Source organism: Canis aureus, chromosome X, assembly GCF_053574225.1.
Source record: "Canis aureus isolate CA01 chromosome X, VMU_Caureus_v.1.0, whole genome shotgun sequence".
Lineage (NCBI taxonomy): Eukaryota > Metazoa > Chordata > Mammalia > Carnivora > Canidae > Canis > Canis aureus.
In genome coordinates this window covers 63013085-63085173 of record NC_135649.1, presented here as the reverse complement: position 1 = coordinate 63085173, position 72089 = coordinate 63013085, and the positions used below count along the sequence as shown (strand labels likewise).

The 72089-nt window shown below is 38.2% G+C and overlaps 1 protein-coding gene across 1 annotated transcript; it reads left to right on the top strand.

Annotated features, from left to right (window-relative positions):
* Positions 1 to 29350: 29350 nt before the first annotated feature.
* Positions 29351 to 49957, top strand: P2RY10 (P2Y receptor family member 10). Its single transcript, XM_077887943.1, has 2 exons — positions 29351 to 29507; positions 47204 to 49957. The coding sequence occupies exons 1-2, from the start codon at positions 29377 to 29379 to the stop codon at positions 48237 to 48239; spliced, it is 1167 nt and encodes a 388-aa protein (XP_077744069.1). The 5' UTR covers positions 29351 to 29376; the 3' UTR covers positions 48240 to 49957.
* The last annotated feature ends 22132 nt before the right edge of the window (positions 49958 to 72089 follow it).

The window sequence follows — 72089 nt, the reverse complement described above, 5'->3', positions numbered from 1 at the left end:
ATTATCTATTGTATTCTATGATTTTTAAAAGCCAAGCTAGTATCCTTATAATAATCAATTTAAATTCTAGTTAAGATTCTTACTTGTATCTGTATCAATTAAATTCCTGGCCATGAGTTCTATTTCCCTTTCTTTCTTTCAGGGTGAAATTCTCCATCTTGTCTTTTTGTCCAGAAAAGAAAAGAAAAAAAAAAAAAGAAAACAAAACAACACACACAACCCAATAAAAACAAAACAAAACAAAAAAAAACCAGCAAACAGACTAGATGCTGCTTGTTAAAAGAAACTAGATACCTAACAAAATAAAATAAAATAAAATAATAAAATAAAATAAAATAAAATAAAATGTTGAAAGTAAAAAAAAAATAGGGGGAGGGGGCAAGACGGCGGAAGAGTAGGGTCCCCAAGTCACCTGTCCCCACTAAATTACCTAGATAGCTTTCAAATCATCCTGAAAACCTACAAATTCGGTCTTAGATTTGTAGAGATAACAGCCTGGAATGCTACAGTGAGAAGAGTTCCGCTTCTATCAAGGTAGGAAGACGAGGGAAAAAAAAAACATAAAGAAATAAAAAAGCATCCAAGAGGGAGGGGCTCCGCGAGGAGCTGGGCTAAGGCCCTGCAGCAAGTGCCCCCAGGACAGGAAAGCCCAGTCCCAGAAAAGCAGGAGCATCACCAATCTTCCCGGACCGAAAGGCACTCCCTGGGAGTTGAGGCAGGAGCCCAGGAGGGGCGGGGATGCCCTCAGGCTCCTAGGGGCACTAACACAGGACCTGCGCCCTGGGGGAGAGCACCACACACCTCGGCCAAGCTCCCTAAAGGGCTGCAGTACCGACACGGTGAGACCCGGGAGCAGCTCCAGGAGCAGCTCTGCGCAGAGGGAACTGGTGGCCCCCGGAACACGATACCAGCAGTGCAGACCCCAGAGCCCAGGGCGCTGGGAGACACAGCCCAAGATCCCACGCTCCCCCTAGGACAGGCAGAGGCGGGGAGGACACAGGACATCAAGGACGCTCCTGCCACTGGGCGGTCTGAGCTGTGCAGATCGGCGGCCCCGCCCCTGGAGCATCCAGGCCTCTGCTGACTGGGAGCTGTGGTAGATACTATGGGAGCTGACTCCAGGGCTGGAGAGCTGGCCGCAACCACTGTTGTTGTTCCTCATGGGGCCTCACAGGATAAACATCCCCAGTGAGCCTCACAGTGGCCTCACAGGATAAACAGGATAAACAATTACCACTGAGCCCTGCACTAGGCAGGGGGCTGAGAAGCTCCCCCAGGTTCACACACCTGAGAATTAACACAGCAGGCCCCTCCGCCAGAAGACCGGCTAGAAGGACAGGGGAAAAGCAAGTTATTGACCAAGCAGCACTGTAAAGTTCCAGGGGAAGTAGAGGAATTTACAGTATATAGAATCAGAGGATACTCCCCCTTGTTTTTGTTTTGTTTGCTCCCCCGCTTTTTTCTTTTCCTTTTTCTTTTTTTTTTCTTTTTTCTCTTCTTTTTCTCCTTTTTCCAGTACAACTTGTTTTGGCCACTCTGCACTGAGCAAAATGACTAGAAGGCAAAACTCACCTCAAAAGAAAAAATCAGAAACAGTCCTCTCTCCCATAGAGTTACAAAATTTGGATTACAATTCAATTTCAGAAATTGAAATTGTGAATTCAGAAGCACAATTATAAAGCTACTGGTGGCTCTAGAAAAAAAGCATAAAGGATGCAAGAGACTTCATGACTGCAGAAATTAGATCTAATTAGGCAGAAATTAAAAATCAATTAAATGAGATGCAATCCAAACTAGAGGTCTTAACAACAAGGGTTAACGACGTAGAAGAAGAAGTGTGTGACATAGAAGACAAGTTGATGGCAAGGAGGGAAACTGAGGAAAAAAGAGAAAAACAATTAAAAGATCATGAGGATATGTTAAGGGAAATAAATGACAGCCTCAGAAGGAAAAATCTATGTTTAATTGCAGTTCCCATGGGTGCAGAAAGGGACAGAGGTCCAGAATATGTATTTGAACAAATCATAGCGGGATCCCTGGGTGGCGCAGCGGTTTAGCGCCTGCCTTTGGCCCAGGGCGCGATCCTGGAGACCCGGGATCGAATCCCACGTCGGGCTCCCGGTGCATGGAGCCTGCTTCTCCCTCTGCCTGTGTCTCTGCCTCTCTCTCTCTCTCTCTCTCTCTCTCTCTCTCTGTGACTATCATAAATAAATAAAAATTAAAAAAAAAAAAATTGAACAAATCATAGCTGAAAACTTTCCTAACCTTGGAAGGGAAACAGGCATTCAGATCCAGGAAATAGAGAGATCCCCCCTAAGATCAATAAAAACCACTCAACACCTCGACATTTAATGGTGAAACTTGCAAATTCCAAAGAAAGAGAAGGTCCTTAAAGCAGCAAGAGACAAGAATTCTCTAACTTTGATGGGGAGAAATATTAGATTAACAGCACACCTCTCCACAGAGACCTGGCAGACCAGAAAGGGCTGGCAGGATATATTCAGGATCCTAAATTAGAAGAACCTGCAGCCAAGAATACTTTATCCAGCAAAGCTCTCATTCACAATAGAAGGAGAGACAAAAAGCTTCCAGGATAGGAAGAAACTGAAAGAATATGTGACCACGAAGCCAGCTCTGCAAGAAATACTAAGGGAGACTCTGTAGTACAAAGAGGAAGTCCAAGGGATCAATCCACAAAAACAGGGAGTGAATAAGTGTCATGATGACACTAAATTCCTATCTTTCAATAGTAACTCTGAATGTGAATGGGTGTAATGATCCCATCAAAAAGCACAGGGTTTCAGACTGGATAAAAAAGCAGGACCCATTTATTTGCTGTCTACAAGAGACTCATTTTAGACATAAGGACACCTGCAACCTGAAAATAAAGGGTTGGAGGACCATTTACCATGCAAATGGTCCTCAAAAGAAAGCAGGGGTAGCCATCCTTATATCAGATGAATTAAAGTTTATCCCAAAGATTGTAGTAAGAGATGAAGAGGGACACTATACCATACTTAAAGGATCTGTCCAACAAGAGGACCTAACAATCATGAATATTTATACCCCGAATGTGGGAGCTATAATAATAATAATTAATAACCAAAGATAAGACATACTTAGATAATAATACACTTATACTTGGTGATTTGAATGTGAATGTAGCACATTCTACATTCGAGATATTTTCTAAGCACAACATCTCCAAAGAAACAAAGTTTTAAATGATACACTGGACCAGATGGATTTCACTGGTATTTATAGAACTTTACATCCAAATGCAACTGAATACACATTCTTCTCAAGTACACATGGAACTTTCTACAGAATAGACCACATTCTGGGTCACAAATCAGGTCTTAACTGATACCAAAAGATTGGGATCATCCCCTGCATATTTTCAGACAATAATGCTTGGAAATTAGAAGTAAATCAAAAGCAGAAGTTTTGAGGGATTTCAAGCACTTGGAGGTGAAGGACCATCCTGCTAAAAGATGAAAGGGTCAACCAGGAAATTAGGGAAGAATTAAAAAGATTCATGGAAACTAATGAGAATGAGATACAACCGTTCAACATGTTTGGGATACAACAAAAGCAATCCTGAGGGTGAAATAAATTGCAATACAAGCATACATCCAAAAAATGGAAAGAATCAAATACCAAAGCTAAACTTGCACCTAAAGGAGCAGGAGAAAAAACAGAAAATAGATCTTACACCCAACAGAAGAAGAGAGTTAATGAAGATTCGAGCAGAACTCAATGAGAGACCAGAAGAATTGTGGAACAGATTAACAAAACCAGGAGTTGGTTCTTTGAAAGAATTAATAAGATATATAACTATTATTCAGCCTTATTAAAAAGAAGAGAGAAAAGACTCAAATTAATAAAATCATGAATGAGAAAGGAGAGATATACAGCAATACCAAGGAAATACAAACGATCTTAAAAACTTATATTAAGCAGCTATATGCCAATAAATTAGGCATTCTAGAAGAAAAGGATGCATTTCAAGAAAATCACAAATTACCAACACTGGAACAGGCAAAAATAGAAAACCTGAACAGGCCAATAACCAGGGAGGAAATTGAAGCAGTCATCAAAAACCTCCCAAGACACAAGAGCCCAGGGCCAGATGGCTTCCCAGGGGAATTCTATCAAACGTTTAAAGAAGAAATCATACCTATTCTACTAAAGCTGTTTGGAAAGATAGAAAGAGAGGGAGTACTTCCAAATTCGTTCTATGAGGCCAGCATCACCTTAATTCCAAAACCAGACAAACCCCACCAAAAAGGAGAATTACAGACCAATATCCCTGATGAATATGGATGCAAAAATTCTCAACAAGATACTAGCCAATAGGATCCAACAGCACTTTAAGAAAATTATTCACCATGACCAAGTAGGATTTATCCCCGGGACAAAAGGCTGGTTCAACACCCGTAAAACAATCAATGTGATTCATCATATCAGCAAGAGAAAAACCAAGAACCACATGATCCTCTCATTAGATGCAGAGAAAGCATTTGACAAAATACAGCATCCATTCCTGATCAAAACTCTTCAGAGTGTAGGGATAGAGGGAACTTTCCTCGACATCTTAAAAGCCATCTACAAAAAGCCCACAGCAAATATCATTCTCAATGGGGAAGCACTGGAAGCCTTTCCCCTAAGATCAGGAACAAGACAGGGATGTCCACTCTCACCACTGCTATTCAACATAGTATTGGAAGTCCTCGCCTCAGCAATCAGACAACAAAAAGACATTAAAGTATTCAAATTGGCAAAGAAGAAGTCAAACTCTCCCTCTTCGCCGATGACATACATAGAAAACCCAAAAGCCTCCACCCCAAGACTGCTAGAACTCATACAGCAATTTGGTAGCGTGGCAGGATAGAAAATCAATGCCCAGAAATTATTGGCATTTCTATACACTAACAATGAGACTGAAGAAAGAGAAATTAAGGAGTCAATCCCATTGACAATTGCACCCAAAAGCATAAGATACCTAGGAGTAAACCTCACCAAAGAGGAAAAGGATCTATACCCTAAAAACTGTAGAACAATTCTGAAAGAAATTGAGGAAGACACAAAGAGATGGAAAAATATTCCATGCTCATGGATTGGCAGAATTAATATTGTGAAAATGTCAATGTTACCCAGGGCAATATACACGTTTAATGCAATCCCTATCAAAATACCATGGACTTTCTTCAGAGAATTAGAACAAATTATTTTAAGATTTGTGTGGAATCAGAAAAGGCCCTGAATATCCAGGGGAATTTTAAAAAAGAAAACCATATCTGTGGGCATCACAATGCCAGGTTTCAGGTTGTACTACAAAGCTGTGGTCATCAAGACAGTGTGGTATTGGCACAAAAACAGACGCATAGATCAATGGAACAGAATAGAGAACCCAGAAGTGGACCCTGAACTTTATGGCCAACTAATATTCGATAAAGGAGGAAAGACTATCCATTGGAAGAAAGACAGTCTCTTCAATAAATGGTGCTGGGAAAATTGGACATCCACATGCAGAAGAATGAAACTAGACCACTCTCTTTCACCATACACAAAGATAAACTCAAAATGCATGAAAGATCTAAATGTGAGACACGATTCCATCAAAATCCTAGAGGAGAACACAGGCAACACCCTTTTTGAACTCAGCCACAGTAACTTCTTGCAAGATACATCCACGAAGGCAAAAGAAACAAAAGCAAAAATGAACTATTGGGACTTCATCAAGATAAGAAGCTCTTGCACAGCAAAGGATACAGTCAACAAAACTAAAAGACAACCTACAGAATGGGAGAAGATATTTGCAAATGACATATCAGATAAAGGGCTAGTTTCCAAGATCCATAAAGAACTCCTTAAACTCAACACCAAAGAAACAAAGAATCCAATCATGAAGTCGGCAAAAGACATGAAGAGAAATCTCACAGAGGAAGACATAGACATGGCCAACATGCACATGAGAAAATGCTCTGCATCACTTGCCATCAGGGAAATACAAATCAAAACCACAATGAGATACCACCTCATACCAGTGAAAATGGGGAAAATTAACAAGGCAGGGAACAACAAATGTTGGAGAGGATGCGGAGAAAAGGGAACCCTCTTACACTGTTGGTGGAAATGTGAACTGGTTCAGCCACTCTGGAAAACTGTGTGGAGGATCCTCAAAGAGTTAAAAATATATCTGGCATACGACCCAACAATTGCACTGTTGGGGATTTACCGCAAAGATTCAGATGCAATGAAACGCCGGGACACCTGCACCCCGATGTTTATAGCAGCAATATCCACAATAGCCAAACTGTGGAAGGAGCCTTGGTGTCCATCGAAAGATTAATGGATAAAGAAGATGTGGTTTATGTATACAATGGAATATTACTCAGCCATTAGAAACGACAAATACCCACCATTTGCTTCAACGTGGTTGGAACTGGAGGGTATTATGCTGTGTGAAGTAAGTCAATCAGAGAAGGACAGTGTATGTTGTCATTCATTTGGGGAGTATAAATAATAGTGAAAGGGAATATAAGGGAAGGGAGAAGAAATGTGTGGGAAATATCACAAAGGGAGACAGAACATAAAGACTCCTAACTCTGGGAAACGAACTAGGGGTGGTGGAAGGGGAGGAGGGCAGGGGGTGTGGGTGAGTGTGTTATGGGCACTGAGGGGGGCACTTGACAGGTTGAGCACTGGGTTTTATTCTGTATGTTGGTAAATTGAACACCAATAAAAATTATTTTATTAAAAAAATATCCTAGAGGAGAACACAGGCAACACCCTCTTTGAACTTGGCCACAGTAACTTATTGCAAGATATATCCCTGAAGGAAGAGAAACAAAAGCAATAGTGAACTATTGGGACTTCATCAAGATAGAAGCTTTTGCACAGCAAAAGAAATAGTCAACAAAACTAAAAGACAACCTACATAACTGGAGAGGATATTCGCAAATGACGTATCTGATAAAGGACTAGTATCCAAGATCTCTAAAGAACTTCTTAAACTCAACAGCAAAGAAACAAACAATCCAATCATGAAATGGGCAAAAGACATGAAGAGAAATCTCACAAAGGAAGACATAGACATGGCCAACAAGCACATGAGAAAACCCTCCGCATCACTGCCCATCATGGAAATACAAATCAAAACCACACTGAGATACCACCTCACACCAATGAGATAGGGGATAATTAACAAGAGAGGAAACAACAAATGTTGGAGAAGCTGTGGATAAAGGGGAACCCTCTTTCACTGTTGGTGGGATTGTGGACTGCTATAGCCACTCTGAAAAACTGTGTGGAGGTTCCTCAAAGAGTTAAAAATACATCTGCCCTACCACCCAGCAGTTGCACTGCTGTGGATTTACCCCAAAGATGCAGATGTATGAAACTCCTGGACACCTGCACCCCGATGTTTCTAGCAGCAATGTCCACAATAGACAAACTGTGGAAGGAGTCTTGGTGTCCATCGAAAGATGAATGGATAAAGAAGATGTGGTCTATGTATACAATGGAATATTACTCAGCCATTAGAAACAATAAATACCCACTATTTTCTTCGACATGGAGGGACCTGGAGGGTATTATGCTGAGTGAAACAAGTCAATCAGAGAAGGAGAAATATTATATGGTCTCATTCTTTTGGGGAATATAAAAATAGTGAAAGGGAATAAAGGGGAAAGGAGAGAAAATGAGTGGGAAATATCAGAGAGGGAGAGAGAACATGAGAGACTCCTAACTCTGGGAAATGAACAAGGGGTGATGGAAAGGGAGGTGGGCAGGGTTTTGGGGTGACTGGGTTATGGACACTTGATGGGATGAGCACTGGTTGTTATGCTATATTTTGGCAAATTGAACTCCAATAAAAAATAAAACATATAAGTATATATAAACAAAAATTTTTAAATTGTAATAAAAATTAAAAGGAGGAATTGAAAAAATAAGAAAGTAAATGAAAAAATAATAATAAAGAAAAATTAAGAGAAGAGGAAGTAGATCTTCTTTTCCCCTAGAGCTGAAGCTTTGCAGCACTCTAAGATCAGTAAACTTGGTGCAAGTAAGGTTTTTTTTTTTCTTTTTTAAAATATTTTATTTATTTATTCATGAGAGACACAGAGAGAGAGGCAGAGACACAGGCAGAGGGAGAAGTAGGCTCTGTTCAGAGATCCCTATATGGGGCCAGATCCCGGGTCTCCAGGATCACACCCTGGGCTGAAGGCAGCACTAAACTGCTGAGCTACCTGGGCTGCCCACAAGTAAGGTTTTATTTTGCAGGTCTTCTAAGGGAGGAGCCTGTTGGGCTGTTTTTTCGGGTGGTCTTGTCCTAGTGGAAATGTGCCTCCAGGGCACAGGGGGTTGAGACTTGGTGTAAGCGGCTCCAGCCTCCACTAGGTGGCATTGTTTTGTTCTTTGAAGACTTGAGTCACTGAAAGGTGGGATATATATGGCAGTGCTCAAAAGCCTCAGAGCTGAAAATTCATCCCCCGTAGTGCAGTGAGCCATTATAGAAGATAAATCAATCACTCTTGTGTTTCTGGTTGCTGTCAGAACCCTGCATTTACTCTGCTTGTGACGAAGGTTTTTTGTTGTTGTTGTTTTTGTTTTTGCTTTTGTTTTGTTTTAATCTCAGGTGCATGACAGAGTTTCAAAATTCCAAATATTAGGGACTTCAGATGTACAGACCTGCAACTGTTCCTCCAGGGGATGTTCTTGCCAAGAATTTTCCATTTGCCATTCCAGGTAAGTGGTCACACAATTTCACAGCAGTTCACAGTTTATGGCAAAACAGAACAGAAAGCTTGCACCAGGAATCATTGTTCTCACCCAGCTTCTGAGCTCTTGTGTCTGAGAACAGTGTAACATTTAGTTGCCACCCATTCTTCTTGCAACCCAGGGGATCCTCAGACCTAGGATTCCATCCCACTTTGCCACCTGAGAACCTATAAGCCAGGCATGTCCCTGACTGTAGCAGACTTTTACAAATCCAGATTTTGCACTCTGTTTTTTATAATACTTTGGGGTAGTGGTAGTCTCTGTAAGCAGGTTCCCTCCCTGCTGCCATTTCCACAGCAAAATATCCCCCAATTCAAATCTCTACACCTCCTACCTTCCAAAAGTTGGTAGCTTTTTCTACTTGTTGGCTTGCAGTTTTTGCTCTCTCAAGCATCCAATTGATTTCTTGGGTGTTCCAAAAGATTTGGTAACTATCAAATTGTGTTTGAGGGACAAGAAAAGATTAGGATCCCCCTAATCTTCTGTCATCTTAACTATTCTACAAAGTATTTTTTTCTAATTGAAGAAAGATACTTCAGTGTATGACTCAAAAAAGTTTTAGTGAAAAATATGCAAAACATTAGACCCCTTTAGGGAGCTAAGATGGTGGTGTAATAGGACTCTAAGCTTGCCTCATCCCTTGATCACAGGTAGATAATTATTACTTCACTCCGAATACTCAAAGAAATCGACCTGAGGACTGATAAAACCAACTGCACAACTAGAGGGAGAGAAGAGGTCACTTTGAGGAAGGTAGGAAGTGTGGAAGCATGGTTTGATGGAGAAATGGATTGCAGGTGCTACCAAGAGGAGGGAGCCCTGGTCATGGAGAACAGTGAAAAGTGGAATCCAAAAAGATATGTACCAGAAGAACAATTTCCCAAAGCCATTGGCTGGGAAAGTGAGAGGGGCTGAATTTTATGTGCTTTTGCAACCAGCATGGCTCAAAGACTAGAATTTCAGAGGCCCTTGTGCTTGGCTGAGATAGAGACATGCGGACACTGCCCTATTCCTGGAGTAGAGGCAGACAAACAACCCCAGGGCAGACTGTGTGATCTGAAGATTGACTAGTGGCACAAGGATACACTGTTCATTCTTTTCAGAGTGCATCTGTGAGAGGTGGCATTGACACTCTGGGAAAAAAAAGAACCTGCATATTCCATTTTCCTCCTCTAACATTCACCATGGAAGAGACACATCTGATGAGAGCAGCTAACCAGGACACTGAGTGTTTAGCCTACTTGCCCCAAATCACACGCCCCTGTGTTCTGGCATATTTTTTCCTTCTAGGTCAAATCTGCACCAGTCTCAGTGTGGCAATACCCTTTGCCAGAGGACCAGTGTATGTCTCCAACAGACAAGACCCCTGATGTTTGTTATCCTAAAAGTAAGCATGCCTGCCTAGAGTAAAGAGCAAAGTACACTTTGCTGCTCCAGGAAGACTAGTGACCCAGAGAAAGAAAGTGAAATCAGCAATCTGAAAAACACCTGTGACACAAAAGGAGAAATTATTCACCTTTCTGGAAGTGTTTCCCTGAGAACAGAAAAAACAAACACCCTTTTTCAGAGACACAGGAGAGGGCTAGCACCATTTCCTTTCCCCAGTCCTCAGCATAAACCAACATCAGTAAACAGTATGAGGTCAACACTGGCTGTCTAACCTGCTTTTACCAAATCCTGCTTCCCTGTGCTTTGCTGATACTGCTTTTGTAGATCAACTGTGCCTTAGGAGCAGCACAGAGAGTCTCTCCTGCAGAAGAACAGCAAAAATCCCTGCACACACCATGTCTACTGATCATGGAGCTCTGCAAAGTCTCAGTTTTAGTGAAATAGTATCATGTCTCGTTTAACAAGAAGACCAGAGCACGACTAGTTAAAACTCACCAAAATCTGGCCAAGGTCAAAACACTCTCCACTGCAGGCAAGGGAAAACTCTGTAGATGACTAACGAGGGACAGAGCACCCAAAACAGCAGCAAAGTGCATGCAGTACACACCAGAGACACTTCTTGAAGCTCCAGGCTCTAGACATTAAATGATCTCTTCTTAATAAGTCATTACTCTTGGGAGCAGGAAATGTAACAGGCTTTATTAACGTAGAGAAGAATTCAGATACCTAGAAAAAATGTGAAGATGGAGGAATTCATCCCAAACAAAAGAATAAGAAAAGGTTACAGCCAGGGATTAATTGAAACAGATATAAGTAATGTACCTGATTCAGAATTTAAAGCAGCAACCATGATGATAGTAGATGGGATTGAAAAAAGCATAGAAGACATCAGAAAGACCCTTACAACAGTGATACAAGAGCTAAAAACCAATCAGGCTGAAATGAAAAATACAATAACTGAGAAACAAAAACCAATTGAAAATAATAACCACAAGGAAACAAGAAGCAGAGGAATGGATAAGTGATTTAAAAGATAGAATTATGGAAAATAATGAAGCTGAACAAGAGATGGAAAGGAAAATCTTGGATTATGAGAGTAGAATTAGGGACTCTGTGACTCCATAAAATGTAATAGTATTTATGTCATATGAGCCCCAGAAGAAGAGAGAGAAACGGGGACAGGAGTTATATTTGGGGATATTATTCCTGAAAACTTCCCTAATATGGGGAAAGAAACAGACATCCAAATCTAGGAGCACAGAGAACTCCCATCAAAATCAACAAAAGCAGGCCAACACCAAGACATATTGTAGTTACATTTGAAATATACAGAGATAAAGAATAAATCTTAAAGCACCAAGTCAAAAGTCCCTAACTTAAAAGGGAAGATCAATAGGTTAGCAGCACAACTTTCCACAGAGATTTAACAATCCAGAAAACAGTGGCATGACATATTTAATCTGCTGAATGTGAAAAGTCTAGAGCCATTAATACTCTATGGCAAGGGTATCACTCAGAGGATAAGGAGAGATAAAGAGTTCCCCAGACAAATAAAAACTAAAGGAGTTCATGATCACCTAACTAATCCTGTGAGAAATATTAAATGGGAACTCTTTGAGTGGGAAAGAAAGACCAAAAGCAATAAAGATTAGAAAGGAGCATAGAAAATCCTCAGAAACAATGACAAAAGAAATAATAAAATGGCACTAAATACATTTCTGTCAATAATTACTCTGAATGTACATGGAACAAGTATGCCAATCAAAAGATATATAGTGTCAGAATGGATAAAAGAACAAGACTCATCTATATGTTACCTCCAAGGGATTCAATTTAGCCCTGAGACACCTACAGATTAAAAGTTAGGGGATAGAGAAATATTTATCATGCAAATAGAAGTCAGAAGAAAACCAGAGTAGCCATACTTATATCAGAACAACTAGATTTTAAAGCAGAGACTATTAACAAGAATTGAAAAAGGACACTGCATCATAATAAAGGGGTATATCCAAGAAGAAGTTCTAACAATTGCAAATATTTATGCCACCAACTTGGGAGCACCCAAATATATAAAGAAATAATAATAACATAAAACAATTCATTTATAATACAATAATAGTAGGGGATTTTAATACCCCACTTACAACAAAGGACAGATCATCTAGGCAGAAAATCAACCAGGGCACAATGGCTTTAAATTACAACTGGACTGGATGGACTTAACAGATATATTTTGAGCATTTCCTCCTAAAGCAGTGGAATAGACGTTCTTTTCATGTGCATATGGGACATTCTTCAGTATAGATCATATACTCGGGACAAATCAGGACTGAACAAGTACAGAAATCCTGTGATCATTCTACTCATGTTTTCCTACCACAACACTAAGAAAGTTAGAGTCAACTATAAGAAAGATATTGGAAACACCAAAAATACATGGAGTTTAAGGAACATCCTATTAAAGAACGAATGAGTAAACCAGGAAATTAAACAAAAAATAGAAAAAATACATGAAAAGAAATGAAAATGAAAACACAATAATCCAACACTTTGGGATGCAGCAGAAGTGTTTCTGAAAGGGAAGTACATACTAATAGAGCCCTTCCTCAAGAAACAGGAAAATTTCAAATATGCAACCTAACTTCACACTAAAAGAATTAGATAAAGAACAACAAATTATTCCTAAAGCCAGCAAAAGAAGGGAATATCTAGTAAATATTAGAGCAGAAATAAATGATACGAAAGAAAGAAGACACCAGTTGAACAGATCAATGAAACCAGGAGTTAGTTATTTGAAAGATTAATAAAACTGATAAACATCTAGTCAGACTTATCAAAAAGAAAAGAGAAAGGACACAAATAAATAAATTCTGAATGAAGAGGGATCACAATAATTATAGAGATACAAAAAATATAAGAGAATTTTATGAAAAATTATATGCCAACAACTTGCATGATCCAAAATTAATGGATAAATTCCTATAAACATATACACTACCAAAACTTAAACAGGAAGAAATGGAAAACTTGACCAGACTGATAATCAGCAAAGTAATTGAATCAATAATCAAAAAACTCCCAACAAACAAAAGTCTATGGACAGATAGCTTCATAGGTGAATTCTACCACATATTTAAAGAAGAGTTAATACCTATAATTCTCAAATCATTCAAAAAATTGAAATGGAAGAAAACTTCCAAATTCATCCTATGAAATCTGTAATATCATGATTTCAAAACCAGACGATGCCATTGAAAAAGAGAATATAGGCTAATTTCCCTTATGAACATAGATGCAAAGATTCTCAACAAAATGCTAACAAATTGAATCCAAGAGTAGTGGGATATATTGCTGGGCTGCAAGGGTGGATCAAGTCATAAATCAATCAATTTGATACACCACATTAATAAAAGAAATGATAAGAACCATATGATCGTTTCAACAGATACAGAAAAAGCATTAGACAAATTACAACATCCCCTCATGATAAAAGCTGCGAACAAGGTAGTTTCAGAGGAAACATACTTCATCATCAAAAAGGCCATATACAAAAATCTCACAGGTAATATCATCCTCAATAGGGAAAAATTGAAATGTTCTCCTCTATGGTCAGGAACAAGACAGGGGTGTCCACTCTCAGTACTGTTACTTAATATAGTACTGGAAGCTCTAACCTCAGCAATCAGACAACAAAAAGAAATAAAAGGCATCTGGATCAGTCAGAAAGAAGTCAAACGTTCACTATTTGTAGACAACATGATACTCTATGTAGAAAACTCAATAGACTCCACCAAAAAACTGCTAGAACTGATACCCAAATTCAGTAAAGTCATAGGATACAAAAATCAATGTACAGAAATCTGCTCATTTCTATACACCAATAATGGAGCAGTAGAAAGAGAATTCAAAGAATTAATCCCATTTACATTTGCATCAAAAACCGTAAGATACTTAGGAATTAACCTAACCAAAGACCTATACTCTAAAAACTATAAAACACTGATGAAAGAAATTGAAGATGACACAAAGAAATGGAAAAAAATTCCATGATCATTTCTATACTGTCCAAAGCAATTTGTGCTTTTAATGCAATCCCTATCAAAATAGCAGAAGCATTTTTCACAGAGCTAGAACAAACAATACTAAAATTAGGATAGAACCACAAAAGACCCCAAATAGCCAAAGCAATCTTGAAAAATAAAGGCGGAGCTGGAGGCATCATAATTCCAGATTTTAAGTTATATTACAAAGCTGTCATCAATAAGACAGTATGGTACTGGCACAAAACAGACACATAGATCAATGGACCAAAATAGAAAAGCTATAAATGTACCAAAAATATAGTCAACTGATCTTTTTAACTTCTTAAGGAACCTCCATACCGTTTCCCAGAGTGGCTGCACCAGCTTGCATTCTCACCAATAGTGTAAGAGGGTTCCTTTTTCTCCACATCCTCGGCAACATTCGTTGTTCCCTGACTTGTTAATTTTAGCCATTCTGACTGATGTGAGGTGGTACCTCATTGTGGCTTTGATTTGTATTTCCCTGGTGACAAATGATGTTGAACATATTTTCATGTGTCTGTTGATCATTTGTATGTCTTCTTTGGAGAAATGTCTGTTTATGTCTTCTGTCCATTTCTTGACTGGATTATTTGTTTTATGTGTTTTGAGTTTGATAAGTTCTTCATAGATCTTGGATTCTAGCCTTTTGTCTGATATGTCATTTGCAAATATCTTCTCTCCTTCTGTAAGTTGCCTTTTAGCTTTGTTGAATGTTTCCTTTGCTGTGCAAAAGCTTTTTATCTTGATGAAGTCCCAATAGTTAATTTTTGCATTTGTTTCCCTTGCTTGTGGAAATGTCTGATTGCTGTGGTTAGGATGTCCCATACTATGTCAGACAGAAGTGGTGAGCATGGACATCTTTGTCTTGTTCTGGACCTAATGGGAAAGGCTCCCAATTTTTTCCTGTTAAGAATGATGTTAGCTATGGTTTCTTCATAATAGGCTTTAATATGTTGAGGTATGTTACCTCCAAGCCTAGTTTGTTTTGACAGATTTTACCGTGAATGAAGATTGTACTTTCTCAAATGCCTTTATATCTGCATCTATTGAAATGATAATATGACTCTTACCCTTTTTCTTATCGATGTAATATATCATGTTAATTCATTTGTGAATATTGAACAATCATTTCAAACTTAAATAAATAACACTTGATCCAGATGAATGATTTTTAATGTATTGTTGGATTTGGCTTGACAGTGTTTGTTTGTTTTGTTCAGGGATTTTTGCATCTATGTTCATCAGGGATATTGGCCTGTAGTTCTCTCTTTTTTTTTTATGATAGTCACAGAGAGAGAGAGAGAGAGAGAGAGGCAGAGACATAGGCAGAGGGAGAAGCAGGCTCCATGCACCGGGAGCCTGATGTGGGATTCGATCCCGGGTCTCCAGGATCGCGCCCTGGGCCAAAGGCAGGCGCCAAACCGCTGCACCACCCAGGGATCCCCTGGCCTGTAGTTCTCTTTTCTAGTGGTGTGTTTACTTAGTTTTGGTATCAGGGTAATGCTGGCCAATGGAATGAATTCGGACGTTTTCCTTTTTTTTCTATTTTTTGGAATAGTTTCCAAGTAATGGGTATTAATTCTTTCTTAAATGTTTGTTAGAATTCACTTGTGAAGCTATATTGTCCTGAACTTTTGTTTTGAGGGGTTCTTGGTTTACCGATTCAATTTCTTCTGGTTATTGGTCTGTTCATATTTTCTATCTCTTTCTGTTTTGGTTTTGATACTTTATATGGCTCTAGGAATTTATCCATGTATTCTGGAATGTCCAGTTTGTTGGCATATACTTTTTCATAATATGGTCTTATATTTGTCTTATATTTTTTGTATTTCTGTGGTGTTGATTGCTATTTTTTCTCTCTCATTTGTGATTTTGTTTATTAGAGTTCTTTCTCTTTCTTTTTTTGATAAGCCCGGCTGGAGTTTTACCAATTTTATTTAGTTTTCCAAAGTACTAGCTCCTGGTTTCATTGATCCTTTCTTTTTAAAATATTCTATGTTGATTGTTTCTGCTCTAACCTTTATTGTTTTTTCCTTCTGCAAGTTTTAGGTTTTGTTTGCTCTTTTTCTAGTTCTTTAGGTGTAAAGTTAACTTGTTTATTTGAGATTTGTTTTCTTTTGGGGGTAGGCTTGTATTGGTATAACTTCCTTCTTAGAACAACTTTTACTGCATCCTAGAAATTTTGGACCAATATACTTTTTTATTTCTCTTATTTCCTGGTTGACACATTTGTTGTTTAGTAGCATGTTATTTAACCATCATATTATTTGTGGGCTTTCCAGATTTTTTCTTGTGGTTGACTTCTAGTTTCATAGTGTTGTATTCAGGAAAGTTTCATGGCATTATTTAAATCTTCCTGAGTTTGTTGAGGCTTGCTTTATGGGCTAAATGTTATCTATTCTGGAGAATGTTCCATGTGCTCTTGAAAAGAATGTATATTCTACTGTTTTAGAATAGAATATTCTGAATATATGTGTTAAATCCATCTGGTCCAAAATGTCATTCAAAGTCATTGTTTCCTATTATTACTGATTAGTTCTTTTATGCTTTTTATTAACTTTTTTATGTATTTGGGAGTTCCTATGTTGGGTCTATAAATATTTATAATTGCTATATCTTCTTTTTGATTGTCCCCTTTATTATAATATAGACTCTTTCTTTGTCTCCTGTTATAGTCTTTGTTTTAACATCTATTTTGTCTGTGTAGGTTTTGCTACCCTGGCTTTCTTTTGGCAATGATTTGCATGATAGATGATTCCTTATCCCCTCTCTTTCAATTTGAAGGTGACTTTAGGTGGAAAATATGCCTCTTATAGGCAGCATATAGATGGGTTTCTTGTTTTTTTTTTATCCATTCTGACATGTCTTTTCATTGGAGTATTTAGTCCATTTGCATTCAAAGTAATTATTGATAGATGTGTATTTATTGTCATTTTATTATTTGTTTTGGGGTTGTTTCTGAAGATTTTCCCTCATACATTCTTATCTTTCCCTTGCATGCTTTATCTTCTTTTCTTTAGTAATATATTTGGATTTCTTTGCCTTTACACTTTTCATATATTTATTAGTGGTTTTGATATATGATTTACCACTAGCTTTGTATAAAACATCATCTGCGTATAGCATTCTCTAGGCAGCTAATGATCATTTAAGTTTGAACCCAATCTTTACTACTCTCCTTCCCACATTTTAGGTAAATATTGTCATATTTTACATCCTTTAATTTTGTGGGTTTCTTGACTGATTTTATTTACAGAAAAATCATCTTTATTGCTTTTGTGTTTCTTTACTTTATACTACCACTTTTGGTCTTTCTGTTCCATTGAATGAATCTCCTTTAATATTTCCTGCAGGGCTTATTTGGGGTCACAGAGTCCTTTAGTTTTTGTCTATCTGGAAAACTTGCTATCTCTTTTATTCAAAGTGATAGCCTTCCTGAATATTTTTGCCTGTAGATTTTTTTCCCATTCAGCTCTTTGGATATATCATGCTACTTTATTCTAGCTTGGAAAATTTCTTCTGTAAAATCCCCTGCCAGCCTTTTGGGCTTTCTCTTTTGAGTTCTGTCTTGCTGCTTTAAAAATTTTTTTCTTTGTCACTGTATTTTGCTAATTTAATTACAATGTGTTTGGTATTGATGAAGATTTATTGATTTTGATGGGGGTAATCTGTAGTAAATGTTGGGTATTTGTCGCTTCTAATGGATGAGTAATATTCCATTGTATACATAAACCACATCTTCTTTATCCATTCATCTTTCGATGGACCCCGAGGCTCCTTCCACAGTTTGGCTATTGTGGACATTGCTGCTATAAACATTGGGGTGCAGGTATCCCGGCGTTTCATTGCATCTGCATCTTTGGGGTAAATCCCCAGCAGTGCAATTGCTCCTGGAATTTTTCAAACTTTACTTCGAGGGTCTATCTTCCTTGGTTGTTTGTCATACTCTCTCTTTAAGAGTTTGGACTCAGCCTCCTGATGTCCTCCAGGCTCATCCAAAGCTAACCCTGATGACTTTTAAAATTCTAGGCTTTAAGTCCTGCTTCAGAATTCATGATGTGGCTCCTCTAGCTTTCTTGCTTTCCAGGCCAAATATTTTGGGGATTTGTCTTCTCCGTGCATGCTCTCCAGTATGATAGTGTTTTTCTCACCCTTCTCTGTGTCACCATCTTCCTCTTGAGCATGGACTGGCATGGCTGATTTCACTCCCAAACCACATCTTTACATTTTCTACTGTTTTTAGATGTGGCCTCTTCTCTATCCTTTGTGGAATTTTTTTTTTTGCTAAGCTATGCATTATTTTCTGGGTTATTAATACTGTCGTGAATATTATTGAGCTGTATCCATGGAATAAGGTGAACTTATGGTCTACCTACTCTGCTATTTTCCCCATTATTTCCTCTCCAGATATGGGAAACTGTTGAAAACTGGTTATCTAAAACAATTAATATCTAATAGTTGTAACACAAAAGGAATTAAAGTCACAGTTCACTCTTTTTTTTTTAATTTTTTTTTTATTTATGATAGAGAGAGAGAGAGAGAGAGAGAGGCAGAGACACAGGCAGAGGGAGAAGCAGGCTCCATGCACCGGGAGCCTGATGTGGGATTCGATCCCGGGTCTCCAGGATCGCGCCCTGGGCCAAAGGCAGGCGCCAAACCGCTGCGCCACCCAGGGATCCCAACAGTTCACTCTTTTTATTTTGTTCCACTACTGCTCAAGAATGAATTGAAAATCATTTAAAATGCTCCATACTGATACGTCATTTGTAAATATCTTCTCCCATTCTGGAGGTTGTCTATTAGTTTTGTTGGCTGTATCGTTTGCTGTGCAAAAGCTTCTTATCTTGATGAAGTCCCAATAGTTCATTTTTGCTTTTGTTTCTTTTGCCTTCGTGGATGTATCTTGCAAGAAGTTACTGTGGCTGAGTTCAAAAAGGGTGTTGCCTGTGTTCTCCTCTAGGATTTTGATGGAATCGTGTCTCACATTTAGATCTTTCATCCATTTTGAGTTTATCTTTGTGTATGGTGAAAGAGAGTAGTCTAGTTTCATTCTTCTGCATGTGGATGTCCAATTTTCCCAGCACCATTTATTGAAGAGACTGTCTTTCTTTCCAGTGGATAGTCTGTCCTGCTATCTAGAATATTAGTTGACCATAAAGTGGAGGGTCCCCTTCTGGATTCTCTATTCTGTTCCATTGATCTATGTGTCTGTTTTTGTGCCAGTGCCACACTGTCTTGATGACCACAGCTTTGTAGTACAACCTGAAATCTGGCATAGTGATGCCCCCAGATATGGTTTTCTTTTTTAAAATTCCCCTGGATATTCAGGTTTTTTTCTGATTCCACACAAATCTTAAGATGATTTGTTCCAACTCTCTGAAGAAAGTCCATGCTATTTTGATAGGGATTGCATTAAATGTGTAAATTACCCTGGGTAGCATTGACATTTTCACAATATTAATTCTTCCAATCCATGAGCATAGAATAATTTTCCATCTCTTTGTGTCTTCCTCAATTTCTTTCAGAAGTGTTCTATAGTTTTGAGGGTATCGATCCTTTCCCTCTTTGGTTAGGTTTATTGCTAGGTATCTTATGCTTTTGGGTGCAATTGTAAATGGGATTGACTCCTTAATTTCTCTTTCTTCAGTCTCATTGTTAGTGTATAGAAATGCCACTGACTTCTGGGCATTGATTTTGTATCCTGCCACACTTCCAAATTGCTGTATGAGTTCTAGCAATCTTGGGGTGGAGTCTTTTGGGTTTTCTATGTAGAGTATCATGTCATCAGTGAAGAGGGAGAGTTTGACTTCTTCTTTGCCAATTTGAATGCCTTTTATTTCTTTTTGTTGTCTGATTGCTGAGGCTAGGACTTCTAGTACTATGTTGAAAAGCAGTGGTGAGGGTGGACATCCCTGTCTTGTTCCTGATCTTAGGGGAAAGGCTCCGAGTGTTTCCCCATTGAGAATTATATTTGCTGTGGGCTTTTCGTTGATGGTGGGAATGTGAACTGGTGCAGCCACTCTGGAAAACTGTGTGGAGGTTCCTCAAAGAGTTAAATATAGACCTGCCCTATGACCCAGCAATTGCATTGCTGGGGATTTACCCCAAAGATACAGATGCAATGAAACGCCGGGACACCTGAACCCTGATGTTTATAGCAGCAATGTCCACAATAGCCAAACAGTGGAAGGAGCCTCGGGGTCCATCGAAAGATGAATGGATAAAGAAGATGTGGTTTATGTATATAATGGAATATTAGTCATCCATTAGAAGCGACAAATACCCACCATTTACTTCGATGTGGATGGAGCTGGAGGGTATTACGCTGAGTGAAATAAGTCAATCGGAGGACTAAATTTATATGGTTTCATTCATTTGGGGAATATAAAAAATAGTGAAAGGGAATAAAGGGGAAAGGAGAAAAAATAAGTGGCAAGTATCAGAAAGGGAGGCAGAACATGAAAGACTCCTTACTCTGGGAAATGAACCAGGGGTGGTGGAAGGGGAGGTGGGCAGGGGTGGGGGTGACTTGGTGGCGGGCACTGAGGAGGGCAGTTGATGGGATGAGCACTGGGTGTTATTCTGTAGGTTGACAAATTGAACACCAATAAAAAATAAATTTATTTAAAAAAATAAAATGCTGCATACTGTAGCAAGATAATATTAGAAATATTAGCTGTAAAATAAGAAAGAGCAAATGCACAAAGACATAAAAATAGAGCCATGAAAGATGATAATAAAAAATTACCATAAGAAAATCTCCAAACTTTCTACAAGTAGACTGTAAATTAGTTTCGGGTTTTTCAGCAGACTATATAAAAAAGACAAGTGAACCAATTATTAGTATCTGTAAGAATCAAATCAAACCAATTGATTAGGAAATATATAGTTTGTTCTATTACAAAAATCAAGTAGTACTCTTGTGTTCTCCTAAAAATCACAGCATGTTGTAATGAATAATGTCCTCAATAATAGCTATAACTCCTAATCTACTCATACTATTAAAGAATATCTAAAGTTGGCGGAGGGAGCTTCATGGCACCGGGAGCAGCTTGGCCGGAGATCCGGCGGTGGCTACTCGCCCAGGGTAGTGATTCCCCGGTATCACTATATCATAGTGCATGCCCCGGAGCCCAGGGCCCTGGGGGACACAGCCTAAGATCCGGCGCTCCCCCCGGGACAGGCAGAGGCCGGGAGGACACAGGACAGCAAGGATGCTCCTGCCACTGGGCGGCCCCAAGTTATGCAGATCAGTGACCCCTCCCCCGGAGCATCCAGGCCCCTGCGGACTGAGGGCTGCGGTAGTTACTGTGGAAGATGTCTCAAAAGCTGGACAGCTGGCCCCCGCCACTGTTGTTGTTCCTCCTGGTGTCACCCTGTACCTTGGACTGAGCAGGGGCCTCACAGGATAAACAGCTCCCACTGAGCCCTGCACCTGGAAGAGGCAGGGCAGCTTCCACAGGTGCACACACCTGAGAATCAGCAAAGCAAGCCCCACCCTCACCCCTCCCCCAAAAGACCAGCTAGAAGGAGAAGGGAAAAGCAAGTTATTGACCAAGCAGCACTGGAAATTTCCAGGGGTAGTCGAGGGATTTACAGTATATAGAATCAGAGGATACTCCCCCTTGATTTTTGTTTTCTGTTTGTTACTCCCCTTTTTTTCCTTTTTTTTCCTCTTTTTTTTTCTCTCTTTTTCTCCTTTTTTCAGTACAACTTGTTTCGGCCACTCTGCACTGAGCAAAATGACTAGAAGGCAAAACTCACCTCAAAAGAAAGAATCAGAAACAGTCCTCTCTCCCACCTAGTTACAAAATTTGGATTACAATTCAATGTCAGAAAGCGAATTCAGAAGGACAATTATAAAGCTACTGGTGGCTCTAGAAAAAAGCATAAAGGATTGAAGAGCCTTCATGACTTCAGAATTTAGATCTCATCAGCCCGAAATTAAAAATCAATTAAATGAGATGCAATCAAGACTGGAGTTCCTATCCACGAGGGTTAACGAGGTAGAAGAACGAGTGAGCGACACAGAAGACAAGTTGATGGCAAGGAAGGAAACTGAGGAAAAAAGAGAAAAACTATTAAAAGCTCACGAGGATAGGTTAAGGAAAAGAAATGACAGCCTCAGAAGGAAAAATCTACGTTAAATTGGGGTTCCCAAGGGCGCCGAAAGGGACAGAGGTCCAGAATATGTATTTGAACAAATCATACCTGAGAACGTCCTGAACTTGGGAAGGGAAACAGGCATTCAGATCCAGGGGATAGACAGATTCCCCCTAAAATCAATAAAAACCGTTCAATACCCCGACATTTCATAGTGAAACTTGCAAATTCCAAAGACAAAGAGAAAATCCTTAGAGCAGCAAAAGACAAGAAATCTTTAACATTTATGGGGCAAAGCATTAAGGATAACAGCAGACCTCTCCACAGAGACCTGGCAGGCCAGAAAGGACTGCCAGAATATATTCAGGGTCTTAAATGACAAGAAACTGCAGCCAAGGATACTATATCCAGCAAGGCTCTCATGCAGAATAGAAGGAGAGATAAAGAGCTACCAAGATAGGCAGAAACTGAAAGAATATGAGACCACCAAACCGGCTCTCCAAGAAATACTAAGGGGTACTCTGTAATAAAAAGAGGAAGTCCAAGGAAACAATCCTGAAAAACAGGGACTGAATAGGTATCATGATGACACTAAATTCATATCTTTCAATAGTAACTCTGAATGTAAATGGCCTTAATGACCTCATAAAAGAGCGCAGGGTTTCAGACTGGATAAAAAGCAAGACCCATCTATTTGTTGTCTACAAGAGACCCATTTTAGATAAGGACACCTACAGCCTGAAAATAAAAGGTTGGAGAACCATTTATCATTCAAATGGTCTTCAAAAGAAAGCAGGGGTAGCCATCCTTATATCAGATGAATTAAAGTTTATCACAAAGATTGTAGTAAGAGATGAAGAGGGACACTATATCATACTTAAAGGATGTATCCAACAAGAGAACCTAACAATCATGAATATTTATGCCCCGAATGTGGGACCTGCCAAGTATATCAATCAATTAATAACCAAAGTTAAGACATACTTAGATAATAATACACTTATACTTGGCGACTTGAATGTAGAGTTTTCTACAATCGAGAGATCTTTAAAACACAACATCTCCAAAGAAACAAGAGCTTTAAATGATACACTGGGCCAGATGGATTTCACTGATATTTACAGACCTTTACATCCAAACGCAACTGAATACACATTCTCTCAAGTGCACATGGAACTTTCTCCAGAATAAACCACATACTGGGTCACAAATCAGGTCTTCACTGATACCAAAAGATTGGGATTGTCTTCTGCATATTGTCAGACCAAAATGCTTTGAAATTAGAACTAAATCACAAGAAGAAGTTTGGAAGGATTTAAAACACGTGGAGGTGAAGGACCATCCTGCTAAAAGATGAAGGGGTCAACCAGGAAATTAGGGAAGAATTAAAAAGATTCATGGAAACTAATGAGAAAGATACAACTGTTCAAAATCCTTGGGATGCAGCAAAAGCAGTCCTGAGGGGAAATACATCGTTATAAAAGCAGTCACCCAAAAAACTGGAAAGAACCCAAAAACAAAAGCTAACCTTGCACTAAAAGGAGCTAGAAAAAAAAAAAAAACAGCAAATAGATCCTACACCCAGCAGAAGTAGAGAGTTAATAAAGATTTGAGCAGAACTCATGAAATACAGACCAGAAGAACTGTGGAACAGATCAACACAAACAGGAGTTGGTTCTTTGAAAAAATTAATATGATAGATAAATCATTAGGCAGCCTTATTAAAAAGAAGAGAGAAAAGACTCAAATTAATAAAATCATGAATGAGAAAGGAGAGATCACCGCCAATACCAAGGAAATACAAACGATCTTAAAAACTTATTATGAGTAGCTTTACGCCAATAATTTAGGCAATCTAGAAGAAATGGACGCATTTCTGGAAAACTACAAACTACCAACACTGGAACAGGAAGAAATAGAGAACCTGAGTAGGCCAATCACCAAGGAGGAAATGGAAACAGTCATCAAAAACCTCCCAAGACACCAAAGTCCAGGGCCAGATGGCTTCCTTGGGGAATTCTATCAAACGTTTAATGTAGAAACCATACGTATTCTACTAAAGCTGTTCAGAAAGATAGAAAGAGATGGAATACTTCCAAACTCATTCTATGAAGCGAGCATCACCTTAATTCAGAAACCAGACAAAGACCCCACTGAAAAGGAGAATTATAGACTAATATCCCTGTTGAACATGTATGCAAAAATTCTCAACAAGAATCCTATACTAGCCAATAGGATCCAACAATACATTAAGATTATTCACAATGACCAAGTGGAATTTATCCATGGGATGCAAGGCTGGTTCAACACTCGCAAATCAATCAATGTGATTGATCATATAAGCAAGAGAAAAAATAAGAACTATATGATCCTCTCAATAGATGCAGAGAAAGTATTTCACAAAATACAGCATCCATTCCTGATCAAAACTCTTCAGAGTGTAGAGATAGATAGAACATTCCTCAGCATCTTAAAAGCTATCTATGAAAAGCCCACAGCAAATATCATTCTCACTGAGGAAGCACTGGGAGCCTTTCCCCTAGGATAGGAACACGACAGGGATGTCTACTCTCACCACTGCTATTCAACATAGTACTAGAAGTCCTAGTCTCCTCAATCAGGCAACAAAAATAAATAAAAGGCATTCAAATTGGCAAAGAAGAAGTCAAACTCTCCCTCTTCACTGATGACATGATACTCTACATAGAAAACCCAAAAGACTCCACCGCAAGATTGCTAGAACTCATACAGCAATTTGGAAGTGTGGCAGGATACAAAATCAATGCCCAGAAGTCAGTGGTATTTCTATACACTAACAATGAGACTGAAGAAAGAGAAATTAAGGAGTCAATCCCATTTACAATTGCACCCAAAAGCATAAGATACCTAGGAATAAACCTAACCAAAGAGGTAAAGGATCTATACCCTAAAAAGTATAGAACACTTCTGAAAGAAATTGAGGAAGACACAAAGAGATGGAAAATTATTCTATGCTCATGGATTCATAGAATTAATACTGTGAAAATGTCAATGCTACCCAGGGTAATTTACACATTTAATGCAATCCCTATCAAAATAGCACGGACTTTCTTCAGAGAGTTGGAACAAATCATCTTAAGATTTGTGTGGAATCAGAAAAGACCCTGAATAGCCAAAGGAATATTAAAAAAGAAAACCATATCTGTGGGCATCACAATGCCAGAATTCCGGTTGTACTAGAAAGCTGTGGTCATCAAGACAGTGTGGTACTGGCACAAAAACAGATACATAAATCAATGGAACAGAATAGAGAATCCAGAAGTGGACCCTCAACTTTATGGTCAACTAATATTCTAGAAAGCAGGACAGACAATCCACTGGAAAAAATGACAGTCTCTTCAATTAATGGTGCTGGGAAAATTGGACATCCTCATGCAGAAGAATGAAACTGGGCCATTCTCTTATACCATACACAATTATAAACTCAAAATGGATGAAAGATCTAAATGTGAGACAAGATTCCATCAAAATCCTAGAGGAGAACACAGGCAACACCCTTTTTGAACTTGGCCACAGCAACTTCTTGCAAGATACATCCACAAAGGCAAGAGAAAGAAAAGCAAAAATGAATTATTGGAACTTTAGCAAGATAAAAAGCTTCTGCACAGGAAAAGAACAGTTAACAAAACTAAAAGACAACCTACAGAATGGGAGAAGAGATTTCCAAATGTCCTATCAGATAAAAGGCTAGTATCCAAGATCTGTAAAGAACTTACTAAACTCAACAGCAAAGAATCAATCCAATCATGAAAAGGGCAAAAGACATGAAGAGAAATCTCACAGAGGAAGACATAGACATGGCCAACATGCACATGAGAAAATGCTCCGCATCACTGCCCATCATGGAAATACAAATCAAAACCACAATGAGATACCACCTCACACCAATGAGAATGGGGAAAATTAACAAGACAGGAAACAACAAATATTGAAGAGGTTGTGGAGAAAGGGGAACCCTCTTACACTGTTGGTGGAAATATCAACTGGTACAGCCACTCTGGAAAACTGTGTGGAGGTTCCTCAAAGAGTTAAAAATAGATCTGCCATAGGACCCAGCAATTGCACTGCTGGGAATTTACCCCAAAGATACAGATGCAGTGAAACACCAGGACACCTGCACCCCGATGTTTATAGCAATAATGTCCACAGTATCCAAACTGTGGAAGGAGCCTCGGTGTCCATCGAAAGATGAATGGATAAAGGATATATGCTCAATGTATACAATGGAATATTACTCAGCCATTAGAAATGACAAATACCCACCATTTGCTTTGACGTGGATGGAACTGGAGGGTATTAATGCTGAGTGAAATAAGTCAATCCGTGAAGGACAAACATTATATGGTCTCATTCATTTGTGGAATATAAAAAATCGTGAGAGGGAATAAAGGGGAAGGGAGAGAAAATGAGTGGAAACTATCAGAGAGGGTGACAGAGCATGAGAGACTCCTACCTCTGGGAAACGAATAAGGGATGGTGGAATACGAGGTGGGCGGGGCGTTGGGGTGACTGCGTGATGAGCACTGCGGGAGGCACTTGATGATATGAGCCCTGGGTGTTATGCTATATGTTGGCGAATTGAACTCCAATAAAAAGAAATTTTAAAAAAAGAAAAAAGAATATCCAAAGCCTTTAAACATCAATTCTAAATTTACCCCAACCTAGAGAAATTACGATGCATTGTTAAAAATAAACTCTGAAGGGAGGAGCTCAGAACTATGGGCACAATAGGATATATGTACTATTTTTAGATTCTTATGATTAAATATTTATTACTTGTTTGAATTGTTATTGATTCCTTCACTGTCAGTTATATTCAATAACCAAAAAAAAAATAACTTCTCTTCTAAAAGTTAATTGGTGATAATCCAGTTATCAGCTTTTTTTGGTTTGGCCACAGATTTACTCCTTTTAATTAATACTGAAAACTTTACTGAGTTGAAATTTTCTTTGCCTAAACTGGGCCACTGACTTTTCAGCAACTTTTCTTCCCTTTTTAGGACCAATGAAACGAGAGGATACTTGCATGCAAAAGAGAAATGACATAAATTGGCAGGTTTTCTTAGTAAAGTGTTTTTTATTTTCCTGTGACATGAAGGTTGGAGGTAGTGACAATAGTTAATTATCAGGGAAAGCATCTTTTTCTTCCTTCTGTTTCAGGGTTTTGCTCTAAAGCTCAACAGGTCTGGAGCTTTATTTGTCCAGAAAATAATCATACCCTAGGAAAACTGGCTCATACTGTGAGCCCAAACTCACAAAGGATGGATTTTTATGAAAAAGCCAATTTAATAATTTATAGTGAAGAATATAACTGCCAAATGGACTGAAATGTGTGTTGGAGTGTCAATGTATTATCCTTTTAGTAGGAGGTCAAGTCAGAAAGTTAAATTAACAACAGATAAAAAACAGTTGGATAAACATATGAAGTAAGAATTAAGAGGGGATTTGCAAGATCAGGCATATTTCATTTGATAAACCTCAGCCAGGTTGGCTATCCTTTCCCTTTGCCAGTTCTCACAAGTCATGGTCTTTTGATAAAGCAATTCAAATTCTTAGTTTTTAGTGCTGAAATTGTGCCTTTTTCCAACTCTTGATAATTTTAAATTTGTATGAGATCTATAAATGAAAAAAAAAAGAGATCTATAAATGTTAGGCATGGTTTCATTTAGTTCTTTAATGGTTCCGGTTTTATAAGAAGAGCTTGCTTCCGATCTAGATTGCCCTCCGACAAAAATATTATCCTGTACTTTCTTCTCTAATTAGTTTAGTGCATAAATTAAAATGCTACTGTTTGACCTAGCCCACTGTACTTTCTTTTTTCCCCTTTGCTATGGCTATTACCCAGAAGGCTCTTTGCAGTTCTTGGCCCTGGCTTCTGAAAGTGGTTCCCTTACATGCCCACAGAGGATTGTATGCTTTGCAAGCCTTGTTTTTTTCATAACTACTTTCAGACTTGGCCAACACTGTAGTCTCCAGGTGTATATATTTTTCAATTTGCACACTTATAAAGCCCCATAAACATTATTCATAAAGACCAAAATCTTAGTACACTGTAGAGAGGCTCTGTAATCAGCAATATTTATTTATTTATTTATTTATTTATTTATTTATTTATTTATGCATTATTTGAACATTTGTTTTATATGTATATAACACATACCATAAGAAAATCTCCAAACTTTCTACCAGTAGACTGTAAATAAGTTTCAGGTTTTTCAGCATATTATATAAAAAAGACAAGTGACCCAATTATTAATATCCATAAGAATCAAATCAAACCAATTGATTAGGAAATATATAGTTCGTTCTAATACTAAAATCAGGTAATACTCTTGTGTTCTCATAAATATATATGATGTTATATTATATGTTGGCAAATCGAACTCCAATAGTATAACACCCAGTGTTTTTTTTTTCATTCATTACCTCATTTATTCACTCAACAAACACAATAAAGGCTTTGTGCCAGATAGTTGGGAATACAGAGATGAGTCAAACACTTGCCCTCAATTAGTTTGCAGTGTACATAGGGGATAAACCGTGAACAAAAATTACTAAAATACACATTAAATTATGTCTTTTGCGATGAGAGGTTGAGAGAAAAGCACTGCATATGGAGGGAAGAGTGTAGCAAAGGTAACTCTATTGCTGTTAGTTCTGACTTATATTTTTGAGATTTTTCTTCCTCTATGACATCAGGCTTGAAGGAGTTGCAACTTTCTTATTCTAAGGTAAACTCTCTTCATATTTTGCCTTAAGTTTTATCTTGCCGTGGAGATTCTAGTGAGACAGATAGACATGTGAATTTTGGTGGAAAGAGATAGGGTGAGGAACATTACAAACGACTGGTATGCAGTTTTTATTTGATTTTGCAGTCTTTGGTTCCATACTCTGCATTTTTTTTGTACAATTGAAATAAAACTTGAGTACTGTCATCTGCTCAAGGGACTTACCTTTGGTTTGTGCAAATAAGGTTTCTGTGGTGAGAGACCAAATGAACTCAACTTCCTCTTTCAACAACAAATTTGTCAGTTATCAGCAGGATCTGTGCCACCCCGAGTTAAGCTTTTTTGCCATCAGCTCCCTGCAAAGAAACAAGACTGCTAATCGTGACAAGGCTCCAGGGTAAGTTACAGACTAGTGTCTGGGAATTGGTGGTTCCATGTGGAAAGATTGTTGGGGACATGAAGATCCAAGATAGAGGCAGATGTGGGACCATTGTCCAAAGTGAAAATGGTCCCTGGTTTCTCATCTTAGGCTTCTTACAGTTGAATCAATGGTGACTGCCCTTGAGCCTAACTAGAGTACCACAAATTCAGGTTAATGCCATCAGTCCCAAAACCATTACTCAAGGAGCATGAAGTATGTGATGCAGCTCATTCTTTGCTGAGGGCTCTTTGTTTCTCCATCAACCAGAGAGGAGGACACAAAATATTAAGAAAGCTGTATTTGTGAGACTTATTGGGGAAAAAATGGCATATTCAGCCAGAAAAAAAAGAGCATTTGAATTTTTGCCCTCTATAATTTATCTAGTTTTATAATGAAGGGAAAGTTTACATATAAGCTTCTTGCTTTGGTAAGTTTACTTTTCACATATACAGAAACAATAAGCTCTTTCAGGATAGAAGGAATCAGATCATAGATTTTGGAGTTGAAAGAACTCTTAGAGATTCAAATCCCTCATAATACATATGGGGAAACTGTGAGCCAGTGAAGTAGGGACACTGGGTTTCGGACAAATGCAAAAGTAAAGACAAATGATTAAAAGTGTGTTCAGAGGTGTTTCTTGATCCTTTAAAAGTTGCTTTGTTGACTCAAGTTTAGCTTCAAAGAGGCACCTATCTTTCAAGTGATTATTGTTCTTATTACTCTGAATACTAGGAACCTCTCTGGTTCTGAACCAAGGAGACTTCTGTTGGGAAATCCTTAAATTTGGACTGTGCCATGCCTGCTGGTCACAAGATAATTCTGAATAAAATAATAAAGTAATAAGCTTTGTTGTGATTTTGGTGGGGAGTGGTCTCAGTCCCAAATATCCTGCTAGTGGGGACATTTTTATTTTTTATTTACATGGTTGCAAGATGCCACTGTCTTTTCCATTAATTGAAAAGTTTAGTAATTGTGACACAGTAAAATTATTTACTGCTGAAATAGGTGGTATCCTGGTATACTGAGGTAGGCAGTGGCTTGCACTGTACCAAGAATCAGATAATGTATTCAGGGCAATTGTCTTTGCACACAAAGGTTGACACAGGTCCTTCTTTGATTAAAAGAAGTTCCTATTTGAGCTTATCTGGGAAAGTTGTTGAGATCATGTTGTACAGATTGCTCAAACCCTGGCAATGGTGGAGCATAAGACTAAAAAATGAGTGAGAATACTTCTGTGTGATTTGAGGTGGATTTCGTGACCATTTGTATTTAAGGTAAGCCAAATGGCATCCTAATATACCAGTATATACCGTTCAGTCAGAGTTAGAGCAAAGAGGACAGAGCTGTCTGTTGTGAAACCACTCTAAAAGTTCCAGTAGTCAGGGCAATGACTGGTAGAGAGTCTGCTTTATTTGTAAAAACTTTTGGTCAAGAATCTACTTGCATCCATGTCGGGATATTTTGCAGGGGAATTTTTATTGAGTATTGGTTTGCATGCATTGCAGGCAGAGTGATGAAGTAGTTCAATAAACAGAATCAAAAAGTTTTGGTCTTAGTTCAAGTTCTGCTAGTGAGTCATTGTGTGGCCTTAGGCAAACTGTTATATTTCTATAGGTATCAATATTCTCACCTGCAATAAGATGCGGGAGCTTAAAATAGATGGTCTACTTTCCTTTATGACAATGCAATAATTTGACTCTAGGGTCCTAGATACCTGAGAAGAGTTATATACCATTAAGTGGTAAATAATAGGGTCATAACATGAAAATCTAACTAGAGGGGACTTTCTAGAAATATAATCTAGATCATAAATGGAACTCAGTAAACTTTTTTAAAGGCCATTATATTTGTTTCAGAATAAATAATGTTATCATGAGAACTCAACTATTAGACCAGTTTTTTTTTTACAAGTAATTTCCTTTTTTAATAAAAAACACAAGCAACAAACAAGGGAAATAGCTCTGAAATCTGATTTCCACAATGACAGTGTCACCCAATCACTATTTCTCAATATTTTAAGCCAAAGTTCCCTTTGAGAAACATAAAAATGTCACTACAAGGTTATTGTGGACTTGCTTCCCTAGGAACCAAAACTTGGACTCCTAAGAAAACTTACCCATTGAATTGACATTTTCTGAGTACATGTGCTCAGCAGCTACAAAGATTTTCTGGATCTGTATTTTCAACTATTTGCATTTTTAAAAATATTTTATTTATTCATGAGAGAGAGAGAGAGAGGCAGAGACACAGGCAGAGGGAGAAGCAGGCTCCATACAGGGAGCCTGATGTGGGCTCAATCCCGGGACTCCAGGATCATGCCCTGGGCCAAGGCGGGTGCTAAACCGCTGAGCCATCCAAGGATCCCATCTGTTTGTATTATAGAAACAATGATTTTGATTACCAAATAAGTTTACTATAATAAGGAAATTCTTTTTTTTTTCAAATAACACATGCTTTTCAGCCTTTCACTTAAAGAATTATTATTTTAGTTTTGTTAGCCATCACTCACATTTACACATTTTGGGAGATTTTCTAAATTCAGAAAAGTACAGGATCCAACCAAAAACCCATGAAGATTGTTTTCTATACAAGTAAAGAGGAAGTGAACTAACATTTACTTAATGTCATTGTGTGCCAGACATGAAAATAGGTCATTTCTTATACATTTTCCATTTAATCTTCATAACAATCTATATTTCAGGGACTATGATGTTATTTTTTTAATGAGGAAATTGAAGGCCAGAGATATGAAGTAAGTTACTTCAGGCTAGTCAGCTGATAGTTAAGATATGACCTCAGTACTGCCCAAAGAATCTAATTCTTTCCACCTCCAAAATACTGCCCTAACTGAAAAAAAAAAAAAGATATCTAATTAGGTCTCTTTCTTAAATGATTAAAAACCTAATCAATATGCATGCATGGAAATTTAATTCCATTTAAGATTTTGTTTGTGAATAGCCTAATTGCTTTAATTCATTTTCATGATAAAAGTAATTTTCATCTCCTCTAATTTATAGAAAAAATATTTAGACTTACAAATATATCCAAATCTTAGTGTTTGTGATGTCAAGTAGGTGATTTAGGGTTGATTCCAATCAATTTAGGATATAATGGAATTCCAAATTCCAGTTGTTCTTTTTCATCTGTGATTGTGAGTGATTGAATGAAGGACACCATGGTCATGTAGATCTGATGGGCTTAGGTAATACATGCAAGACTTTCATGGTTTAAAGAAGAAAAAGATCAAGTAAGACAAATCAAGATAGGTTCTCAAAAGGCTTGTAAAGGTTGTAGAGAATGGGAAGGCCTCCCTCATAAATCTTTCCCTATTTAATTTTCCCTTCTTCTCCAAAGATGACAACCCCACATACTGGCCCTATTATCAAACAAAATAATAGAAGCAAATTTGATAAACATGTTCACATAATGTCATTAATGACTTCATGATAAGAGGTGAAAAGAGAGGGAGGATTGAGAGAGTGAAGATTTGTGGAATTATACAGGAAAAGAGTAGTCACCTTGATACTAGAAGCCTAAGTATCACTCTCCTCACTCTGCCACTTGCTAGCTTTATATCGTTAGGTAAATAAGGTCACTCTTTGAGCCTCAATTTTCTGATCTGTGAGATGGGGATGATTTTCTCTGGCCTGATTATTCATAATATATACCTTTACTAGTGATTAACATCAATTATGGGTATAATAATGGTTTGTAAAGTATAAATCAGTAGATGAGTTGAGATAGTGGTTGCTGCCTTAATGATGACAGTGGCAATGCTGGCAGTATTATTTAGAGGAAGGGGGTGAGAAGGGCCATGTCCATACAGTCATGACAAGTTAGGGCTGGAAGGGAGTTAAAAATAATCATCCAGTTCAATCTGTTTTGTTTTAATAATAAGGGAAATGAAAACCACAGAAAGGAAGAGGTTTAGCAGGGAAACACAAAGAATAATCTAATAGTTGCTAGAATCCAAAATGTCTTAGCTCAGAATTCAGCACTCTTTTCAATATATCCTACAGCTTTTAAGTCCTCTCCAGCCCACAGCAAATATTGTCACAGTCAGCTCACTATTGTTATTTTAAAAATTAACCCAGTACTCTATTTACAGATCTATTATGGTTTGAGGTCATAGGCAAAACTTCCTAAAAATCCTTGGGTTTGATGCAATCCTACTCTGAAACCTGATGGGCAGTCATTTGCCATATATGCATAGATATAAAAGTGCTAGAACTAGAACTGAGAATAATAGCTTCATCTCTGATGAACAGTCTTACCCATGGTAATGCCATTTTAAAATATCTTTTTGTTTGTGCAAAAAGTTGCTTTTATAAGACAAATTTTAGCTTTCTCTGCTCATAAACAACCTTATTACAACTGAAATCATAATAGCTATGACTTTGAGAAAGAAACTTTATTCTGCTGAGTCTCTATTTTCTGATTTGTAAAAGTATAATAATTTACTCAAAGCTGTTACAAGGAGTAAAGACATGAATAGCACTTGGACTGTGACTGACAGGATGCATGTGGAAACTTCTTGGACTTAGCATTTCCCTGAAACTTAGAAGTCTGGTATAAATTCTGATGACATAATAGTAGCGAAAGGGATTATAAGGGAAAGGAGGGGAACTAAGCAGAAAAAAATTAGAGGGAGAGACAAACCATGAGACACTCCTAACTTTGGGAAACAAAGGGTTGAAGAAGAGGAGGTGGGCGGGGGCATGGGGTATCTGGGTGATGGGCACTAAGGAGGGAAGTTGATGGGATGAGCACTGGGTGTTATACTATATGTTGGCAAATTGAATTTAAATTAAAAAATTAATTTAAAAAGAAAACGAAAGATAAAAAATAATAATATAATTTCATGTTGGTTGTACCTTTGTGAAATCACAGCATTTAGGTTGTTTATTGAAAAGAAAAACTACCTTGGGCTAGATGTTATTGGTACCTCCTAAGTTTTTGGACTCAATGCCACTGAGTTATGTTTAAAGACCTGATATAACTTTATGTTCTGAGACAAAATTAGTTATTTCCATAAAGTTAATGTTTAATGACCATATTCCTATTTAAGCTGATGGGTTCCTATTGGACTTTATTTTATTTTATTTTATTTTATTTTATTTTAAAGATTTTATTTATTTATTCGTGAGAGAGAGAGAGAGGCAGAAACACAGGAAGAGGAAGAAACAGGCTCCATGTAGGGAGCCTGACGCAGGACTCGATCCCGGGTCTCCAGGATCACACCCTGGGCCGAAGGCAGGCGCTAAACCACTGTGCCACCCAGGGATGCCCTCCTATCGGATTTTAAATAAAAATCTGGAATGGCATGCTTTGGAAATATTACATGTCCAGATTTATTAATCTCCAACCTTATTATCCTTGGTTTGACCATATATTCAGTATCAAAGGAGACTATTATTGTTGATGGTGAGAGTAATTCGTGGGAGAGATATTAGAAATAAAGCAGCCTAAAGCTCTACCAGTATGTGCTTATTTTCCATATTCTTGTTTTTACAAACCAATGTATATAAACTAAGCACTTACTGCATGCTTAACCCTCTGCTAAGCAAAGTGAAAAATATAAAAGTCTAATATACAGAGTCCTCCCTCAGAGAAACTGTATTGTTAGAGTGTGGGCTATAAATCTATATAAAATACTATAAGTGTACAAAGAAGAAGGCGGTCAGAATAGAATTTCCCAGTGGAAGGAAAATATGAGATTTGAGAGAGAACCCTGAAAAAGAGCAAAATATTGGCCTCTGAGATAGGATCCAGGAAGTAAGTTCCCTTTAGGGGTTGATTTCTGTCATCAGATCCCTCTTTCAAGAGAAGAGGCATCTCTCATCATGGTTCTGGCCTTTGATGTAAGCCATATGTACCCTGGACAGAGCACTGATGCTGGAGCGACCAAGAGGCATTTACTCCTGTCAGGGTGGTGTTGGAGGCACTGGAAATTCTCCTCTTAGCTCTACGTAGGTGGTTCACATCTACAGAGCTAAGGACTGAAGTATATACTGAAGATGTAGCATTTTCACAGGTTATAATTTTGCCTGGACTTTATTGTCAGTATGGTTTTGGTTAGCTGAGTTGATTATGCAACAATGAGATTAAGTCCTTGGAATTAATCCCTACATGGACCAGTTAACATTAATTGCTTTATTTTATTTTGTTTTATTTTTTAAAGAGTTTATTTATTTTGAGAGAGAGAGAGAGAGAGAGTAAGAGTGGGGGGAGTAGCAGGAGGAGAGGTTAAAAGCAAACTCCCTGCTGAGCAGTGACCCCCCCCAATATGGGGCTAGATCCCAGGACCCTGAGATCATGACCCAAGCTGAAGGCAGATGCTTAGCTGACTGAGCCACTCAGGCAACCCACAATAATTGTTTTAATAGTGCTGTATGTTTAACCTTGTTCTAGATTTAGAGGGAAAGAGCTAAAGAAATTTAGATTGCAATCTCTGACTTCACAACCCAGTGTGGAGAGATCTATAAATAATTGAACTATATGAGTTGTCATAAAGCAAAGTATTTTTTAAGTTAAAAATATTTACTGAATGACTATGTGCCAGTCATTCTGCTAGAGTCTAGAGATTTAAAAATGAGTGAGATGTGGTTTTTGTCTTCAAACTGCTCATAGTTTAGTTAGAAATACAGACATAAATAGAAACATTTGATATAATTCAGTGAGTGTATTGTTAAAGTAATTCCTATGGGGACCTGAACTTAACTTGCATTTTTTATACATCATTTTTATAGCAGACTAGATAATAGATTTTAACAAGGCAAACCTCAAGGAAAATGGGCCAGTTAATGAGTGTTTCAATAATTCAGAGAGGAAAGAGAGAGTGTGATAGTGAGGGAGGGAGAGAAAATTTGGTTGATTGAATGAGAAAAGAGGAGTCTAGGATTATTCTAAGAATTCTGATAGATAGTGATGGGTAAGTAAAAGGTCAGGGCATATGATTACTTTTGTTTTGGAAATACTCATTTTGAGATGCCTGGAGACATTCATATGTGAAATTTCAGTTGGATGCTGGACAAATGGGTTTAATATCTTAGGAGAGACTAGGCCTGGACTTAGAGATATGAAAGTCATCAGAATATGAGTGGTAACTGACGCCACTAAAGTGGGTGATGTTACTCAGCATGAAGATGATGAATAAAAAGAAGACACAGACCTAGGGAAAACAAAGATTTAAAAGATATGAAAAAACTAAAAGAAACCAAGAGAGAAACTTGATACAAATGGACAAATAGTTAAGAGGATAATTAAGAAATTCTTGTTTGAAAGCCAAAGGAAGATAACTTTGCAAAAAGATGGAAGTGGTCAGACTGTATCTAGGGCAGCAAAGAAGCCTTGCATGATTTAGCAACATGATGGTCACTTGTTAGCAGTCTCAGTGAGGTTGTGAGAGTATATACACTACCATGAAGTGCATAAAGAATATATACAAAGTGAAGAAAATGAAATGATCAATGAACATAACCATTTTGAGAAGTTTATTTAAGAAGAGAAAGTAACAGATAGACTAAGATGCATAAACAAGAAAATAATTATTTTGGGTGTTGGTGAGACTTGATGACAAAGATCTCATGAGAAAGGAGAGCATGATGATCTAGAGTAAAAGGGAACAACTAACGAAAGAGGATCCTGAGAGAAATAAAATGAATTAAGAGCATGGGAATTCATCTTGAGCAACAGGAAAGGCAGCTGTGTTGGGAAGTAAGATGTAGTTGTACATAAGAGTATATGTGTTGGGGGGAGACAGTAGATGAAATTGAGTTGCTTCTCACCCAATAACCTCAATTTTCTCTATGATTTAAGAAGTTAAGACTTTTTGTTGAAGAGTTGGTGGGAATGCAAACTAGTGCAGCCATTCTGGAAAATAGTATGGAGGTTTCTCAAAAAGGTATGACTAGAACTACCCTATGACCCAGCAATTTCACTACTAGGTATTTGCCCAAAGAATACAAAAATACTAATTCAAGGTGATACATGCACCCAGATGTTTATAGCAACATTAACTACCACAGCCAAATTATGGAAATTATGCAAAAATCCACTGACTCACTAATGGATGAAGTAGATGCAGTATATGTATATATACAATGGAATATTACTCAGACATAAAAAGAATGAAATCTTGCCATTTGCAATGACATGGATGGAGCTACAGAGTATAATGCTAAGCAAAATAAGTCAATCAGAGAGAGACAAATACAATATGATTTCACTCACATGTTTTATTTAAGAAAGCAAACAAATGAACAAAAGGAACAAAAGAGACAAACCAAGAAACAGACTCTTAACTGTATAGAGAACAAACTGATGGTTATAGAATGGAGGTAGGTGGGGAGATGGGTAAAATAATTGATGGAGATTAAGGAGTGGACTTTGTGTGATGAGCCATAGGTATTGTGTGTAAGTGTTGAGTCACTATATCGTACACGTGAAACTAATATATTTTATGTTAACCAACAAGCATTTAAATAAAAGCCTTAAAAAACAATCTGTGCTGGGAAAGGTAGGGGATGGGAGAGTAGGAGAGAAGAAGCTTTAATAGGGTTATAAAGATACTGAATGGCCACCATGGAAATGGAAGAATGTACTAATCAAGGATATGCAAAGAGAGGCTTGAGAAAAAAATCTTAGGCTTGAGATCATAAATTTCTGTTTTTGGCATTCCAAATGAATCCTAGTATTTTTAATAGGATCATTCAGCAGTTTGGATAGTAAAAAAAAAATGCACTGTGGACCTGACCTGGGATTAAGGTGTTGCCAGTCTGGTAACAGCAAAAGAATGGCAAACAACGAAGTTAAGGTTTCTTGTGAGAGAGTAGTTGGTTTGACATTTAATGTAGGCTGAGTAAGGGAGGAAGTAGGATAAAGGAGAGTGCTGGGTTGAACCATCAGAAATGGAGGGATTTAAATATTTAAAGTCTCCAGGAGTGCATGATGCAAGCTAGTATAGTACAACTTGAAGTGAAACTTAGTAATTATGATATTAGAGAGTCAAGAATTCATGAGTCTTGGCAGAGAGTACAAATTTGAAAAGTCCTATAATAAGGATAATCTGAAAAGGCTTTGGAAAAGTGCAAAATTGTAATATCTTTTTTTAATATTTCACACATTCTATAACAGAATGTATCTGACACCTCAGTCAAATGATGTCCCAAACTGGCTAATTCCATACATAATTTTTACTTGAAATTCTAATATTCCTGCCATAGCAAGTTCAGAGTTGTTTTTATCTCAATTGTTGCACCAGTAGGGTTACCAAATATACTGTTTGCCTTGAACTTTCACAGGTTTAGCTCTGAAAATCCTACATCTCAGGAAACCATTAGTTTTAGGCAAACAAAACTGTTGATCACACTACAAACTCCCAGCTGATATGGACTTCCTATCTTTCATGTCCCATCTTTCCAATCGATCTTCTACACTTCTGTCAAAGTGATTGCTTTAAAACATCAGTATGGGGGTACCTGGGTGGCTCAGTCAGTTAAGCATCTGCTTTCAGCTCAGGTCATAATCCCAGGGTCCTGGGATTGAGCCCCATGTCTGGTCTCCTCCCTCAGTTGGGAGCCTGCTTCTTCCTCTCCCTCTGTTACTCCCCTTGCTTGTGCTCATTCTCTCTCTCTCTCTTTCTCTCTCTGTCAAATAAATAGATAAATAAAATATTTTTTAAAACCCACCAGTATGATAATATGACATATCTTCCCAGAATCATTCAATGATTCCCCCTAAAACCCTCCATGATCGTGTTGCCTCTACCTTTTTATTTTCTTTTTCCTTCGACTATCTTCTCCCATTCTTATTTCTCATTCCACCTTCCCCACCATCTTACTCTGTTTTCCAGCTAGACTAGAACACCTTTTATTGCTATATATAGGTCATTTATTAACTTCAGGATGTTTGAATGCTATTTATTCATTGCTGTCATTTTTCTCCCACCCTTTATTCTCCTGTACCCTACCCACCCAAACTGCATGTTGAAAATGCATCTATCTTTAAGTTGAACTTCCAATCCTCCTCTTCTGTGCAAGATTCATTTCTACTCCCATAGAGACTTCTTTGTTTTTTTTTTTTAAAGATTTATTTATTTATTTATGATAGTCACAGAGAGAGAGAGAGAGAGAGGCAGAGACACAGGCAGAGGGAGAAGCAGGCTCCATGCACCGGGAGCCCGACGTGGGACTCGATCCTGGGTCTCCAGGATCGCGCCCTGGGCCAAAGGCAGGCGCCAAACCGCTGCGCCACCCAGGGATCCCGAGACTTCTTTGTTATCTCTCTCATGACATGTTTCAAAAATCTATTATGGTTAGTTATTCTTATATCTATCTCTCTTAAATGACTATAAACATTTTGAGGACAACAATCATGCATTATTCTACTCTGATATTTCCCACCTCACTCCACCATTCTTAGCAATTAGCATACTGGATACAGTAGTAGCAGAATTTTAATTTGCTCTATGAAATCCTAATCTGCTGAATCCCAGATGAATGGTATTGGTAATACATAATGCAGGCTTTCTTGAAGAGATAAAACTTGATCAAAACTTTAAAGGGCTAAGGAGTTAAATACAATAGTGTATATCTCAGGCATAGTAAGTTAAGTTTATCTCTGCCTCAACCACCATCTCTATTTTTCCTTCTAACCCTGTCCCTATGGGAACCAAAAAGAAAATGCAGATGGCTTGGCACAAGTGCCATCTCTTCTGGCTCATAATTCAATGGAAACAGCCTGACACTGTAAAAGGAGCATTAAGAGGCCTACAAGTCTGACTTCTGGTCTCAGTTCCATCATATTCTTACTAGATAACCTTGAACAAGGTATTTAATTGTTCATGAATGCATCTCTTTGTCAGTTAAATGCTATGATAGGGATATTTTTTTTATTTTATTTTATTTTATTTTATTTTATTTTATTTTATTTTATTTTATTTTATTTTATTGGTGTTCAATTTACTAACATACAGAATAACACCCAGTGCCCGTCACCCATTCACTCCCACCCCCCGCCCTCCTCCCCTTCTACCACCCCTAGTTCGTTTCCCAGTGTTAGCAGTCTTTACGTTCTGTCTCCCTTTCTGATATTTCCCACACATTTCTTCTCCCTTCCCTTATTTTCCCTTTCACTATTATTTATATTCCCCAAATGAATGAGAACATATAATGTTTGTCCTTCTCCGACTGACTTACTTCACTCAGCATAATACCCTCCAGTTCCATCCACGTTGAAGCAAATGGTGGGTATTTGTCATTTCTAATAGCTGAGTAATATTCCATTGTATACATAAACCACATCTTCTTTATCCATTCATCTTTCGTTGGACACCGAGGCTCCTTCCACAGTTTGGCTATCGTGGCCATTGATAGGGATATTACTGTTATTGTCTCACTTACCTCACAGGGATGATGCTATGGTAATATGAGGATTTCTTATCAACTATGCTATTGACCACAGTTCTTGTCATGCACTGATTATGATGCTGGAGATTTAAAAATATTTCCCCCACCAGGATAGAAGCTTCTCAGGGACAGAGATTATGGCAGATGGTTCTGTATTTTCCACAGGACATAGCACAGAACTTATAGGATTGTGTGTATTAAATGTATGTTGATTAAGGCAGCCAGAGTCATCAGAAAGCCATGGAAAAAAAGCCTAAATAGATTTATTTTTCCTTTATGCTTACTTTTAATATGTGGACCACTTTGGGGACTACAGATGCAGCCTTCTCACTCTCCTTTCAGTTCCTATGCTTAGGTGGGTAAGAAGTAATTTGCTGGTGAGATGAGGCAGTTTTACCCTTTACAGAATGGCAGCCAAGAAAAATAAAGGGTTGAGATGCCTTTAGAAGTAGACCACAAGGGGGATCCCGGGGTGGCTCAGTGGTTTAGCACCTGCCTTCGGCCCGGGGCATGACCTGGGATCGAGTCCCACGTTGGGCTCCCAGGATGGAGCCTGCTTCTCCCTCTGCCTGTGTCTGTGACTGACTCTCTCTCTCTCTCTCTCTTAAGAACAAATAAATAAAAATCTTTAAAAAAACTCTTAAAAAAAAGAACAAGTAGACCACAAGGAATAGCTTCTTTCTGAGGTCCAGACAATAGTCTTAATGATACTCTGAGACCTTGGGTGGTGCTGACTTCTACCCACAGGATATGTCTGACCACTTGTGATTTCCAAGTTAATTATTTTGCATTTCTCTCAAGCTTCTACAGGTAGGAATTTTCTAAGTTCAAAAGGGTAAGTACAAGTAATACTGATGATAATAGCCCAAATCAGAAGACAACATCATAGGGAAATAGCAAGCAACAGAAATGCATTAGTTGACATAATCAAGTTTGTGTATTTGCTTCATACTTCCAATAGGGACTTTAAACTACTGTCTGCAGTTCAATCTAATTATGCCACTTCTCTGTGAGTGCTTCATTTTTTTTTTTCTGTGAGTGCTTCATAAGTAGCAGGCTCTCCTGGTTGTATGGTGATTTATGTAAGAAATGTTGTTATGGCACTAATGAAGCTAATGACACAGTGGATGAAAAAGCCAACAGACAAGTAAACAAACATTTAAATTACAAATGTTGATGCTATGAGAGTATATACTGATATGTAGGTGTACCTGGATAGTTTTGGCAATGAAAGTCTCTCTGACGTCCAAACTGAGATTAAAAGGGACCAGACATGTGAAGACCTGAAAGGAAGTAACTCCAGACAGTGAAGATATATGCCGTGGCCTTTGTCAGGAAAAAAGCTTGGCTTGTTCTAGAAACTGAAAACATCTCAGTGTAGTTGAAACATAGAGAATGAAGAAGAGAATGGAATGAGGTGATGTTGAAGGGCACAGGAGACATATTAGTGATCGCTTTTAAGCAGTGGTGGAAAATTTGGCCTTCAAACAATAGAGAGCCACCAAAGGATTTTAGAGAGGAGAATGACATATTTAAAAGAAAGATTATTAGGACCACAATATAGAAAGTGCTAGAAGGGGTTAGTAAGTGCCACATCAAAGGTAAGAGAGTATGGAACCAAGCATAGGTTCTAATTCTAATATTAATCCTCTACACAATGCAAGTTTTGTGACTCTGTTGCAACTTATTTAACCTCTTTTGGTCTCAGTTTCCTCATCAGTGGTATGAAAATAATCATATGGCTGCTATGAGGATTAATGAGATAATATATGAAGAGTGTTTAGCTTGTAAATAAGTAGTAGTCCTCAATAAATGGTAGCAAAAAATGTTAGTGTTAGACACAGTATGGAGAATACACTGCAGAGGATGATACTAGTGTGCAGAGAGTATGGTAAATCAATCTGTTTTAATAGGAAAAGGGATCTGTTTCAAAAGTCAAGAGGAAAGTTGACAGTGCCCTAGATTCAGATGGCAATAGTGGAAGTACAGATGGATTGGGGAGATTCTTAGGAAGGAGAATCACCTGGTTAAAGATTGGATATGGAATAAATGTAGTGATAAGGTTAGATGAATCCCTAGTTTCCTGCTTGAGTGTCAGGGAGAGAGTCATGGCACCTAATGAGAAGGGGAGTTCAGACTCCGGAGTGAATCATCAATCTTCCACATTTTTCTGAGACAGGAACCAAAGGTATATGTAGGTTGAAGATGAGAAAAATTGGCAACATAGGTGGCACAAGCCAACTAGAAATAGTCAACAACCCAACTACAGGCAAAGAGAAACAGAGACAGGGGCAGAAGCAGAGACAGAGAAGGAATGTACTCCGACTTTAGCTCTTCGATTCAGCATTTTTCTGTTAGTGGCTTCTTAGGTTGTTCTCCTTTCTTAAAATTCAGAAATGTCACAGATTGTCCACAGCAAGCTAAATATTTCCTGAGATAACTTATATTTCTCCCCTACTGAAAACAAATTCCCCCATCTTCACCCTACCATGGGGATTTTACATTTGTTACCAGATTTGGGGCAAACTCATCCTATTTTCCCTTCAGTGTGGAGAAGAGATTTTGGAAAGCAGACCATGCAAATCTCTAAGCTCACAATAAACTGAATTGGAGAGGCATAAAACCTGACAGGAAAAAAAGGTGTGAACTTGATCTTTAGCTTGCTGTTCTGGTTTAATAGGTTTCTGTTATTTAACACAGAGGTGTGAATGGAACATCCCTCTTTAGTAAGTGAAACTTTCTGCACCAGTGAAGCAGGAACAAATACCCATGTCTATAAAGTACAAAAGTGGAAGTGTGATTTGGGTGGGTGTGAGATGTTCTCAGTTCTTGGAATTGTAGTGCACTTGACACATCTTCCCTTGCTTTCTCACAGTTTTTGCATGGATAATATACAATGCAGGAACATCACCAATAATGAAGTCCAAGTGGGTTTTAAGGAGGTATAGATGGCATGTGTGGGGACAGGTGTTTAGTTATATCATAACAGCCTAAATAGATTAATCCTAGTGTTATAACATTATAAATTCCTAATATGGGATAGAAAGTTTCTTCTATAATGTGACCTCCAGATATGATAAGCTCCATATTGTCAAGTAGTTCCTCCTAAGCAGAGAGAAGCAAGTGGTGTAGTGGAAATAGCATACACTTTGGAGAAAATAAAGCATAAGAGTATCTCCCATTTTTTATTTTCTAGGTTTGTTACCCCAGAAAACATACTACATCCCTCTGAACCTCAGTAACCTTATCTGCACTACAAGAGTAATAATAGTACCAACCTCTGGTGATGGCTGTAAGAATGAAATTGGATAATGCATGTGAAAAATTTCATTGCAGATTCTAAGGTGTATTGCTGATAGTCACACTATGATAAATACTTTCTCTTTTCATCTGTGAATAAATCTCCACCTTCAGTTCAAAGTCATACATACATAAGCAAGATGACTGCATGATTTTTTTAGGACATATCACAAGCCAAATACCAAGGATAAAATATTAGAGGAGGGGAAGTGAAAATACTCTTTAGAATAATGGGAGGTCAGAATGCTGACTCTTTTCTATATGTGAATTAATCATATGGGGTTCTGCTTTTAATTCACACTTCTATTATTTATTTTATTATTTTATTTTTTAATTTTTTAATGGAGTTAGATTTGTCAACATATAGTATAACACCCAGTGCTCATCCCGTCAATTGCCCCCCTCAGTGCCTATCACCCAAACACCCTGTCCCCCAGCCCACCTCCCCTTCCACTACCCCTTGGTCATTTCCCAGAGTTAGGAGTCTCTCATGATCTGTCACCCTCTCCGACATTTCCCACTCATTTTCTCTCCTTTCCCTTTTAATCCCTTTCACTATTTTTTATATTCCCCAAATGAATGAAAACATATAATGTTTGGCCTTCTCTGATTGACTTACTTCACTCAGCATAATACCCTCCAGTTCTATCCATGTTGAAGCAAATGGTGGGTATTCATCATTTCTGATGGCTGAGTAATATTCCATTGTATATATGGACCACATCTTCTTTACCCATCCTTCTTTTGATGGACCCCGAGGCTCCTTCCACAGTTTGGCTATTGTGGACATTGCTGCTATTATAAACATTAGGGTGCAAGTGTCCCGGCGTTTCACTGCATCTGAATCTTTGGGGTAAATCCTCAGCAGTGCAATTGCTGGGTCATAGGGCAGTTCTATTTTTAACTCTTTGAGGAACCTCCACACAGTGTTCCAGAGTGGCTGTACCAGTTCACATTCTCACCAACATTGCAAGACGGTTCCCCTTTCTCCACATCCTCTCCAACATTTGTTGTTTCCTGTCTTGTTAATTTTCCCCATTCTCACTGGTGTGAGGTGGTATCTCAGTGTGTTTTTGATTTGTATTTCCCTGATGGCTAGTGATGTAGAGCATTTTCTCATGTGCTTGTTGGCCATGTCTATGTCTTCCTCTGTGAGATCTCTGTTCATGTCTTTTGCCCATTTCATGATTGGATTTTTTTTTTTTTGCTATTGAGTTTATTAAGTTCTTTATAGATCTTGGATACTAGCCCTTTATCTGGTAGGTCATTTGGAAATCTCTTCTCCCATTCTGTAGGTTGTCTTTTAGTTTTGTTGACTGTTTCTTTTGCTGAGCAGAAGCTTTTTATCTTGATGAAGTCCCAGTAGTTCATTTTTGTTTTTGTTTCCCTTGCCTTCATAGATGTATCTTGCAAGAAGTTGCTGTGGCCAAGTTCAAAAAGGGTGTTGCCTGTATTCTCCTTTAGGATTTTGCTGGATTCTTGTCTCACATTTAGATCTTTCATCAATTTGGAGTTTTTCTTTGTGTATGGAAATTCACACTACTATTACCTGGAATAGAACTGAAAATGGTATATGAAATCATTCTGCTACATATGAGGAGATTCTAAAAGAAAATCCCTTCTTTGTTTTATAAACTTATTTAAAACAATACAGAACAGAAACAGTTAAAGCAGCTAAAATGTTATTTCACTTAAGAACAACCTAGCAGGACACATTCTTGCAATATGAACAGAAGCTATGCTTGTAAAATTTGTTTTAGGAAGGAAAACAAATGAAAAGAAGGGTGTGTATGAGGATTAGACACCTTGTACTCCCCTTTGAAGTCCCATATCTCCTGTTTAGTAGTTTTGTGGCCTTAATAAACCTCTCTTTTGGCCTTACTTCTTCTACATGTGCTATGTGAAGGCTGAATTAAATGAGTTTTAAAGGTTCTTTCCAGTGTAAAATTCTACAGGAGTGTTAAAGTAAAATAATGAAGTTGTTGCTTTCTTATTTGCATGCAATATGTGTAAATACTTGACCAGAACTTGAGAAGTCCTAAAGATTACTTTATATTCACCATGTTCTCTATATATTAAATAATGAAAAACACACTAAAGCATAAAATAAGATTAATGACATTCATAATGTTTTTCTTCTTATGATGATTGTTTTAGTGAAAAAGTATTAAGCATTAAATTGTTTCCAAAAAAATATTTTGTGACCTATCTTACTGGTGCTCTAATCAATGTTTACTGTGACTGTTGGATAATCTGCCATGTCTGTGGTGTCACACCAGTACTGAATTCTTAGGGAAAAAATTAATCTCTTCCCTTGAAGTTCACTAAGGGAAATTCTTAGTTCAGCTTCTATATTCTCATATTAATAGATTTTTTTTCATGTAAATTGGAATAAGACCTAAGCTGAGAGAGAAAGACAAAGTGCACTTATGCTATTGTAATAGAATCATAAGAAGGTAGTGTTCCCAAGTCCTGAAACTCAGCCAGTATATTGGGAATACTGGCTAAAACTCAGGGCAATTTTCCAAGTGCTATAGTACTCAAGGTAGGAAGTCAGAGCCCAAAGGATAAGAAAGGGGTTGTAAAAGATGAGGTTGGATTTCTATTATTGCAATTGTAAATGAGCAGTGCTTGGGGCAAGGAAAATTTGAAGGCAAAAGGAACAGACTGAAATTCCATACCCTTTTTGTTGTGGTAAGAACAATAAGCTAAATATTTCATGACATCCTTGCCTATAAGACATGACTTTAACAATTTGAGAGGGCAGTTTGGGAACAATTCCATGGTTGCCTGATTCATTAGGTGACCTTGGATCAATAGTATATCTTCCTTTAGCATCTGCTGCTTCATCTGGAAATAGGCCTTTTCTAATTTTAATATTGTTACTTTCAATATAAAAAGGAAACTGGGTGTTGGCTATAGAACTGGTTAGTAATTATCCTCTTTTTTTCTTTGATTAAACAGGGATTATAAATCCACAGCCTACCTTGATGAGTATACTGAAATATTCAAGATGTATAGCAACAGTACCAGCAATGTTGAGACTGACTGCAGTGCTACGAATGTGACATTTCAGAACTCCCTCTATGCAACCACCTACATCCTCATATTCATCCCTGGTCTTCTGGCCAACAGTGCAGCCTTGTGGGTTCTGTGCCGCTTCATCAGCAAGAAAAATAAAGCCATCATTTTCATGATCAACCTCTCCGTGGCTGACCTTGCTCATGTGCTGTCCTTACCCCTCCGGATTTACTATTACATCAGCCACCACTGGCCCTTCCCAAAGGCCCTTTGCTTGCTGTGCTTCTACCTGAAGTATCTCAACATGTATGCCAGCATTTGTTTCCTGACATGCATCAGCCTTCAGAGATGTTTCTTTCTCCTCAAGCCCTTTAGGGCCAGAAACTGGAAGCGTAGGTATGATGTGGGCATCAGTGCTGCCATCTGGATCATCGTGGGAACTGCCTGCTTGCCATTTCCCCTTGTGAGAAGCACATACTTGGGCAACAAGACCGAGTCCTGTTTTGCTGATCTTGGTTATAAGAAAATGAATGTAGTGGCTTTGGTTGGAATGATTACAGTTGCTGAGCTGGCAGGATTTGTGGTCCCAGTAGTAATCATCGCATGGTGTACTTGGAAAACTACTATATCCTTGAGACAGCCACCAATGGCTTTCCAAGGAATCAGTGAGAGGCAGAAAGCACTGCGGATGGTTTTTATGTGTGCTGCAGTCTTTTTCATCTGCTTTACTCCATACCATATTAACTTTATTTTTTACACTATGGTGAAGGAAACCATCATTAGTAGTTGTCCCATTGTCCAAAGCACACTGTATTTCCACCCTTTTTGTCTATGCCTTGCAAGTATCTGCTGTCTTTTGGATCCAATTCTTTATTATTTCATGGCCTCAGAGTTTCGTGACCAAATATCTCGCCATGGAAGCTCTGTGACCCGTTCCCGCCTTATGAGCAGGGAAAGTGGTTCATCAATGATTAGCTAAAAATAAAGTAACTTTTCAATTATGACCTAAACTATGTTTCCTAGCTTTTCCCAAAAGATATAGTGACCAGCCAGACAATTTGTTTAATGGAAATTTGGGAACAATGGAAATCTTCTTGTGTGATAGTTGTGGTCAAAGGGATGTAACGGGAGAGGCAGTGTGTAAGAAATGTGGGAGAGGTAGGGAAGATAGAATTTGCCTGTTTCCTCTTTGAAATTCAAGATACTTTCTTAAGAGACCTAGCTCAAGTTTTTACAGATATTTTCATCCAAATGAAAACTGGATATTTTATCTTAAACATTTATTCAGTAAATATATTGTTACTAAGATAGAATAAATACATAAATCTTGGGCAGCCCCGGTGGCCCAGCGGCTTAGTATCGCCTTCAGCCCAGGGTGTGATCCTGGAGACCTGGGATCGAGTCCCACATCAGGCTCCCTGCATGGAGCCTGTTTCTCCCTTTGCCTGTGTCTCTGCCTCTCTCTCTCTCTCTCAGTCTCTGTGTCTCTCAAGAAAAAATAAATAAAGTTTTTAAAACAATAGTGAATCTTTTTCTAAACTGTAAAAGTAAATATTTTTTATATGAAGACTTTTATTTGTGAATGACAGTTACATTCTTTAGAACGTAACTTTCTAAGAGATAAAAGAGGAATGACAATTGAAGTAATATGTGCATACATTTCAGGGCCACAAACCTAATACTTAATAAAGGGCATGGGAATTTGTTCATTCACTGAAAATGTATTGGATGCTTATTGTATTCTGGGTTACCAATTTCTTGGGTACTTTCACAATAGGGCAAACATCTCATCTGGCCCTTCTAATAAACTTGTGGAAGTTTCCAATACAAATGAGTAAGTAGAATCTCAGAGAAGTGAAATAACTTGCCTGAGGATAAGTAGTGGTGAGCTAAAATTTGTCCTGTATACACCAGATATGCTTAAGTTATTCCTTTTATATGTGTTGTTACTTTTACTAGATCAATATTATACTTGACTTAAATGGTGAAGACACAGACCAAAGCTAAGCTGCATGAGACCAAGACCATTTCTACACAATTTGCTTGAGATTATCTGAAAAGTCTGAGTTATGCATATGGCATATCAGGCTTCAGGCTACAAAGTATCAAATGATAAATAGATAGTTTTTTTCTAATGCTGTCCCAATCTACAGTCTTAAGATCAGGGATATAGACGACCCAAAGAGTTCATTATTTCATACCAAATATATTTTAGGGCTTAACATAGGTCATACAAAACCCATGATTAGATGAAAGAAAGACTATAAAGCTGACAGATGTAGAAGTTCCTTATATATTTTGGATATTAACCCCTTATTGGATATATCATTGCAAATATCTTCTGTTCAGTAGATTGCTTTTTTTGTTTTGTTTTGTTAATGGTTTCCTTCAGTGTGCAAAACCTCTTTTATTTTGATGTAGTCCCAAGATTTTATTTTTGTTTTTGTTTCCCTTGACTTAGTTGACTCATCTAATATTGCTATGGGGGAATGAGCAAAAAAAAAAAAAATCTGAGAGATGAACATTCTGTGAAGTTTAGATTTTTTTGGAGCTTGCCTAACTTCTTTCTTTTTAAACATTACTATACATCACTGTGAACAAATTTGTGTTTATTAAAAAAGTTCTGTCAATAGAGCTCACAGAATTTCATTGGAAATAGAAAACATTACCAAATCATAAATGAATGGTAGAAAAACATATGTGCTCCTTCTGGCAATTCCTTATCTTAATTTTTCTAGTGGTTATGTCTATTATTACAGAAACATTATGGAGGATTTGAATATAAGCAATTTCAGCTTCTCAAGTTGGCCTTTATAAAGCTCAATACATTACTGTCATCACTTATGCCTGAAATTTAAATAGCACAGACACTTTGCATGCAGGAAGGAGAAGGGAAGTGATTGTCTTCAGAATATCCATTTGAACAGCCTGGCTGAGGAGGAAGAGGAAGGAGCAAAAACTAAAAAGAAGAATTTTTTTTCTTTTTAAAAAGAAGAAATTAAAAAAAAAAAGAAGAACAAGGTTTCTGGAGAGGAAGAGATTTCTGTAATTATAAGTTAATGAAATTGATTTTCTTGTGCTTTATTAACCTACACCTGAAAGCACTGCTTAAAGAAGGTTTCCAGGTATGTTTAGAGTCAATGGAAGCATTATTAGAATGACTGCCTAGATGGCCCACTCTAAAGACATAATTTTGAAAGAAAACTACTTGCAACTACACTTCCTGCTGTTTGCAGAGGAAAATACTCACATCTACTTTGAAGTCATTGCCTAGAGATAGTGCTTTGAACATAGGATTTGTATATTAGTGGGCTAATTAATATACGTACCTTTCATTTGGCCACCATTAAAGTGGAATCTTTAGACTTTTTGACATATGAATCCTTGTTGTAATGAGAGAAAAATACAACATCAAAGTAAGTAATGGCTGGTTCTGGAATTTTAAAGGCTGAGATGCCTTATACAATGCTGGCAGAAAGATGAAAATGTTTGATTTTATGAGATAACAGCTCAGTAAATTGGTAAGATTGCTTTATTACAACAAACAACAATTTTAACACTTATCTGTATATTTATTACAGAAACATGATGCAGGACAAATAAGACAGGAAAACATATCTCCTTGAACAGGCTTTTCAAAATGTCACCAAAAAAATCTATATATTTGCCTCTATATGCCTGCAAGATACTTGCCAAAATCCCCTTAGATACAGTTCAGAATCTTATAATACTGATAAAAGACTCTTTAAACTGATAGTTTCAGTAAAAAGAAGGAAGAAGTTTTTTTTTTAAGAAGGAAGAAGTTTTGAGAGATAAAATAACTTTGAACAACAATGTATATGACCTTAAATGCAGTTTATGCATGATTTGTTATGCTGTTTATCTTTACAAAGATTTAAAGATGAGCATAGAGTACAGATATAACAATTTTCATAGATTAAATAAATTATTCTTATGTAGCATGTAGTCATTTCTATAAAAATGTTAAGCATAATGCTCTTATTTGAAAATTTAACTTTCTTGCTATTAAATTGCTACTGGAAGTAAATTGGTTTTTCCTTACCTTCTTTTGCACATTTTACAGTAATATAACCCACCATAAAAGTAAACTTAGTGCTTATAATATAAACTTAAAACTACATTCCACTTTTAAGTAGTAAGTAGTTTAAGTGTCATATTAACTATTTGGACCAAATACTAAGTCTTTAGGTGCATTACGAATTCAATATATAGTTACAAGTAGAAGTGTGCTATTATCCCCTAAGGCTCTGAAAAAGTGAATTAATCTCCCAGGTCTCAAAATTTACCACACATGAATAATTAAGGTATTTTGAGAATTTTCAACATACAGAATTGATAAAGTAGAAAGGGAACAACCAGTTTACAGAAGATGAATTTCAAATTGGCTACTATCAGGAAAGAAAGTGGCAAAATTCCAGTAGCTTTTATTATATACTAGTAGATTTTCTGATCTTCTGGTGTTGGGAGTAAACTTCCATGACCTCAATTTCTATCTGAATTGAGTCTTACATGATGGCAATGTTTTCAAGTTGTTGCCAAATATAGAAGAATACTAAGCATCTTTATTGGAAACTCTCCTGAACCAAAAGTAGAAAGGGGAAAAATATTGGGAGGTGACTAATACCGAATACTATAGTTTGGCTAGAAATATACAGGAGAGCAGGAAGTAATGAGACGGTAACATTTAGAGATCTAGTTCCAATTCAAAATGGCGACACTGAAAGAACCTGAACTCACCTCCTCCTAAGAACACATCAAATCTAGAGCTGTATATCAAACAATCTTATTTGGGAAAAACAAAACCAAAAACTAAACACTGACAGAATGACTCCTTTGCATTTGAAAATGAGAAGGAAACCACCTCCTGCATAAGGAAAGCAGAGATGCAATCTCACCATAAACTCCTCCCCTGGCTCAGTGATCCACAATTGCAGGTGGTGGTGGGGAGAAGAAATGTGTGGGAGATATCAGAAAGGGAGACAGAACGTAAAGACTGCTAACTCTGGGAAACGAACTAGGGGTGGTAGAAGGGGAGGAGGGCGGGGGGTGGGAGCGAATGGGTGACGGGCACTGGGTGTTATTCTGTATGTTAGTAAATTGAACACCAATAAAAAATAAATTAAAAAAAAATCCGGAACTTCAACTTGAGGAACAAAGTTTTTATACCCCAAATTGGGCACTCCATTTTTAAGACTGATATGTGAGAGACAAGCCTCAAAAACATCTGACTTTGAAGACCAATAAGTCTTAACCCCATGAACCCATTATGCTGTGGCAAATAAAGGCCTCCTTTGCACAGTCATTCATTTTAAGGCTCAGTATAGAAGAAACCCCTTGAAAAAGTGCATAGACTTTATGTGAGACAGAATAATTTGCAAATTTTAGCACATTGGTCTGAGGGTCAGGTGTCTGCTGAAATACTCTTAATAATCTTTAGACACAGAGACAAGTGGACAGCATATTTCTACTCTCCCTCAGGCCTACTAAAGTTGATGTACAACACCTTTTATTTTCTTTTATTCTTACTTTCCTTTCCCTTTTTATTTTTTACTTTTCTATTTTTTCTTTTTTTTTTTTACAGCAGTTTCCACCTTTGCATTCCTTCTCCACCTCACTGGAGCCAGTGGAAACAATTTTTCCACTCTCCTTCTGTCACACCCCAGAGCACTAGTATCTTCTAAAATAAAGCTTCCACACATATCTGGTGCCCAAATTTTTACATTTGATGACCTGACTTTTGTGGCTGCTGCCTAAGGGATAGCTCTTGATCACTTGACTATGGAGACCTAGGAGGCCTACGATTATAAGTCCTGTTGGACTGTAACAATTGAACAGTTTGTAGTATACTACCACTACCAGGATACTACACTGATATCAGGTTGAAATACACATGTTCTTCTGAAAAAGAGATTATTTGGTTGTGACCTTTACATTCCTCTGCCTTGCTTCAGCTCATTGGTACCTTACATATAGTAGTTTATACCTTCTCTGGTACCATGATTTTTGTGGCTGCTGCCAAAGGACACCTCTACATTGCCTAGCTCTGGTGGCTAGCAGGGCTTACACTCATAGTTCTCATAGAGCCGTAGCCAATGGACTAAGTATTCTTTTACAATTACCACCCTGAGGGTACAGCAAGGGACAACAGACCCAAGACCTCACTCTTTCTGTGAAAGAGGTATAATTAGCTTATTATCAAAGCAGCAGCCTGAACGTCAGGTTTCTAATTAAGCATATATCTAAGGCCTGACTGTAAATCTTTCCTGAGACCTTAGAGGGTGGCACTATTGTGGGAGGGCAAGACCTCAGCGGGTAAAAGAAACAATGACAACAGGGGCAGACATAAATGGCAACAGCTTTATACGTGTGGCAAAAGCCAATTATTCCTGCCATTGGTTCAAACTGAAAGCAGTACATGTTGAAAACAGCAATGATGGTGGATAAATAGCCAGGCCTACGGAGGTCAATTCTCCCACCCCCACAAACCCCTAGTTAATGCTTCTGTGGGACCCATGCACTTAGACATGTATGCAGTTCCCTGCTACCCCTCTCATGATTGGTTTCTTGAGTTATTTTTCCTTCCTTATCTCCACATACTTCACATTCTACAATAATAAAATGGAGAGCCAACCAGGACTCAGGACTTCACTTTGGCACTTGCACTTTTGGGTGACTCTTTGTTCCAAGATATTGATTCTGAGTAATCGTTCCATCTCTCATCAGAACTCACCACATGGCAGCACTATTTTATGCTCTTCCTTTGCCATGCTTCAGAGTGCCAGCACCTCTGGGGTATTTATATGTATCTGGTGCCCCAGTTTCTATGTATGGCGCCCTGATTTCTACAGCTGCCACCCAGGGGATAATACTTGAATACCTGTCTCTGCTGGCCAGGGAACATTATATTTCTGGGCCCCACAGGTCTGTGAAATCAGAAATATAGTTCTTTTTTTTTTAATTTATTTTTTATTGGTGTTCAATTTACTAACATACAGAATAACACCCAGTGCCCGTCACCCATTCACTCCCACCCCCCGCCCTCCTCCCCTTCTTGGGAGGCTACTATCCCTAAGGCACTGCATAGGCAGCAGGCTGAAACACACACCCATCTATTCTCTCTTGCTTATCCTAGACCTTCAGTCTTAGGGGCAGGTTTAAAATATGGCACACACGTAGAGCTATAAAGTTGCTCTCAGAAAATATAGGTTAGGGAACACTACGTTTTTCCACCCCTCTACCTCACTATGGCTTATTGGCATTTCCCAGAATAAAGACTATACACTTATGTGAAAGCCCAATTTCTGTGACTGCTGCTCAGGGAACAACTATAGCCTGGCCCTGGTGTCCAGTGGAGCTCACTTTTGCAGTCTTATGAGACTACACATATTTTCATTCTCTAAAAGCTGTTGCCTGAGGGTCTGGTTTTTAATCAGACTGAATATAGATGCTGATTGAGATCCTCTGGAACTTTTACATATTGGCACACCCTCAACTTCTAGGGGCTATTAAAAATAAAATAGGCTGTCTGGATAATCACAAAGGTCTGAGAGAAAACCGAGAGCTAGGGGAGGGTTGAACAATAAGGTTCAATTCCTATATGAGGCCAAACCTTCATAACAGGGAGAGATGGTTGTTTCATCTAATGTCTACAAACCAAAACAGAGAGTCAAGGAAAATGAAAAAAGGAACATTTTCCAAATGAAAGAAAAAGATAAAACCTCAGGGAAGAAAATACTTAATGAAACAGAGATAAATAATTTACTTGATAAAGAGTTCAAAGTAATGGTTGTAAAGATGCTCACTGGGATGCCTGGGTAGCTCAGTTGCCTAAGTATCTAACTCTTGATTTTGGCTCAGGTCATGATCTGAGTTGTGCGATCAAACCCTGCAACTGGCTTCATGCTCAGCACAGAGTCTGCTTGAGATTCTCTCTTTCCTTCTGCCTCTGTCCCTCCCCCTACACACTCTCTCTCCCTTTCTTTCTCTCTCAAATAAGTAAAATATATTTTTAAAGTTCGCACTGAACTCAGGAGAAGAATAAATAAACACAGTGAGAACTCCAACAGAGATAGAAAACATGAGAAAGTACCAAACAGGAGTCACAAAAGCTAAAGAATATATTGACTGAACTGAGAAATACATTAGAGGGGATCAATAGCAGACTAGATTAAACAGGAAGGGTTAGTGAACTCAAAGACAAGTAAGAGAAACTCACCCAATAAAAGGAGCAAAAAAAGGAAAAGAGTGAAGATAGCTTAAGGAAATTATGGGGAAACATCAGACCAACTAACACTCACATTGTGGGAGTCAGAAAGAGAAGATAGAAAGAGAGAGACAATTCATTTCAAGAAGTAATGGCTGAAAACTTTCTTAACAAATAGATAAAAAAATTCCAAAGAATTCCAAAAATCATGAACGCACACCAAGAGACATTATAATTTAAAATGTCAAAAGTTAAAGAAAAAGAAAAAATCTTAAAAGCAGCAAGAGAAGAACAAATTGTTACAGACAAAAAAAAACCCCACAAAAACAAAAACAAAATGCTGATAAGACTATTAGCAAACTTTTCAGGTCAGAAAGAGTACTATGATATTTCCAAAGTGATGAAAGAAAAAAAAAAATCCCAACTAAGAATGCTCTATCTGGCAAAGTCATCATTCAAAATTGAAAGAGAGATAGTTTTTCATACAAGCAAAAGTTAAAATTCTTCAGCACTATACCAGACTTGCAAAAAATATTAAAAGGATTTCCTGAAGGTGAAGAGATGAGACACAAATCAGTAACAAGAAAACACATGAAAGTATAAATCACACTGGAAAAGGTAAATATGGTAAATATAGTGGATTAATTGCTTACAAAGCTAGTATGAAGGTTAAAAGACAAAAGTAGTACAAATAACTGTAACTGCAGTAATTAGGTAATAAACAAGATGTACAATGTGACATCAAAAACAAAATATGGGAGGAGAGTAAAAGTTTAGAGCTTTAGAATGCATTTAAACTCAAGTTGTTATCAACTTAAAATAGACAATTATAAATATAAGTCATTACATGAAACCATCATGGTAACCACAAAGCAAAATTTTGTAGTAAGAGTAATGTCACCAAAATGGTGACATAAGTTTTTTCTGATTTCATGACCCCTCACAAGAACAGCTCACATTTTTAAAAGATTTTATTTATTTATTCATGAGAAACACAGAGAAAGAGGCAGAGACACAGGCAGAGGGAGAAGCAGGCTCCCTGCAGGGAGTTTGACGTGGGACTCGATCCTGGGTCTCTAGGATCACACCCTGAGCCAAAGGCAGATGCTCAACCACTGAGCCACCCAGGTGTCCCCAGCTCACAATTTTTTAAGAAAAAGGAGAGAATCTTAGACCACTGGGGTGAGACAGAAGCACTCTAATTGCACCACAGAGGCGAAGACAAACTACATTAAAAGAGTAAGGGAGATGGCTACACATTGATCACATTGCCCCTTCCCTAGGCCAGCAGAGCATCACACTGAGAGGCTTTCTCTGAGTCACTGGCTTTTCCAATGGGAAAGAACCTAGGGGGAGAACCAGCCCTTCTTTAGCATTGTGGATTGCTTTGTGAGAGCACCTACTCTGACTTTCCATCATGAGGATTGCAGGAGAATCTGCAGAGCTCAACAACTGGGAATCTAACTGTGATGGAGAAGAGGGGAGGGGTTTGCAACAACCAATACATGGATATTGGCAGACCGAGTTCATACATGCAGTGTCCAAAAAGTAATCCTAACCAGAAGCTTTGCTGGTCCACAGAGCCAAAACAGGGGCACACTATGACTAGGGAACTTTGCAAGGCTTGGATATGCCTGATTTGGATCCTCAGGTGAGGATTTTTTCTGGTCTCAGAACCTGGTTTGCCAATGCCCAAGAAACAAGCTGAATCACAACCCCATCTGCAGTGGAGAATGTCTTTAAGCCCCAGAAAGGCTAGCAACAATTTGTGGAAGGAATGCAGCTCAGAAGCAATAAAGCTGAGAGGCAGGTGGGCAGAACTGGTTACCCCAGAGCAAAGGTACTAGGTGTGGAGCATTCCTGTGCTGTGTAAAGGCAGGGAGATTAATTCATATCCAAGCCTGAGAATAGCTCCCAGCACCTACTATTTTAAAAGACTGGGAAAATTGAAGTAGCCTGAAGAAGTTCCTTCCTCTCCTACCCAGATAAGGAATCTGTGACAGTCCCACCCACTGTGGGGAGAATCTTTCAGTTTCAACCAACCAGCAGGGCTGGTGCATATCCTGTAAGCTGTACAGCCCAGTGTCACACGAACCAAAACATAGGCAGTAAAGCTTAAAGTTTTCAGAGCAATGTCAGTGACCCTCTTTATAAGGGAACATAAGATATGGGTCAACTTGACTTAAGAAAACAAAGAGCTTTATAAGCTTTAAAGCTATTTTTCCTTCTGTATCCAGACAAATAATTTAATTTGTAGCTATGTTCATTGCTGAATATACCTTTAGCTTGTCAAATCAGAGAAAATAACCAGAGCATACAGGAAGCTGCGTAGCCCATTCAAAAGCTATGCATACAATAGCACTTAAACAGAGAACACAGCCTTGCTTTCCCCTCTCTGCACAGCACAACTGGTGTCCACAATCAAATAGGGAATTAAGTTCACACTCTGCCTGATTCAGATCTCAAACAAGTTGTACAGGTTCTGGGTCCACTACTACTGCCTGACTAGAGCAGGTAAACTAATTCAAAACCCCACCTATTACTAAATATAGTACCCAGTCCCTACCATCTAGTAAGTATTATCAGAGAATGCAAACCGTTGTGGAGGTTACCCTACAACCTCACCTGGGTAGGGAACAAAACCAGTAGCCCTATCTAATCATTCTGAGCCAATGGTACACCCCAGATCACCATTCTCAGAGCTCAAATAGTAGCTTCACCCAGAAATAGACCTTAATAGTAGACCTCATATGCTCAAGGATATTATAAGTAGTCATGCCTAGAAACCCTACTGAGCTGACTGGTGAAGAACTGTCTACCAAAGCAAACATGTGAAGTCTAGAAGACGGGAAAACTGCAAATGCTCAGATATCGAGGTAAGTAATCAAGGCTCACAAAAAAATCAGGTAAATAATGACACGACCAAATGACACTAATAAAACTGACCCTAAAGAAATGGAGAACTGTGAACTATCAAAGAATTTAGAATAATACCATTAAGAAATGTTAGTGAAATCCAAGCAGGGGAAGATAAATAAACATCAGAGCAAAAATCAATGAAATAGAAACTAGAACAGTAGAACAGATCAACAAAACTAGGATCTGGTTCTTTGAAAGAATTAGTAAGATATATAAACCCTAGCCAGACTTATTAAAATGGAAAGAGAGGTGGGGGAGGGGCAAGATGGTGGAAGAGTAGGGTCCCCAAATCACCTGTTCCCACCAAATTACCTATATAACCTTCAAATCATACTGAAAATCTACAAATTCAGCCTGAGATTTAAAGAGAGAACAGTTGGAATGCTACAGTGAGAATTTGCTTCTATCAAGGTAGGAAGATGGGGAAAAAAGAAATAAAGAAACAAAAGGCATCCAAGGGGGGGGCGCCCCGTGAGGAGCCAGGCTAAGGCCAGGGAGAGTGCCCCCAGAACAGGAAAGCTCCATACCAGAGAAGCAGGAGCTGCACCAATCTTCCCAGGCGCAAAGGCACTTGCAGGGAGTTAGAGCAGGACCTCAGGAAGGGCAGGGATGCCCTCAGCCTCCCTGGGACACTAACAGACACCAGCGCCCTGGGGAGAGTGCGCCGAGCACCCTAAAGAACTGCAGCAAGGCCTGCGAATTGACCCAGGAGCAGCTCAAAGGAGCTCGCTCCATGGAGAGGGAGCTGCGCGGCGGGCCGGGAGCGCAAATCCAACAGCGCAAGTTCCGGAGCACAGGGAGCCGGGGACAGAGCCCAGGATCCGGCCTCCCCCTGGGACAGGCAGAGGCCAGGAGGGCCCAGGACAGCAAGGACGCTCCTGCCCCGAGCTGAGCAGATCAGGGACCCCGCCCGCGAGCCTCCAGGCCCTGCAGACTGAGAGCTCTATAGTTACTGTGGGAGCTGAATACAGGGCTCCAGAGCTGGCCGCTGCCACTGTGGTTGTTCCTCCTGGGGCCTCACGGGGTAAACAACCCCCACTGAGCCTGCACTAGACAGGGGGCTGAGCAACTCCCCCAAGTGCTAACACCAGAAAATCGGCACAACAGGCCCCTCCCCCAGAAGACCAGCGAGATGGACAAGTTCAGGGGAAGTCAAGGGACTTAAAGTATACAGAATCAGAAGATACTCCCCCGTGTGTTTTTTTTCTTTTTGATTTCTGATTGCTTCCCCCATCTTTTTTTTCCTTTTCTTCTTTTTCTCTTTTTCTTCTCTTTTTTCTTTTTTTCATCCTTTTTTATCTTTTTCTCTTTTCTTTCCTTCTTTCTCTCCTCTCTTTTACTCCTTTTCACAAAACAACTTGTTTTTGGCCACTATGCACTGACCAAAATGACTAGAAGGCAAAAGTCACCTCAAAAGAAACAATCAGAAACACTCATCTCTCCTACAGAGTTACAAAATCTGGATTAAAATTCAATGTCAGAAACCCAACTCAGAAGCACTATTATAAAGCTACTGGTGGCTCAAGAAAAAAAGCATAAAGGACTCAAGAGATTTCAAAAATGCAGAATTTAGATCTAATCAGGCAGAAATTAAAAATCAATTGAATGAGATGCAATCCAACTAGAAGTCCTAATGACGAGGGTTAACGAGGTGGAAGAACGAGTGAGTGACATAAAACACAAGTTGATGGCAAAGAGGGAAACTGAGGAAAAAAGAGACAAACAATTAAAAGACCATGAGGATAGATTAAGGGAATTAAATGACAGCCTGAGGAAGAAAAACCTACGTTTATTGGGGTTCCCGAGGGCGCCGAAAGGGACAGAGGGCCAGAATATGTATTTGAACAAATCCTAGCTGAAAACTTTCCTAATCTGGGAAGGGAAACAGGCATTCAGATCAGGGAAATAGAGAGAACTCCCCCCCCTAAAATCAATAAAAACCGTTCAACACCTAGACACTTAATAGTTAAGCTTGCAAATTCCAAAGATAAAGAGAAGATCCTTAAAGCAGCAAGAGACAAGAAATCCCTGACGTTTATGGGGAGGAGTATTAGGTTAACAGCAGACCTCTCCACAGAGACCTGGTAGGACAGAAAGGGCTGGCAGGATATATTCAGGGTCCTAAATGAGAAAAACATGCAACCAAGAATACTTTATCCAGCAAGGCTCTCATTCAGAATGGAAGTAGAGATAAAGAGCTTCCAAGAGAAGCAGGAACTCAAAGAATATGTGACCTCCAAACCAGCCCTGCAAGAAATTTTAAGGGGTACTCTTCAAATTCCCCTTTAAGAAGACGTCCAGTGGAACAATCCACAAAAACAAGGACTGAATAGATATCATGATGACACTAAACTCATATCTTTCAATAGTAACTCTGAACGTGAACAAGCTTAATGACCCCATCAAAAGGCGAAAGGTGTCAGACTGGATAAAAAAGCAGGACCCATCTATTTGCTCTGTACAAGAGACTCATTTTAGACAGAAGGACACCTATAGCCTGAAAATAAAAGGTTGGAGAACCATTTACCATTCAAATGGTCCTCAAAAGAAAGCAGGGGTAGCCACCCTCATATCAGATAAACTAAAATTTACCCAGAAGACTGTAGTGAGAGCTGAAAGAGGGACACAATCTCATACCTAAAGGATCTATCCAACAAGAGGACATAACAATCCTCAATATATATATGCCCCAAATGTGGGAGCTGCCAAATATATCAATCAATTAATAACCAAAGTTAAGATATACTTAGATAATAATACACTTATATTTGGTGACTACAATCTGGCGCTTTCTACCCTCGATAGTTCTTCTAAACACAACATCTCCAAAGAAACGAGAGTTCTAAATGTTACACTGGAACAGATGGATTTCACAGAAATCTACAGAACTTTACATCCAAACGCAATTGAATACACATTCTTCTCAATGCACAAGGTACTTTCTCCAGAATAGACCACATACTGGGTCACAAATCGGGTCTGAACCTATACCAAAAGAATGGGATTGTCCCCTGCGTATTCTGAGACCATAATGCCTTGAAATTAGAGCTAAATCACAAGAAGAAGCTTGTAAGGACTTAAAACAAGTGGAGGTTAAGGAAAATCCTGCTAAAAGATGAAAGGGTCAACCAGGAAATTAAGGAAGAATTAAAAAGATTCATGGAAACTAATGAGAATGAAGATACAACCGTTCAAAATCATTGGGATGCAGCAAAAGCCATCATAAGGGGGAAATACATTGCAATACAAGCATCCATTCAAAAACTGGAAAGAACTCAAATACAAGAGCTAACCTTACACATAAAGGAGCTAGAGAAAAAACAGCAAATAGATCCTACACCCGGCAGAAGAAGAGAGTTAATAAAGATTCGAGCAGAACTCAATGAAATCGAGACCAGAAGATCTGTGGAACAGATCAACAAAACCAGGAGATAGATCTTTGAAAGAATTAATAAGATAGATAAACCATTAGCCAGCCTTATTAAAAAGAAGAGAGAGAAGACTGAAATTAATAAAATCATGAATGAGAAAGGGGAGATCACTACCAACACCAAGGAAATACAAACGATTTTAAATACCTATTATGAACAGCTATACGCCAATAAATTAGGCAATCTAGAAGAAATGGACACATTTCTGGAAAGCCACAAACTATCAAAACTGGAACAGGAAGAAATAGAAAACCTGAACAGGCCAATAACCAGGGAGGAAATTGAAGCAGTCATCAAAAACCTCCCAAGACACAAAAGTCTAGGGCCAGATGGCTTCCCAGGGAATTCTATCAAACTTTTAAAGAAGAAACCATACGTATTCTACTAAAGCTGGTTGGAAAGATAGAAAGAGATGGAGTACTTCCAAATTCGTTCTATGAGGCCAGCATCACCTTAATTCCAAAACCAGACAAAGACCGCACCAAAAAAGGAGAATTACAGAGCAATATCCCCGATGAACATGGATGCAAAAATTCTCAACAAGATACTAGCCAATAGGATCCAACAGAACATTAAGAAAATTATTCACCCTGACCAAGTAGGATTTATCCCCGGGACACAAGGCTGGTTCAACACTCGTAAAACAATCAATGTGATTCTTCATATCTGTAAGAGAAAAACCAAGAACCATATGATCCTCTCATTAGATGCAGAGAAAGTATTTCACAAAATACAGCATCCATTCCTGAACAAAAATCTTCAGAGTGTAGGGATAGAGGGAACATTCCTCAACATCTTAAAAGCCATCTACGAAAAGCCCACAGCAAATATCATTCTCAGTGGGGAAGCACTGGGAGCCTTTCGCCTAAGATCAGGAACAAGACAGGGATGTCCACCCTCACCACTGCTATTCAACATAGTACTAGAAGTCCTAGCCTCAGCAATCAGACAACAGAAAGACCTTAAAGCATTCAAATTGGCAAAGAAGAAGGCAAACTCCCTCTTCACTGATGACATGACACTCTACATAGAAAACCCAAAAGCCTCCACCCCAAGATTGCTAGAACTCTTAAAGCAATTTGGTAGCGTGGCAGGATACAAAATCAATGCCCAGAAATCAGTGGCATTTCTATACACTAACAATGAGACTGAAGATAGAGAAATTAGGGAGTCAATCCCATTTACAATTGCACCCAAAAGCATAAGATACCTAGGAATAAACCTATCCAAAGAGGTAAAGGATCTATACCCTAAAAACTGTAGAACACTTCTGAAAGAAATTGAGGAAGACACAAAGAGGTGGAAAAATATTCCATGCTCATGAATTGGTATTGTGAAAATGTCAATGTTACCCAGGGCAATTTACACGTTTAATGCAATCCCTATCAAAATAGCATGGACTCTCTTCAGAGAGTTAGAACAAATTATTTTAAGATTTGTGTGGAATCAGAAAAGACCCCGAATAGCCAGGGGAATTTTAAAAAAGAAAACTATAGCTGGGGGCATCACAATGCCAGATTTCAGGTTGTACTACAATGCTGTGCTCATCAAGACTGTGTGGTCCTGGCACAAAAACAGACACATAGATCAATGGAACAGAATAGAGAACCCAGAAGTGGACCCTTAACTTTATGGTCAACTAATATTCGATAATGGAGGAAAGACTATCCATTGGAAGAAAGACAGTCTCTTCAATAAATGGTGCTAGGAAAATTGGACATCCACATGCAGAAGAATGAAACTGGACCACTCTCTTTCACCATACACAAAGATCAACTCAAAATGGATGAAAGATCTAAATGTGAGACAAGATTCCATCAAAATCCTAGAGGAGAACAGAGGCAACATCCTTTTTGAACTTGGCCACAGTAACTTCTTGCAAGATACATCCACGAAGGCAAAAGAAACAAAAGCAAAAATGAACTATTGGGACTTCATCAAGATAAGAAGCTTTTGCACACCAAAGGAAAGACAACCTACAGAATGGGAGAAGATATTGGCAAATGGTGTATCAGATAAAGGGCTAGTTTCCAAGATCTATAAAGAACTTATTAAACTCGGGATCCCTGGGTGGCGCAGCGGCTTAGCGCCTGCCTTTGGCCCAGGGAGTGATCCTGGAGACCCGGGATCGAATCCCGCATCAGGCTCCCGGTGTATGGAGCCTGCTTCTCCCTCTGCCTGTGTCTCTGCTTCTCTCTCTCTCACTGTGTGCCTATCATAAATAAATAAAAATTAAAGAAAAAGAAAAGAAATGCTTTAAAAAAAAACTTATTAAACTCAACACCAAAGAAACAAACAATCCCATCATGAAATGGGGCAAAAGACATGAACAGAAATCTCACAGAGGAAGACATAGATATGGCCAACATGCACATGAGAAAATGCTCTGCATCACGTGCCATCAGGGAAATACAAATCAAAACCACAATGAGATACCACCTCACACCATTGAGAATGGGGAAAAGTAACAAGGCAGGAAACCACAAATGTTGGAAAGGATGTGGAGAAAAGGGAACCCTCTTACACTGTTGGTGGGAATGTGAACTGGTGCAGCCACTATGGAAAACTGTGTGGAGGTTCCTCAAAGTGTTAATAATAGACCTGCCCTACGACACAGCAATTGCATTGTTGGGGATTTACCCCAAAGATTCAGATGCAATGAAACGCCGGGACACCTGCTCCCCAGTGTTTCTAGCAGCAATGTACACAATATCCAAACTGTGGAAGGAGCCTCGGTGTCCATCGAAAGATGAATGGATAAAGAAGATGTGGTTTATGTATACAATGGAATATTACTCAGCCATTAGAAATGACAAATACACACCATTCGCTTCAATGTGGATGGAACTGGAGGGTATTATGCTGAGTGAGGTAAGTCAATCGGAGAAAGGCAAACATTATATGGTCTCATTCATTTGGGGAATATGAATAATAGTGAAAGGGAATATAAGGGTAGGGAGAAGAACTGTGTGGGAAATATCAGAAAGGGGGATAGAACATAAAGACTCCTAACTCTGGGAAACGAACTAAGGGTGGTAGAAGGGGATGAGGGCCGGTGGTGGGGGTGACTGGGTGACGGACACTGAGCGGGGCACTTGATGGGATGAGCACTGTGTGTAATTCTGTATGTTGGCAAATGGAACACCAATAAAAAACAAATTTATTATAAAAAATGGAAAGAGAAAGGACCCATATTAATAAAATCATGAATGAGAGTAGACAGGTCACTACCAACACCAAGGAAATACAATTTTAAGAATATATTATGTAATATATGCTAACAAATTAGACCGTCTGGAAGAAATGGATGGATTCCTGGAAACTTATCAGTTACGAAAACTGAAGCAGGAAGGAATATAAAACCTTAACAAATCCATATTTTATGAGTCTGCAAGGCAATTAAATAGAAATTAAAAAAGGGGGACCCCTGGGTGGCTCAGCACATTCAGCTCAAGTCGTGATCCCAGAATCTGGGAACAAGTCCTGCATTGGGCTGCCTGCAAGGAGACTGATTCTCCCTATCCCTATGTCTCAGTCTCTCTCTCAATCTATGTCTCTCATGAATAAATAAATAAATCTTAAAAAAAATACCCCACAAAAAACAGGAGCCGAAGGTCAAATGGCTCCAGGGGAATTCTACCAAATATATTTTTTTAAAGATTTTATTTATTTATTTTTTTAATTTATGATAGTCACACAGAGAGGGAGATAGGCAGAGACACAGGCAGAGGGAGAAGCAGGCTCCATGCACCGGGAGCCTGATGTGGGATTCGATCCCGGGTCTCCAGGATCGCGCCCTGGGCCAAAGGCAGGCGCCAAACCGCTGCGCCACCCAGGGATCCCTCTACCAAATATTTAAAGAAAAATAATACTTATTCCACTGAAGCTCTTTCAAAAAATATAAACGGAAAGAAAACTTCCAAACTCATTCTATGAGGCCAGCATTACCTTGACCCCAAAAACAGACAAAGAAACAATCAAAAAGGAGAAATGCAAACCAGTATCCCTGATGAATATGAATGTCAAAATACTCACCAATATACTAGTCAATAGGATCCAATGGTACATTAAAAGGATTTTTCACCACAATCAAGTGGGATTTATTTCTAGGATGAAAGTGTGGTTCAACACTCATAAAACAATCAACGTGATAGATAATATTAATGAAAGAAAAGCTAAGAGCCATATGATCCTCTCAACTGATCCAGGGAAAACAGTTGACAAAATACAGCATTCTTTCTTGATTAAAGCTCTTCAAAGGATAAGGATAGAGGGAACATACCTCAAAATTATAAAAGCTATCTATGAAAAACCCACAGTAATACCATTCTCAACAGAGGAAAAACTGAGAGCTTTCCCCTAAGGTCAGGAACACAGCAGGGATGCCCACTCTCACAATTATGTGGATAAACATATTACTAGAAGTCCTAGCCTCAGCAATAAGACAAGAGAAAGAAATAAAAAGCATTCAAATTGGCAAAAAAAGTACTCAAACTGTCTCTCTTTGCAGATAACATGATACTGCATGTGGGAAACCCAAAATACTCCACCCCAAAATTGCTAGAACTCATACAGCAATTCAGCAATGTGGTAGGATACAAAATCAATGCCCAGAAATCAGTTGCATTTCTATACACTAAGACTGAAGAAAAAGAAATTCAGGAATCAACCCCATTTACAAATGCTCCAATACCACAAGCTAACCAGGAATAAACCTAACTAAAGAGGTAAATTATCTGTACTCTAAAACCCACAGGATATTTATGAAAGAAATTTTGGAAAACACAAAGAAATGGAAAAACTTTCCATGCTCATGGATTGGAAGAATAAATATTGTGAAAATGTCTATGCTACCCAGAAAAATCTACACACATTCAAAGCAATCCCTATCAAAATACCATAGGTATTTTTCACAGAGCTGGAAAAAGTCATCCTAAAATTTGTATGGAACCAGAAAAGACCTCGAACGGCCAGAGGAATGTTGAAGAAACCTAAATCTGGGTGTATCACAATGCCTGACTTCAAGCTATATTACAAATCTGTGATCATCAAGACAGCATGGTATTGGCACAAAAACAGACACATAGATCAATAGAACAGAATAGAGAACACAGAAATGGACCCTTAACTCTATGTTCAACTAATCTTTGACAAAGCAGGAAATAATATCCAATGGAAAAATAATAGTCTCATCAACAAATAGTGTTGGAAAAATTGGACAGCCACATGCAGAAGAATGAAACTAGATGATTCTCTGACACCATACACAAAGGTAAACTCAAAGTAGATGAATGTGAGACAGAAATTCATCAAAATCCTAGAGGAGAACAGAGGTAGCAACATCTTTGCCCTTGGCTGCAGCAACATCTCGATAGACTTGTCTCCAAAGACATTGGAAACAATAGCAAAAATGAACTATTGAGGCTTCATCAAGATAAAAAGCTTCTGCATAGCAAAGGAAACATTCAACAAAACTAAAAGGAAACCTACAGAATGAGAGAAGATATTTGCAAATAACATATCAGACAAAGGGCTAATATCCAAGATCTATAAAAAACTTATCAAACTCAACACCCCAAAACCAAACAATCCAATCAAGAAATGGGCAGAAGACATGGACAGACATTTCTCCAAAAATATACATATGGCTAACAGACGAATGGAGAAAAAAATGCTCCACATCACTTGTCATCAGGGAAATACAAATCAAAACCACAATGAGATACCACCTCACACCAGTCAGAAGGGCTAAAATTTGCAAGACAGGAAATAATAAATGTCGTTGAAGATGATGTGGAGAAAGGAAAACTCTCTTACATTGTTGGTCGGAATGCAAGCTGTTACAGTCCCTGGAAAACAGTATGGAAGTTCCTCAAGAAGTTAAAAATAGAGAGCTACCTTAATACCCAGGAATTGCACTACTGGGTATTTACCCCAAAAATACAGATGTGGTGAAACAAAGGGACACCTGCACCTCAATGTTCAGAGCAGCTATGTCCACAATAGCCAAACTGTGGAAGGAGCCACAATGTCCTTTGACAGAAGAATGGATAAAGAATATGTGATAATGGAATATTACTCAGCCATCAGAAAGGATTTACATTTACATTTACTTGGACATGGATGGAATTGGAGAGTATTATGCTAAAGTGGAATAAGTCAATCATAGTAATACAATTATATCATTTCACTCATATGCAGAATATAAGTAATAGTGCAGAGGAACATAAAGGAAGGGAGGAAAAACTGAATGGGGAAAAATCAGAGAAGAAGACAAACTATGAGTGTCTCCTAACTCTGAAAAAAGAAAGTGAGGGTTGCTGAAGGGCAGGTGGGTAGGTGGATGGGGTAACTGGTGATGAGCATTAAGCATGGCACAGATGGAAGGAGCACTGGTTAGTTATTATATGCAAGTGATGAATTATTGAAAACTATGTCTGAAACTAATGATATACTATTATGTTGGCTAATTGAATTTAAGTAAAAAATGAAAAAAGGAAAGGTTATTGAAATACAATAAAATGCAGAAAGAAAACCAAATGAATTTAGGAAACCAATGTATAAATTAAAAAATAAGTTCAACAAGGAGATAGCAATCATCCAGGAGGGGGAAAGAAGCACAAAAATTCAGAAATCCTAGGGCTGAAAAATATAACAACAGAAGAATTCAAGTGTTTTATAAAGCCGATTTGATCACGCAGAAGAAAGGATAAGGCATTGAAATTCACCTAGTAGGAGAAGACAAAAAGGAGTAAAGAAAGCCTAGGGGAATTGTGGAACACAATGAAAAGAAACAACAATCACATTTTGAGGATTTTAGAAAGAAAAGAGAATGAGAAAAAGGAAGAAAGTATTTTTTAAAGTGATAACGTCTAAAAAATGAACAAACATGAGGAAAAATGGACATTCATATCCATGAAGCCCTAAGTATAACCATATTAGTTTAAACTAAGTAGAGCTACAGCTAGACACATTATAATTATATTGTCAAAGTTAAAGACAAAGAAATAATTTTAAAAACAGAAAAAGGAAAGAGATAAGTTACATACTAAAGAATCCCTATGAGCCTATTAACATATTTCACAGGAAACATTTTAGGATAGTAGAGAATAGTGTGAAATAATCAAAATATTGAAAGAAAATAATTGTCAAACAAGATTTCCATGCCTGGCAAAGTAGTCTTTTAGACAAAAGACGGATAAAGACTTTCCCTAAGAAGCAAAACCTGAGGGTATTCATTACCAACACACCTGTTCTACAAAACATGATATGGTATTTTGAGTGGAAATAAAATAACACTAATTAACATAAAAATATAAAACTTCACTGTAAATCTCACTGGTAATAGTGAATATCTAGTCCCAGATAGATTCTTCAATATGGTTAAGAGTGGTGCATAATTTAGTTACAACTCTAGTTTAAGAGTTAAAAACTAAAGCAAACAATTAAAATAACCATAATTACAGCAATCTGCTGTTCATTACACACACAAAAAACCCTTGTAAATTATAACAGCAATAGCCCAAAATGTGAGGGGGAAGAGAAGTAAAATATAAAATTTACGAATTATTTTTAAAATTGTATTTATTTATTTATTTATTTATTCATTCATTCATTCATTCATTCATTCATGAGAGATACAGAGAGAGAAAGAGGCAGAGATGCAGGCAGAGGGAGAAGCAGGCTCCATGCATGGAGCCTGATGTGGGACACGATCCCAGGTCTCCAGGATCAGGCCCTGTGCTGAAAGCGACACTAAACTGCTGAGCCACCCAGGCTGCCCTAAAATTTACTAATTCTATTGAATTTAAGATGTTGGTGAGTTCTAAATAGGGTATTATAAGTTTAATATAATTTATATAAACCTCATCATAACCACAAACGAAAATCCTATAAAAGTTACATAAAATAACACAATGAATGAGTCAAAGTATACTGAACCCAAAAGACATGAACACACACACACACACACACACACACACACACAGAGCAGAATAAGAGGCAAAGAAAAACAAATCTATAAAACACCCAGAAAACAAATATCAAAATTGCAATAGTAAGTCCTTACTATCAATAATGACGTAGAATATAAACAGATTCTCGAATTCTAAGAAGTAGAACGTCTGAAATATGATCAAATATACTGCCTAAAAGAGACTTATTTTAGCATTAGAGATACACATAGTGAAAAACTGGAAACAAGATATTTTGGGCAAAAAGCATGGGTAACCATACTTTTATCAGACAAAATAATCTTTAACATAAGAATGTTAGAAAGAGTCAAAGTAGGTCATTATATAATGATAAAGTGGTCAACATACTAATGAAATCTAAGAATTATAAATAATTAAGCACCCAATATTAGAGCATTGATTTATATAAAAGCAAATATTTTCTCCAAAGAAATTATACAGATGGCCAATGGACACATTAAAAAAATCCTCAACATCACTAATCATCAGGTGAATGCAAATGAAAACCATGGGATATCACCTCACACCTGTGTGAATGGGTAAAATAAACAACACAATAAACAATCATTGGCAAGAATATGGGGGAAAAGGAACCTTTGTGGAAGATTGGTTGGAATGCAAACTTATGTACCCACTGTGTATGGAGTTTCCTAAAAATATGCAAAATAGAAGACAGGAAGATGATGGTGGAGTACGAGGACCTTAGGTTCACTTAATCCCATGAATACAACTAGATAACTATCAAATCATCTTAAATGCCCCCAAAATCAATCTGAAGACTGACAGAAAAAAAAATCCATGAATAAAAGAAGAGAAGAGGTCACATCAAAGAAGGTAAGAAGTCCACAGTATTTTGATAGGGATTGCATTGAACCTGTAAATTGCCCTGTGTAACATAGATATTTTCATACTATTTATTCTTTCAATCCATGAGCATGGAATGTTTTTCCATCTCTTTGAGTCTTCCTCAATTTCTTGCAGAGTGTTTTGTAGTTTTTAGGGTATAGATCCTTTACTTCTTGGGTTAGGTTTATTTCTAGGTATCTTATGCTTTTGGGTGCAATTGTAAATGGGATTGGTTCCTTAATTTCTCTTTCTTTAGTCTCATTGTTAGTGTATACAAATGACACTGATTTCTGGGCATTAATTTTGTATCCTGCCACATTCCTAAATTGCTGTATGAGTTCTAGCAATCTTGGGGTGGAGTCTTTTGGGTTTTCTATACACATTATCATGCCATCTGCGAAGAGGGAGACTTTGACTTCTTTGTTAATTTGAATGCCTTTTATTTCTTTTTGTTGTCTGATTGCTGAGGCTAGGACTTCTAGTACTCTGTTGAATAGCAGTGGTGAGAATGGACATCTCTGTTGTGTTCCTGATCTTAGGGGAAAGGCTCTCAGTTTTTCCCCATTGAGAATGATATTCATTGTGTCTTTTTTTTAAAATTTTTTATTTATTTATGATAGCCACAGAGAGAGAGAGAGAGAGAGAGAGAGAGAGAGAGGCAGAGACACAGGCAGAGGGAGAAGCAGGCTCCATGCACCGGGAGCCCGATGTGGGACTCGATCCCGGGTCTCCAGGATCGCGCCCTGGGCCAAAGGCAGGCGCCAAACCACTGCGCCACCCAGGGATCCCCATTGTGTCTTTTCATAAATGGCTTTTAAGATATTGAGGAATGTTCCCTCTATCTATACACTCTGAACAGCTTTTACCAGGAATGGATGCTATATTTTGTCAAATGCTTTCTCTGCATCTATTGAGAGGATCATATGGTTCTTGATTTTTCTCTCATTGATGTGATCTATCATGTTGATTGTTTTACGAGTGTTGAACCATCCTTGCATCCCAGGGATAAATCCCACTTGGTCATGGTGAATAATCTTCTTAATGTACTATTGGATCCTTTTGGCTAGTATCTTGTTAAGAATTTTTGCACCCATGTTCATCAGGGATATTGGTCTATAATTCTCCTTTCTGGTGGGGTCTTTATATTATGCCAAGTGAAGTAAGTCAATTGGAGAAGGACAATCATCATACGGTTTCACTCATATGGGGAATATAAGAAATAGTGAAAGGAATTATAAGGGAGAGATGGGGAACTGAGTGGGAAAAAAATTAGAGAGGGAGACAAACCATGAGACACTCCTAACTCTGGGAATCAAACAAAGGGTTGCAGAAAGGGAGGTGGGCAGGAGGTTGGGGTAACTAGGTGAGGGGCCCTGAGGAGGGCACTTGATGGGATGAGCATTGGGTGTTATACAATATGTTGACAAATCAAACGT

Coding starts and splice junctions, on each gene's coding strand:
- P2RY10 (XM_077887943.1), top strand. CDS start 29,377: ATGAACTCAACTTCCTCTTTCAACAACAAATTTGTCAGTTATCAGCAG. Junction 29,508..47,203: donor AATCGTGACAAGGCTCCAGG/GTAAGTTACAGA, acceptor TTGATTAAACAG/GGATTATAAATCCACAGCCT.